Consider the following 72,089-nt stretch of genomic DNA (forward strand, 5'->3'; position numbering starts at 1 on the left):
AGACCAACATCTCAAGCAGTCGGGAGGAGGAATTCCCTCCTTTTTCCATTTAAGTCCTCAATTGATTGGATGAAGCTCACCCACATTACAGAGGGCGATCTGCTGTACTCAGTCTACCAATTCAAATATTAATCTCATCCAAAAAGGTCTTCACAGACATACCCATTATAATGCTTGATCAACTGTCTAGGCTTTCCACCGCCCAGTCAAGTTGACAGACAAAATTAACCATCACAGATAGTCACTACAGTACTATTTGTAATACAAACTTGAAAATAATCTATTTATTCTATAAATATTCACTAAGTACCCATTGTGTGCCATGGATTGTTCAAGATGTTTGGGATCTCACCAGTGAGTCAAAGAGACAAACATTCCTCTTATTGAGGAGCTTACTTATTAGCTAAGGGAAACAAATAATAATACGTGAGTTATATATTACTTAGGTAATAAGGGAATGCTACTTTCTACAACTTCAAGACAACATTCATATTATAGTCTATGAAATGCCACCCTCTGAAAATGTGTAAGGAGGCAGTACTGAGTTGGGAGTAGGTGGCAAATGGCAATCTAAATTAGATAAAGGTGAGCCCCATTACGAAGGTGACATATTAGCATAAACTTAAAAGTGATGAGGGAATTAACAAGCAGATACCTAGGGAAAATGAGCAACCAGGCAGAAGAAACAGACCTTGTAAAGATCCATAACCTGGAGGTCAGTGAGTCAAAGGGAGAATATTCGATTAAAATGAAGGGTGGGGGAGTGGGTGCGGACAGATTGTGTAGAGTCTTGTGGGCCACTGCAAGGACTTGCATGTTTTAGTCTGAATGAATTAGCAGCCACTGCTGGGATTTTAACAGAGAAGCAAAGTGATCTGACTGCATGTTAAAAAAATCACTCAGGCATCTCTGCAGTGAAGCAAGGGCAGAAGACAAAAGCTATTGTATAATCCAAGTATAAGATGGTAATAGCTTAGGCCAAGATGATAAAAAAAAATGTTGGATTCTGGATATATTTTTTAAATATAGAGCCTCCAGAATTCCTGACAGATTGGGTGTGGAATGTGAGTCAAAGAGAGGAGTTAAGGATGAGTATTATTATGCATCGTGAACTAGAATCAACTGAGAATCAGCAGATAATGTGTAGAGCAGGTTTGAGCAGAGACCAGCTAAGTTCTGGACATGTTAACTTGGACATGTGTAGTAGATATTCACGTGGAAATGCTGAAATAGGAATTGGACATATGCATTGGGAGTTCAAAAGAGAGGTCTGGGCTGGAATTGTCAGCATATAAATATATTTAAGTCCAGGAGATTGCATAAGACCACTGAGGGGATGGATGTAGCTAGAGAAGAGGTTCAAAGATTGAGCCTTAGGCAGTCCAACGTTAGAAGGTTAAGGGGATGAGAAGGACCCAGGTCCAGCTAGTGAAACAGGAGGAAGACCAAGAGTGTGACGGCTGGAAGCAAGTGGGAAAAGTGTATCAAGGAGCAGAGAATGATCACCTCTGTCAAATGCTGCTGACAGGTGGAGTAAGATGAGGACAGGTTATATACTGAACTAGACAATATAAAGGACACCTGGAGAAGAGCAGTTCTGGTGAAATGTCAGGGACAAAAGTCTAAGGATGCTCAAGAGAGGATGGGAGGAGAGGATCTGGATTCAGAAAGTACATACATCTCTTTCACAAAGTGGGGAGAAAGAGGGCTTTTTTTTTTTTTTAATATGCACAATAAGAGCACATGTGTATGCTTATGGGAAGCTCCAGTAGGAAGGCAAAAATCAGTCTTTCAGGACAGAGGCAAGAATTGCTGGAGCAGTCCTTGGACAGGTGAGAGGGAACCTAGTACACAAGTGTAGAGTTGACCCTAGAGAAAAGCACAGACAGTAGGAGACAGGAGGGCAGCGCGTGTGAACGTGTGTGCTGGCTGAGAAATGTGATGAGCTTGTGGAGATTCTCCTGTTTACTTCCATTTTCATCGCCATTGGCCAAGTGGGAGGATAAGGAGGTGATATGGGAGTTAAAGGAAGGGACAATGTGAAATAGTCATCTATGAGACAGGAAGAATGAATGAAATAAGAAACACAGTAGGACTGCCAGGCAGTATTAAGATCCACATGAAATTCTTGGTCATAAACTTGAAATGAGCTGTCAGTGTGGTTGTCTATTTTTCCTGTATTATTTTCAGTGTCATAAAGGTAGGTGTGAAGTAGTCAGAGATGGATTTAATCTGGGTTTTAGTTTTGCCAATGAGTATGATGAAGTAAGAGAGGAACAAGAGAGCTGACATTGTATGCAGGGGTGCCGTAACAATGAACAATGAAATGTGAGGTGGAAAATAAAGGAAAGGAGGCTACTGAGGAGTTAGTGAGCAATGGAAACTTAAATGGATTGATGGACTGAAGGTCCCAGGGGGGTCTAAGAAATTGTTGAAGTTAGGATATTAGAAACATAAACTGATAAAAAAGATAGGCGGTAGGCAGAGAATGGGATGCAGACAATTGAGAATACGAGTTAACAAGGACACGGTGGCAGGAAGGTCCTGGTGTAACCATGGGAGTGGACAGCAGATGTACAGTGGAGGAAATACAACTCGAAGAAAGAAGTTCAAATATGTGAGAAGCTAGTATATTAGAAGAGTTATCTTTATGTATCTTAAACTTGCCAATGGATTAAAAAAAAAAAAAAAATGGGCCTAACATTAAAGAGAATGAGAGTATACCAGGAGCTAAACTCATTAAAAAACGAGGAGTGGGCTGGGGTACACCAGATTACAGCAGAAGGGAAATGGATAACTGGTTTATCCTGAAAAGTATAATACCAGGTAGCAGCTAAAATGAATGAACTAGAATTACATGTATTGCTGTACATAAATTTCAAAACCCTAATAGTAAATGAAAAAATCTAGCTGCAAAAAGATACATATACTATGACGCTGTTAACATAAATTTTAAAAGTAAACCAAACTGTTTACAGATCAATACATATATAGTAAAAACATAAAAATATGTATCAGAAGAATATATATTTCAATCTTGTGGTTGGCAGTTATTCCAGGGATGGAGAGGTGGAGGAAAACTCTATTACATTTTAATTTTTTAAAAATAGCCTGGAGCAGGGGCACCTGGGTGGCTCAGTTAGATAAGTAAGCAAACATGGTTTTTGTTTTGGGGTTTTTCTGGGGGGGGAGGGGCAGAGAGAGAGGGAGAGAGAGAATCTTAAGCAGACTATACGCCCAGCGCGGAGCCTGAGGTGGGGCTCAATCCCACACGCCTGAGATCATGACCTGAGTTGAAATCAAGAGTCGATCTTTAACCGACTGAGCCACCCAGGCACCCCAGCAAACATGGTTTTAAAGAGTGTAAATCAGGGATGCCTGGCTGGCTGTGGGTACCTCAATCTCAGGGTCATGAGTTCAAGCCCACCTTGGGCAGGGAGCCTACCTAAAAAAATAAATAAAATAAAAATAAAAAGTATAAATCAACCAGCTGTGGAAAGTCAGGAAACAAGGCTTCATGTGTATTCTACCAAACTCGGGATCAAAAAGTGATTCTAGCAGCTATTCTCACAGTTTACCTAAAACAAAGTTTCTGGCTTCTCTGGTATACCTTCCGCAAACCCATGTCTTTTTACATCTCAAATCTTCCTTAGACAAGACTGAAACAAAATTAATAAAAAATAAGGGCACCTTGGTGGCTCAGTTGGTTAAGCGACTGCCTTCGGCTCAGGTCATGATCCTGGAGTCCCGGGATCGAGTCCCACATCGGGCTCCCTGCTCAGTGGGGGGTCTGCTTCCCCCTCTGCCCTCTTCCCTCTCGTGCTCTCTGTCTCTCATTCTCTCTCTCTCAAATAAATAAATAAAATCTTTAAAAAAAAATTTAAAAAAAATTTAAAAAATAAAATTAATAAAAAATAATAATGCCAACATTATCCTCACTTTTGAGCTCTTTACGTGATGGAAAGCCTATAAATGTGCCCCTATTTTTTTTCAGCCTTGCTCACTGATTCATATCTCAAAGGTGGGCACCCAACAGGCACTGTTGTCATGTTGTATTTTTTTTTAGGGGTATTCTGTGCATTGACGAAAACATACACACATCTTCTTTTAACTCTTTCCCACGATAGTGGCATATTTACATTCTGCTATTATCAGTTCCATAATAGTACCTGCCAAACTGTCTCCTCCTTAATGGCTTTATGGCACTTAACTGTATGGTCGTACCATAATTTATTTTAACTTGTCCTCCATAAAAGAACACTCATATTTCAAACATTTTTCTGTTAAACAATGCTGTAATGAGTATTTTTTTAACATGTAATTTCATAAATGTATGAATAAACTTGATAGACATTGCCTCAATACCCCCACAGAAAACAGTGTCAATTTCATTGATCAATATCAACTTCCATTTTCATAGCAGCAGGAGTGCCTATTCTCCCCACACCCACAGTATTATCCATCTCAAATCTGAGCCCATCTGAGAAGTAAAAAGTGACAAATTGTGGTTTTAATTTGCATTTCTCTTATGAGAGCGCTTAGGCATCTCTTCCTATGATTAAGAACCATCTGCATTTCATATCCGAAAACTGTCTCTATTAGTCAGCACTCTGGCCGGGAGAACAGAAAGCACTCTAGGTATTACACTCAGGAAAGGATTTAATACAGGTGCTTCCAAAACCTTGGAAGGGCTGGGTGAAAGGGAGGTCAGGGAAAGCTGCCAGCAAATTCAGGAAATCCACAAGTCACAGGAATTGCAGGAAACCACGGCTGATGATCTCAGCTGCCTGCAGCACAGAAGCAGATGATTAACAGAATGCAGAAGCTCCTGCAAAACCTCACGTATGCCATCTGAACACGTCTGTAGGCCTGCTCTCTGATGCTGAGGGAACAATACTGGCTTCTGTTTCTCTTTTGTTTTTCAGATGTTACATGGGCCTCTCCTTGGTAGACTGCAAATAAAACCCTCTTAGCAAGAGAATCAAGGAAATGTGGTTTCCAGGCTTCAGCCCCTACAATGCAGAGTTAGAGTTTAGAAGGCAGGTCTGGTACCAACAGGTAATGCCTGGCATAGTCCTCTCCTTTCGTTACCTGGCATTCACGCACACCCTGCTTGCTAGATTTCAACTTCCAGACAATAGCATGCTTCCACCTAAAGTGAGGCAACTACCCCCATGCAGTCAAGGTGTCTTCACCATGTTCCTTCATCTCTCCAATGAAGTGCTATCACTCACCATCCGTCTTTGAGGCTCACTCCTCTTTTAGTTTAATACAACCTGCCTTTACCATCCTGTAACTTGAAAACTAAAGTAAAAGATAAACCACCAACACACCCTATATAAAATAATGAGGTAAAAGGAAAGGAAGAAAAAAAGGACACAACTGATTAATACATAAAATACAAAAAGCAAGGAGAAGCTATGCAGTCACTGAAGTCCTTGTTTCTTCAACTGCTCTTGAAGTGACCATTGATATTTGTAATTTTCTTCTACTACTCATCCTATGTTCCTTGTATCTTTGGCCAAAACATCTACCTGGTGGGTGACCCAAATCTTTATTCCTAAAGAACGTATGGCATTAGGGTTCTGCCTATTTGGTGTTGCTGTAGCCTTCTATCCACTTTACCTCCACACACAAGTACTAAGAGGTGTTCCAGAAACTACTGTGGGAATGTGTTTGCATGTGTGCATTATATTAGGCAGTTTGGGAGGCTTTTATTTGCATTATGAATATGGAAAAAAGTTCTGGACTTTGAGTACTGTGTTCCTGTACTGCCTAGATACTGTTCTGTCATGGTTACTGAGGCAACACTTGCGATTTGGCATATGTAACTGCATATACTAGTCAAAAGATCATCAAGATGGGTTACAAATACGATTTTTCCAGAAACAGTAGACCAGTAAGAAATTAACACTTTGACAGCAGAAGCACAAGTAACAAAAGCAAAAATAAATAAATGGAACTACATCAAACTAAAAAAAAAGAACCGGGCGCCTGGGTGGCTCAGTTGGTTAAGCGACTGCCTTCGGTTCAGGTCATGATCCTGGAGTCCCTGGATCGAGTCCCGCATCGGGCTCCCTGCTCGGCAGGGAGTCTGCTTCTCCCTCTGACCCTCCCCCCTCTCATGTGCTCTCTCTCATTCTCTCTCTCTCAAATAAATAAATAAAATCTTTAAAAATAAATAAATAAAAATAAAAAATAAAAAAAAGAACCAACAAAATGAGAAGGCAACCTACTGAATGGAAGAAAATATTTGTAAATCATATATCTGATAAGGGATTAATATCCAAAATATATAAAGAATTCGTACAACTCAAAAGCAAAAACACTAACAACTCTTTTAAATGGGCAGAAGAACTGAACAGTTTTCTGAAGAAGACATCCAGATGGCCAACAGGCACATGAAAAGATGCTCAACATCACTCATCATCAGAGAAAAGCAAATCAAAATCACAATGAGTTATCACCTCACGTGTTAGAGTGGCTATAACCAAAAAGACAAGATAATAAGTGTTAGTGAGGGGGTGGAGAAAAGGGAATCCTAGTGCATTATTGGTGGGAATGTAAATGGGTGCAGCCACTATGGAAAACAGCATGGAGATTCCTCAAAAATATTAAACAAAGAACTACCATATGATCTAGCAATCCCACTTCAAGGTATATACACAAAGGAAATGAAAACTGGCTATTGAGAATGTCTGCACTCCTATGCTCACTACACATTCACAATAGCCAAAATATGGAAGCAACCTAAGTGTCCATCAATGGGTGTATGGATAAAGATGCAATGCACACACACACACACACACACAATATAGTATTATTCAGCCATGAGAAAAAAGGAAATCCTGCCGTTTGTGATAACTTGGAAAGACCTTGAGGAGCATTATGCTAAGTGAACTAAGTCAGAGAGAGAAATACAAATACTATATGATATCACCTTTATATAGTCTAAAAGGACAGAGAGAATAAAGTGGTGATTGGGGAGTGGGAGAAACAGGGAGTTTGCTCAGAGGTACACAAAGACTAACAACTAACTATACATCATGGATTATACCTAATAATACTGTTTCATATACTTAAATATTGCTAGAAGAGGGCGCCTGGGTGGCTCAGTTGGTTAAGCGACTGCCTTCGGCTCAGGTCATGATCCTGGAGTACCGGGATCGAGTCCCGCATCGGGCTCCCTGCTCGGCAGGGAGTCTGCTTCTCCCTCTGACCCTCCTCCCTCTCATGCTCTCTGTCTCTCATTCTCTCTCTCTCAAATAAATAAATAAAATCTTTAAAAAAAAAAATATTGCTAGAAGAGTCAATCTTAAATGCTGTAACCACAAAAAAGAAATGGTGTGTAACTATGATAATGGATGTAAAAAAAAAAAGTGTAACTGTGATGGGATGGAGATGGCAGCTAATGCTATGGTGGTAATAATTCTGCAATTTATAAATGTATCAAATCAACTTTGTACACCTTAAACTGACAGTGTTGCCTTCAATTATATCTCCAGCTGGAAAAAAAATATCAAATGATAATAAAGGTAAAAAAAAAAGAACATTTTTACCCTAAAATTTGAAGATGGTATGACTGAAAATTAACTATATATATTTACTTTTTCCACAAAAGCAAAAAACCTTTCTCTTGAGACATAAATTATATGAACATAAGGAACAGTCACAACAGGTAATGTCTGACTTAAAATATCAATGTTATTCTACAAATAAGAACTTTTATTAGAGGACAACTTTGGGACATTCATTCAACAAAACTTCATTTATTGTTTAAAAACAAATGACTGGGGCACCTGGGTTAGTTAGTTAAGCGTCTGCCTTCAGTTCAGGTCATGACCCAGGGTCCTGGGATCCAGTCCCTCATCAAATCAGGCTCCTTGCTCAGTGGGGAGCCTGTTTCTCCCTCTCCCTCTGCTCCTTCCCCCACCTTGTGCTCTCTCTCTCTAGCTCTGCTCTCTCATATAAATAAATAATATCTTCGAAAAATTTTTAAAAATAAAAACAAATGACCAAAAGAAAATCTCACTATTTCCTAATTCCTAAGCAGCCCAAGGCTGATGGGGAGAAGGTCTAGGCTGGCCTAGGCATAAGGTGGGGCTGATGCCTGGGTCCTGCCCCCCCCCAAGTGAATGGCTAGGGGCTCTGGGGATGAGGGCCCCGGAGGCAGGGCAGAGGCCAAGGACCAAGGGAGTGCAGGCCTGTGGAGACGAGGTCACAGCCTCCCCACCCCCGTGGTCCTCGCAGTTTCCCTTTATCTCCCTTCACACACACCCCCTCCCCCCCACCATCACTGGATTGGGTATGGGTGATGTGGCTGTGAGGTTGAAGGGCTGAGATGTGGCTGTAGTTTTCTGAATAGGCTTTTGGAAAGACTGTATGAATACTAAGAGAAGCCACAGAATTAACATCAAAATTGGGGAGAAAAACAATAAACATCAGCCAATAATAGCTAATCAGGCAACTACTAATTCCCAAATGGGGGGGGGGGGACATTTAGACCTCTAAAACTAGGAAATCAAGGTGGATCAATCCAGGGCTATAAAGAAAGTAGACTAGTCAGCACCATATCTTACTAATAAGCACTCCAGAAGCATTTATTGATATGAATTTAAAAAACCAATGTTCAAGACTCAGAAAAAAATCTAAAAAAAAAGTAAACAAGAATGTAAAAAATACTTAATCATTAAAGATATTAAAACATAAATCTGAAGAAAGTAAATAATAAGAGTATAAATCAAGGAAATAGAAAACAGACTATCAAAAACAAAGCCAATCTTCAACAAATGGTGCTGGGAAACCTGGACAGCGACACGCAAAAGAATGAAACTGGACCACTTAGAAAGTGAAACTGGACCACTTTCCCACATCATACATAAAAATAAGAAGATTAAGGACCTAAATGTGAAACCTGAAATAAAAATCCTAGAAGAGAGTACAGATAGTAATTTCTCTGAGAGGCAGGGGAAATAAAAGCTAAAATAAACTATTGGGACTACATCAAAATAAAAAGCTTCTGCACAGCAAAAGAAGCAATCAACAAAACTAAAAGACAACCTACTGAATGGGAGAAGATATTTACAAGTGCCATATCTGATAAAGGGTTAGTATCCAAAATATATAAAGAACTCATACAACTCAATACCAAAAAAACAACTCAATTAAAAAATGGGCAGAAGACATAACAGACACTTCTTAAAAGACATTCAGATGGCTAACAGACATATGAAAAGATGCTCAACATCACTCATCATCAGGGAAATGCAAATCAAAACCACGATGAGATACCATCTCACTTCTGTCAGAATAGCTAAAATCAAAACCACAAGGAACAACAAGTGTTGGCGAGGATGCGCAGAAAAAGGAATCCTCATGCTTTGTTGGTGGGAATAAAAACTGGTGCAGCCACTGTGGAAGATGGTATGGAGGTTCCTCAAAAAATTAAAAATAGAATTACCATATGACCCAGCAATTCCACTACTGGGTATCTACCCAAGAAATATGAAAACACTAATTCAAAAAGTTATGTGTACCCCTATGTTTACTGCAGCATTACTTACAATAGCCAAAGCATGGAAGTGGCCCAAGTGTCCATCGATAGATGAATGGAAAAAGAAGTGGTGTGTGTGTATACACACATATATACAATAGAATATCATTCAGTCATTAAAAAGAATGAAATCTTCCCATTTGACACAACATGGATGGATCTAGAGACTATAATACTAAGTGAAGTAAGTCAGAGAAAGACAAATACCACATGATTTCACTCATATGTAGAATTTAAGAAACAAAACAAATGAACAAAGAAAAAGGAGACAAACCAAAAAAAGCTCTTACCTGTAGAGAATAGATAGTTACCAGAGGAGAGGTGGAAGGGGTATGGGGGAAATGGGTGAAGGGGATTAAGAGTATACCTATCACGATGAGCACTGAGTAATGTATAGAAGAGCTGAATCACTATACTGTACACCTGAAACTAATATAACTGTATGTTAACCATATTGACATTAAAATTTAAAAAAAGAAAGAAAAATAAAAATTAAAAAGCAAAAGGTAACTCTTTGAAAAGACTAACATAATGGAGATACACCTGGCAAAACCAACTAAGAAAAATGTATAAACATAGAGACACAAATATATATTATGAATACAGATGTAGCCAGGATATAAATGTAATAATACTAACAACACTTTGTATAAAAAATTTTGAAAAGATAAAATGGACTAATCCTGAGAAAAATATAACTTATCGAAACTTACCATTAAGAAATGATAAAAGCTTGAATAGTCCTATACAATTAAAGAAACTGAACAAATCGTTTTAGAAAAAAATCCTCCCACAAGCAAAATATCATACCCAGTTTCATATGCAATTTGTAGCAAAATTTCAACAAAGCAATCTACTTTTAGCATTAAAAAACTAATACAAAGATACAATTCACAAAACATAAATTTCACCATCTTGAAGTATACAATTCAATAGGTATTAGTATATTCACATGGTTGTGCAACCATTCCCGCTAATTCTAGAACATTTCTATCACCTCAACAATAAATCCCATACTGGCTAGCAGTCACTCCCAATTCCTACCCCCATTGTGCTAATTTGGTTGATTGTTTCAAAGAACCATTTTTTGGTCTGATAGTCTCTTATTTCCTATTTCATTTATTTCTACTCAAATATTTGTTATTTCCTTTAATTGTTTTGTAGTTTAGTTTGCTATTCTTTTTCTAGTTTCTTAAAGGCAGATGTTAGAATATTGATTTGACTTCATTCTTTTTAGAGATTTGAAGCTATCAAGAAATTCCCTCTGAGTAACGCTTTTGTTGCATCCTTTAAGTTTTGTTTTTCATTCCTCTTGAAATATTTTCTAATTTCCCTGTGATTACATCTTTGATCCACTGTTTATTCAGAAATATGTTGCTTAATTTCTACCTATTTGTGAATTTTCCCAATTTAATTCTGTTATTAATTTCTAATTTCATTCCATTTGTGGTCATATACTTTGTATGGTTTCAATCTTTTCAAATGTATTGAGACTTGTTTTGTAACCTGACATTTTATAGATTATGTTCCACATGCACTTGAGAAAAATGTGTCTTCTGTTGTTGGTTGGAGTGCTCTGTGTAGGTCTAGGTCTAACTGGTCTATAGTGTTGTCCAAGTCCTCGATTTTCTTACTCATCAGTCTTATTCTTCTATTACTGAAAGTGAGGTGGGGCGCCTGGGTGGCTCAGTCTTTAGGCGTCAGCCTTCGGCTCAGGTCATGATCCCGGGGTCCTGGGATCAAGCCCCACATCGGGCTCTCTGCTCAGCACGGAGTCTGCTTCTCCCTCTCCCACTCCCCCTGCTTGTGTTCCCTCTCTCGCTGTCTCTCTCTATCAAGTAAATAAAAAATAAAAATAATAAAAATAATAATAAATAAATAAAAAAGAAAGAGAGGTATGGAAGTCTCCAACTATTTGAGTTGTCTATTTCTCCTTTCAGTTCTCTCAGATTTTGCTTCGTGTATCCTGGGGCTCTGTGGTTAATGTGTGTGTGTGCAGGTGTGTGTGTGTTTTTAACTGCCATATATTCTCAATGGAGCGGGCCTTTAACCAGTACATGTTGTTCAGGTCTCCAGCAAAAAACAAAAAAAAATTAGCCTTAAAATCTATGTTGTGTACCTCTCTTTTGGTTACTATTCGCATGAAATATCTTATTCTATTCTTTTACTTTTAAATCTATTTGTGTATTTGAATCTAAGGTGAGTCTTTATAGAGAGCAAAGAGTTTGAATCAAGTTTTTAAATCCATTCTGCCAAATCACTCATTTACATAGCATCTTTCTTTGAGGTATCCTCAAAAAGCCTTAAGGCTCTGCAATGTGCATTCTGAAACCCACTGATTTAAAACATGCAGGAATTATGCATGAATGAAGGAAATAACCCAATTTTATTTCAGAATTCTGTCAGTAACTTGCCATGTAACCTAAACCAGCTTCTTTTTATAGTAAAGATGAAAAACATTACAACAGATGATGCTATCAGAGCAAGTATTTTAAAACTGAGGGACATTCAGATATACTTAGAGATCTTCTACTATGTGTGGTCTAACACCCACCATATTAGTATGATACGCAATGTGGAAATGTATCAACAGCAATGACACCAATCCACCTGTAGTAAATACTGTTGACTGCCTACCCAAAAGGCCATTTTCCCCTCTTCCTATGATGACAATGCCCTAACTCGGTTTCTTGTGTTTGCCCTTATCCTCTCAGAAAAAAGGTATCTTGAGCGATCAAAGTGATCTCCTTCTCCTTTCCACTAACTGCTTTAGAAAGAGGAGAATGTTACCCAGTTTGGGTCAATGATTGATGTGAAGAGATGTCCTTCCTGAAATTCTCCCTACCTCTGGACTTACTTTAAGAAATAATAAATCTCCACATTAAGCTACTCTACATTAGGTTTCCTATTTAGCCCCAAAATTCTAGAACCATTAAGTATTTCTCAATATGATCAAAAAATAAGCTTAACTTTTATCTTTTAATATTTTATTTAAAGACTTCAGTTTTAAACATCTGTAAGACATTCATCAATCCATTTATTATTTTACTTTTAACATTATAAATTTAACTTCAAGTGGCAAAGAAACAAAAATATGTAATGAGACTATATTTTAGCAATGCCTTCAAATAGGGAAACCAAACAACTTACTACCACCAAAACAAACCAGCCAACCTAATTTATTAGACATGTCTACGTTTCATTTTCCTTTACATAATATATATATATATTTTTTTTGAAAATTTCATTTTCAAAGAATCAGCCCTTGCAAACAGAGCAAGTCTTTCCACAAATAAAATCCAGTATCTAGATTCTTAAAACTCAAAACCAAATGGAAACGTCTGGTTGTCAGCCAATAGTGTCATGCTCAAGTCAGTTTCATATCACAGGGAATAATCTATAACTAATTTCAGTAGGCAAATTCCAATTCTAAGTATTACTAGAGACTACCATTGTTATTCCCAACTGTTGACAATTGTTTTATTGCTGAATTGTACATGATAAATTTTCTTTGGCAACTTTTTATACTATCAAGTAACACAACTGGACAACTATTAAGGTTTGAATTAACTAAGTATTTTAAAAATTTCAAACTTCATTATAATTATTTAAATGTAATTTCTTATAGATGCATCTATAAGAAACATGCCTAATGTAATATAATGACAACAAAAGAATTGCTAAATAATCATTACTAAAAGCTTTTCAGATCTATGTACAATTATATAGCTGAACTCATACACCAGTGAAAATATAACGTTAGCTCCAATTCACTATCAGACTTTCTGTGATAAAGGATAAAAATTAAATGTAAAAACTAAAGTCTGGGTGTCTGTCAATTTTTCTGGAAGGCTCTTTTAAATGGATTCAAATTGGCCTAAAAATTGGCCAGAATATAATATGAATTCTCACTAATATACCTCATAAAATTAAGCCTATTGATAACTTAATAATTTTTAATTCTTGTTCTACAGAAAAGCCTATATTGGAGGCTTGGCAAAATATTACCAAGAAATTTAAACAGGAAGCTCAAGTCCACATGTATAACTAAGACATCTTTTCTATATATAACAAAATCACCAACTTAAATTATAAATGGCTTCCACTAAATATTACCACTCCAAACTTCACACAATGTAAATTAAAATAGGTATGGTAGAAAGTGCACTCTTAAGCATGTTCACATTACAAAGATAAATGATGAAACTTAGCAAAAATTGAAATAGGCATATATGCAAACATTTGTATGCAAACTTTCATGAGTAAGATATAAGAAATTATTCATCTCCATAATTTATGTACAGCTTGTTTACAATTTAAAACAAGTACAAACAACTGAAAACATTTCTACGTAAAAGCCACAATAAAGTCAAATGAAATACTAAATAACAGTCTTACAAACTGGTCTCTCAAGAGAATAACCACCAAGTATGGTATTCTAAGAAATGCCCTCTTCTTGATCAATCATTTCTGTTTTAACTGAAAAGACATCTGCCAGCATATGTTTTGGAATTTCTGAACCTCTGACTTTCAAGGCATAACAAGCATTCTCCACTTTGGCCAGACTTTGTTTCAGGGTATACAACTTCTTAGAAACCTCATAAGGTCCAGTATTGCCAATGAATGAGAACCCATCATAAACCTGACGTAAAAACTGGCTCACTTCAAAGGGGGTGTCAATGTCCCCATTCCCCACACTGTTAATACACATCCGCATCAACTCTCCAGTTAAATCAGCCACTCCCAGCAGGTAATCAACAGGTGTGATTTTCAGTCTCCAAGTACCAAACTGCTTATCCTGTGCATCAGAGGAGGGCTGGTAAAGAAAACACACACACACAAAGAAAATACAACGTGAAAAAGAGTGAATATGCATGTATTTATTATAAGGTACAAAATCAAGAGCAGATCAGTCATACTAATCTCTAAATAAAAAGATCTTTTTTGTTTAATGACCATTTGGGATGTTACAAGAAGAATTCATGCCCTGGGTAGAAAGTTGAAGTAAATGACTTCAAGATAATTTTGTAATCTAATATACTGTATCATTTTAAAATTAACTATTCCCAACTTCACTTGACATACAAAGTAAAATTAAAACATTCTTAAAAAAAGCCTAATGACTTTATTGCATGACAGTCACTTACTTATTTAAATGACAAATCAGAAAACCCTCCAGGTTTGTGATCCACTCATGTTTTCCTAAGTCACTTAGTCCCTTTCTGGCCTTTTCTATCCCCACTTAGCACTGACCACCATGATTTACTACTCTTTTGCTACATCCTCCTCAGTTCCTTTAGACTCCTTTGTTGTTGGTTTTTTCTGCACCTGCCCAACAAAGACACAAACCTGAATCGCTGTTAAAACCTACTCAGGCTAGCGCTTTATTCAAGTGGCTGAGTACCACCAAACTAAAAAAAAAAAAAAAGAAAAGTAATCACAACTATACAGAGTTGGTACTGCTACAAATACTCACCAATCCCTTTTACTTATTCCTATAGTTCTCTCTCCTGTCTCTTCAAACACTACTCCAAACATTTACCACTCTCTTCAGCCCCCTACACAATCCCAAATCTCTCCACTCTCAGTAGACAATCTTGTCTACTTTCACTGACCTGGCCATTTGCCAGATCACCTGGCACAAGCTCTCTGAATGACCTTATCCTACAAAACAAAACAAAATAAAAAAAACTTATTTATGTCCACATCCATCTTTACCTTCTATCCTCCAGTCTCAGATGATGAGTTGTCCCTCCTCTTGTTTGAGGTTAACTCTTCCAAATGACCTTGACCCATCTCCTCCCACCTCTTCCAGGACCTTGCTTCATAAGGTGTATGCCCTTGGGCAAGTTATTTCATCTCTCTAAAACCTCAGTTTCCTCATCTGTAAAATGGGATAACAGTACCTACCTCAGAGGTTTATTTTAAGGATGAGATAACATTTACCAAGTTCTTGGCATAATGCCCACACAGAGTAAATACTCAATAAATGTTAGCTGCTATCACCGTCACCATCACGTCCATCTCCTCTCTCCACATCAACTTTTCCCTCTCTCTACTGCAGCCTTTCTGGAAGAGGAGAGGCCTACATTATTATTAAAAGTCTGTATGAGACATAGCTGGATGAGGTTGCAATCATACTGGAAGACATTTTAGGTAGAGAGAACTGCAAAGGTGTGCAGGTGAGAACGATGTTGTGTATTTGAGGAACTCATGAGTTATTTCCTTGGGTAAAGTTTAAAATGAGTAGTAGCATAGGATGACTCTAGAAAGAAAGTACATTAAGGAAGGTGAACTTTACCTATAGGTAACAGACAGTCACTGAGAATTAAGCAAGGAAATGACAGAGTCAAAGTTAGGTTTTATTAACATCACTCAGTATCGTTGGACTCTTCAGAGACCATCTGGTTTAATCCTTTCAGTGTAGATATAAAAAGTGAGGTCCAAGAAATGCAGTAGGTAATAGAGCTAGTTAATGACAGAACCAAGTAAGTACCCAAAGTCAGCTTCCTAATTTTTCTGATGCCTTTGAAACAACATCATGACATAAAACTACCTGTTTTATTTTTATTAACTGTTAGGAGAACTGGCATCTTTTTAGAAAGGGTAGATGTATTTTAGACTGCATTTTATAGGTTGTTTATAAAAATAACTTTGGCTTAAGCAAATATTAATGTGCTTTGTTTCTATCATTAGACAGAAAGAGTTCCCTGGTTATGACTAAGAAGTTGATTTTAGAGAAAAAAGCATGTTAAAAATTTAACAAATTTCAACTAATTGTCAAGGAAATAAATTCTGCTTTACTGATAATGTGTATTAGAAATTAGATAAAAGAAAATTACTTGAAATGCAATTTTTCAAGATGTGTCTGAAGTATTTAGGGGTGAAATATCATGGCATCTATAATTGACTTTAAAGTAGTATAGCGAAAAGTATTTTGATAAAGCAAATATGGCAAAATATTAACAATTATTGAATCCAGGTAGTGGGTACATGGGTGTCTGTATGTTACTATTCTCTCTACTTTTCTGTATGTTTGAAATTTTTCCTAGTAAAACATTTTTAAAAATTTAAATGGTCTTGACAATATTCTCAGTAGACAAGTCAGAACAAAATACCTTCCCCTATCAAATTCCCAGAATTTTTAGCACCAAGAATCTTTAGCACTAAAAGGAAAAATTATTTATGAATGCGGTCTTAATTTGAAAAGTATATATGAATTTTTATGACACCATAATCTTTGAATAATTTACTACCCAAATCCTGAGAACAATGCATTTACTCTCAGTTTTTCTTTACATTTTTGCCCTGATATTTCCATTTTGAATTAGAAAGAACTTGAAAGAGGGTGTGGTAACTTCTCTAATATATTTAAGAAGCAAGATCAAATAGGCTTACTTTCTTTCCATAACTCAATCTTCCCTAAATAAATAAAAAATCTAAAGGAATTTTACTTCTCAAAAATGAATGTCCTCCGTAATGAACTTCATATAATTTTAAAAACTGAGAAAGTTGTATTTGTCATGCCAAATTAAGTCTGACCTTTCAATGTTAACATTTTAGTTAATACTCAAGAAAACATTATTTCTACAGCTTCCTCCATCTTCTGCCTGACCATCCTGGCTGAGTAATGTTTAAAAAAGTAATAAAAAATTATGAAAAATTAAGATAGGAAAAACTGTCCAATTGTATCCTTAAGTGTACTGGTATCTCAGGAAGTATCAAATAGTCAAAATCTCACCTTTTGTTGCCTGAATATTACATACTGAAACCCAGGGAAAAAACAGTATTTATTTAAAAGTCAAACTGCAAAAGTTTCTCTTTTCTTAATTCAGAACAGCTACATAATTTTCAGATACAAGCTTTATGAATTTAGTAAGTGATAAACAGCTCTCCGTATATAGTAACAATTTTATATTAACTTTTATAAAGACAACTAGTGAGCACTTACGTGTCATATTCTATACACTGCCTAATTTAAAACTCTGAAATCAAATCCTATAAAACACTCCTTTGAGGTAGATACTTGGTGCAGGGGTTTCTGTAGCATACTTTGAGAAATACTGGCAGAGTGGACAAGGGCACTGGCTTAGATTTCAAAACACCTGGTTTCAAAGTTTAGCTGTCACCCTTAATTAGTTGTGTGGCTTTTGATAAGTTATTTCAACTCTCTAAAGCCTGTTTCCCACTCTGTAAAATGAGGGTGACAATTCTTACCTCATACGGTTAATAAAAAAACTAAATGAGATAGTGCTTACAAAGGGCACATTGTAAATAACACAATAAAACCAAAAGCTGACTTATCAGTAATCACTTAGCAGTGCTTTTGATAAATAGTATTATTTTCCCCCAACATAGCCACAGTTATTCTTGTTCCATCCACTAGCAAAAATTTTTAGAAGGCCATTTCCTTAGTTGGGTATCTATGAAACCACACTTTAGAAAGGACGCTGCCATCTCAATATTCTCAGCATTGTTAGCCAGCAAATCTCCCACCATCACTATACTGTTATATAAATTATGTAATACATGTGAAATGATTTTAAATTCTTACGGTCTTATTTTCTTTTCCATATTCTTCTGTTGTAAATATCAATTGTTTATTAATTTCATCCATACTGATAAGCGATCGTGTTTTGATGAAGTGTTGAAAAGAGACAGCCTCCACATATTCCTGCAGTCCTGAAATACCAACCAAGAAAATTACTAAGGAACAACCATTGAATTAGTCAGACTGTCATTAATAAAGAACTTCAAATTGTTCATCACCTAGCTCAACAAGAGCTTAATGGAGCTGCACCTGGGTGGCTCAGTCAGTTAAGTGTCCGACTCTTGGTTTCGGCTCAGGTTCTGATCTCACAGTTGTGAGATCCAGCTCTGCATCAGGCTCTGCGCTCAGTGTGGAGTCTGCTTCAGATTCTCTCTTCCTCTCCCTCCCACTCGCTCTCTCTCTCTCTCTCTCAAATAAATAAATAATTTTTTTTTAAAGCTTAATGGATGCTGAGTATAATGGTAACACTGGATTCAATACTTAGACTACAAAGAATTACTTGGGGATAGATGGTAAGGATTAGTACTGAACACAACAAACATTTCTGTGACTGAACTTTATAGACAGCTCAAATACAAATGTATTCAAGCTCTTTCTACTTCATGAGTCATTAGTCTTAAAATTCTACTCTCTTTCTACGGAGAAACGTCAAAGATATTTGGGAAAAAAACTGTTTAAAGAATTTAAGAAAATGCTATTATAAAAAGTCTTTAAGGCTTTAACAGAAACTATACAGTGGGCTATTTTTTGCTCCCTGAAGCAGCAAAACAGATAATGATTTAATCAAACAAGGCATAAAATTAAATATCATTTGGATCTTTCTTGAAATTTTAATAGGCAGAAAGCACTATATAATACAGAATTAAGTGTCAAAACACCGTTTTTCTCCTCCTACTCCAGAATGGATCTAAGAATAGGTAACTGTTTTCTGCTTCAGTAATTTAAGTTTAAAAAAAACAAACAAAAAACCTAATGAGCAATACAATTTTGTACCAGATCTAAGTTCTACAAAATTAACACTGAAATAAAAACAAATTTTGGTAAAGGTCAAAAATAGTGCTATAAATACTTTTTCAAGTATTTTAAAACAACTAAAGTCTCTAGCCACAATTTTCAATGTTATTTTACTATGACATAATCTATAAGATGATATTTATAGGGAAAAATATTTCTTAAAATGACTGTTATTGTTGAGAAACTTTGTGTTCTTTGTAAACGCTGTTTTAAAAACAAGAAGAGGAGAATGAATTCTGAGTACAGAAAGAAAATCAGAACTGAGTAGAATCATCACACTCAAGCTGTCTCTCTAACACTTCTTGTGAAGAGCCCTCCCGGTGCTGACACTCAAAGTCAGGCTTGGCAGCAACATTGCCAGACTCACCCCATTGTGGTATCATCACATCAAATGCCACGTAAGGCTCAAAGAAACAAAGGGAAGTAGATGACCTGGTTTTGATAGCAGTAAGAGGAAACTACTAAATGAAAATATCCTGACTCATTTTGAGACACAGTGATGTTAAAGCAAGGTCAGAAATCGGTGCCGTCAGCTGACAGAACAGGACATGATAGAATAGGACACTGTTTCATAAACCATAGCATGCTGAGAAATGAAACAATAAAGTTAAGTTTAACAGAACAGATAACATCTTTTACATTTACAATAAAAAATATTTGTGTAAAATTTTAGTTTTAAGAATAGGTGACCACCCAGTTCTCTTTCCCAAAGACAATCTGTACTTCTCATTTCCTTCCAGAAATAACTTCGTGCACACAAAAGGGAAGAACAAAACCTAAGGACCACTCATTGCATCTCTGAATATGCTCTACCATGGTCAGCTCTTATGAATGGGCTAAACAGAAGATATGTGCACAAAGATTTACATACAAGGGTATTCATCATTATCATCATTACAGCAAAAAAGTAGAAAAAGTTTTTTTTTTTTTTTTAAGATTTTATTTATTTATTCATGAGAGAGAGAGAGAGGCAGAGGGAGAAGCAGGCTCCCAAGGAGCAGGGAACCCGATGCGGGACTCGATCCCAGGACCCTGAGATCATGACCTGAGCCGAAGGCAGACGCTTAACCGTCTGAGCCACCCAGGCGCCCAGAAAAAGTTTAAAAGATCAATAATTGATGTCACTTGTCAATTTACTGTCTCTCATCTCCACTATTTCATTTTTTTTTTTTAAGATTTTATTTATTTATTTGAGAGAGAGAGAATGAGAGACAGAGAGCATGAGAGGGAGGAGGGTCAGAGGGAGAAGCAGACTCCCTGCAGAGCAGGGAGCCTGATGCGGGACTCGATCCCGGGACTCCAGGATCATGACCTGAGCCGAAGGCAGTCGCTTAACCAACTGAGCCACCCAGGCGCCCCGACTATTTCATTTTTTTAATGTTTTAATTTCTTTAAGATTTTATGTATTTATTTGACAGAGAGAGAGACACCGAGAGAGGGAACACAAACAGGGCGAGTGGGAGAGGGAGAAGCAGGCTCCCCCGCTGAGCAGGGAGCCCGATGCGGGGCTCGATCCCAGGACCCTGGGATCATGACCTGAGCAGAAGCAGACGCTTAAAGACTAAGCCACCCAGGCGCCCCTCAGCTCCACTATTTCAGATAATGGAGGTGGACTTTAAAACGTTTCAGCTGGCACAATATTAAACTTTGTTGGTAGAGAGCACTGTTAGGAAAGCAAAGGAGGAAAAAACTCTCTTCCCTGTTGTGTGTCCCTCCTAGCAGCCTTCTCCATGGGAGCAACCAGCTGCTTGAGGCGGCCAGTAGCACACGGCATTTCCTTGAGTGTGGCTTCCCAGTGAGCAGACTTCTCCGCCATTCAATGGGCCATGCCTTCAAGGGGGTGAGGGGTATACACTTCTGGATTTGCTCCTTTCTTAGATGCCCTGCCTTAACTCTGGGGTAGTGGCTGCCCCCTCTGAGATTCCTATACTTTTTAGAATATACTTTTCCTCTTATCAGGTAATCCCTTACACAGTTCATTCTTTACATTAAACTTACACTATTCAAATTACTGTGCAGCTTGTTTCCTGTTGGACCCTGACGAATACAATAGGGAATTAGGAAAATAAATAATTATATTATTTCTTCTTTACCCCTATCACTATAGAGGAGGTATTCTATCTTTTGAGGCCAGTCACTATACCTATAATCAGGATTAAGATGCAATCCCAGCAGGAAGCTTAAAATGGATTCTCCCTTCAATGTTCCACCTTATGTTCTCTATCTGATGCTAATGGTCAATATTCAAACACGCTCAGATCTCTCCCACCTATTGGTCTTCTTTCCTCCCAACTATTGCCCCATCTCTCTTTTCCCCTTCAGAGCTAAATTTCTTGAAGTAGCTGGCTACAACATTCCTCAATAACCTTACCTCATATTTCTCAACCTACTTCATCCTACCCTGAGCCTATCTCTACACCACAACAGCTCTCACAAAGATTATACTATTTAATAAGGTTAAGGGACATTTTTTTCGGTCTCAATCTTAGCAGCAGTCAGCATTTTGACCACTTTAAAGGAGGAATTCTTTGGGTCTTTTTTAAGATTTATTATTTATTTATTTGAGAGACAGAGAGAACACATGGATGAGCAGGGGGGGGAGGGGAAGAGGTTGGAAAAGCAGACTTCGCACTGAGCAGGGGGCCCCACAGGGGACCTGATCCCAGGACCCCAGGATCATGACCTGAGCCAAAGGCAGACACTTAACCAACTGAGCCACCCAGGGACCCCAGAAGGAATTCTTTAAGCAAGTTTCCCTTTGGTCCCTTTCATAGCATCATCTCCTGATTTCCCTTTTTTTCCACCTCTCTGGACATATCTTCTTACTCTCTGCCTCTATTAGTCCCAAGCTCTCTCAAATTCACCTACACTTGGCTTCAATTACCCCTGCCATCCCTCAATTTTACATCTCTGGCTTAGAGTCACATATATTCAAATACATACTTGACAATCCCATCAGAGGGACCTCAAAATCAACATGTCCAACAATGAATTCACAATCTTCCTTCCAAATGCAGTCCCCCTCTTTGTTTTGCCAATTCTAAGGCCTTCCCTGCATCCACTTTTTGACTTCTTCTCATCCATTCTCACACCACTGAATGTTTGTCTTTTTAATAAAGAACTATCCCATCACTCCTCTGCTTAAAGCCCAAATGCTTTCCATGGCTCTCAGAATACAGAGCAAAATCATTAACATGGCTTAATAAGACATGCTTAATTTCATCCCCCACCTACATCAGCCTCAACTAATGCTATAGGCAAGTTATAACTCACAAAAGGTTAAATTTCAAAGATGGGTACACAAACCCATATTTGTGTAATGTCAGAATTGTTCTTAAAATCCTTAAAAACAAAAGTACAAGACTTGTATGTAGTCTACAATACGAATTTTCCGTTAGTATAAATCACTACTTCAATATTTTAGGTATAACCTGTCCCCAAATTCCTACAGTTGGCTTACCTTTCAGGGCCACGTTAAGCAAAAATAGCAGTACTTTAAATGTTAGAATCAAACACAAGTGGCAAGGTTCTTGTTCTACACGTGTTAATTGATAGGGATGGGAGAGAGCATAAGAACTGTGACTGTATCACGTATCAACTGAAGGTGGCAACATAAATTTTCCTGAACCTTCAAGCTAAGGTTGACATTGCCAAGCAATCATTATCTTGGATTAATGGGTATAAGCCAATGTAAGCTTGAAATTGGAGGATAATCACATCTATACACCTATAATCTCAAGCTGATTTGATAGTCAAGGTATGAATTCCAATGGACAATTCAAGGTAGAAGATATCAGAAATGAGGTTATCTCTTAAACTGAACCAGCCTACTCTCTATTCTCCTATGGCAATACTGTGCGTAATGATTAATCTGTCAATTTGGCTTGCTTATGGTGATCACTTGTTTGGTCAAACATCAGTCCAGATATGGCTGTGAAAATATTTTTTTAGATGTGATTAATATTTAAATCAATAAATCTGAATAAAGCAGGTTACCCTCCATAATGAGGGTGAGGAGAGGTTGAAGGTCTTAAGAATAAAGAATAAGGTTTCCCAAAGAAGCAGCAATTCTGCCCCACAACTGCAACAGGCTGTATTTCCAGCCTGCAGATTTCAGATTCAAGACTGCAACAGCAACTCCTTACTGAAATTCCAGTCTGCCAGTCTATTCTGGAAGTTTCATATTTGCTAGCCCCCAAAATCACAAGAGCCAATTCTTTAAAATACATAAATCAATCCCTCACTCGCTCTCTCTGTCCTGCTTCTCTGGAGAATCTCGACTGTGAAATGGCAGAATGGCATACCTGGTAAGGCAGAATGCTTTCGCCAAATGCACGTAACATAAGTGTGTATATAACACAAAACTTCTGTCATCTCTCCTCCTTCTGTACCCTATCATTTTCAGTTCCTCATCTATACTGTGCCCTCTCTCTTGCTTCAAGGGATCTTATATGCTGTTCCCTCAGCATCATTCCATGCTCTCCTCACTCCTTCACCTAATAAACTCTTACTAATCCTTTCAAGTTCCATGAAATGTCATCTTCTGAAGAAACTGCCCGACACCACCCCATTCTAAGCCAAACCCTTATTATATGTTCTCCTAGTACCATATGCCCTTCCTTTATAGCACTAATCAAAGGCGTGTTTAAATAATGTAAAATTCCTTATCTAATGTCTAGCACTGATCCCTTGCTAGGAAGGCAATACCTTGACTACCTTGCTCATAGTTATACCCCTAGTGGCTAATATGTCTTGAGCAAACAGGCAGAAAAACATGATTAAATGAGGTAGGTCCATTTTTTAGAAACTATTTAGTAATTTTATTTTAAATTATGTTTTATGAGAACATTCAATCAAGAGAAAAATGCCCATTTTGAAAAAAACACAAAATATAAATAATTAAAATATATATAATTATAAATTTTTTAAAAAACCAATGGGAAATAGGGAAAACTTGCTACTTAAAACATCAAAAGGATTCTAACCACCTCAGCTCTCTAAGCAAAGTGGCTTAAATCATTCTAGTGGGAACAAATATTGCTGTATTATAAACACTGGCAAGGGCAAATCCTAAGGACTTGATCCTGTTCAAGACTGAAATTCCAGGGGCACCTGGGTAGCTCAGTCGTTAAGCGTCTGCCTTCAGCTCAGGTCATGATCCCAGGGTCCTGGGATCAAGCCCCGCATCGCATCGGGCTCCCTGCTCAGCAGGAAGCCTGCTTCTCCCTCTCGCACTCCCCCTGCTTATATTCCCTCTCTCACTGTCTCTCTGTCAAATAAATAAATAAAATCTTAAAAAAAAAAAAGACTGAAATTCCAGGACCTACTTCATGATGCAGGAAGCAGCCCAGAGTAGATGTCCCTTTGTTTAAGATTCCTGTAAGGACTGTTGGGACATCCAAGGGTAGAAATGGACCTAAATTCAGAACAGGGACCATACAGTTGAAATGCCTTCCATAATCAAAGAAAAATAATTTTAAGTTCCAGAGTTCAACTATGGAGGGAGAGGGGGACAAACAGTGAATACAGCAAACCAGTATTATAAAAACTATTCCTGAATCTTAATGAACTTTATTTAACCAAGAAGCTATCCACAGGAGAACATATGGTAAAACAGTATTCCTCTGTGAATGGAAAAAAATATTTGGCTGAATTCATTAGTTGTCCAATTATTTTATCCAGTTGAGCCAATCCAAAGCATGGAAAACAGTTCCAGTGAATACATTCTTAAAATGAATTGTAGTTAATAAAATCAACTAAGTACAACCAACTTCCATGTCTGCCCCTCAGTTGTAAAACAGAAGTACTAAACACAATGACCTCTACGGTAATTTTCAAATTCAGAATGGTAGGAACTATTCTTCCTACTGAAACATCAGAAAAAAAAAATCCGTTTAGTGAAACTAAACGATATGGCAACTAAATAGGAACGTCACTTGCTTCTGGAACAAAGCACTGCTGAATGACATAGAAATTAATTAACCATGCTATGCTTTTGCTAAAGTGTTTGCATTCTTACAAATAAATGCATATGAAGTAGTATTTAACTCAACAAACAAGGTAAAAACATAAAACTTACCATTTTAAGTGGATATTTTTAAGTGCGTAATTCCATGGCATTCATTCACACTACTGTACAACCATACAACCATCTATTTCCAGAACTGTTATTTTACAAAACTGAAACTCTATACCCATTAAACAACCTCTCAATCCCCTTTCCCTCAAGACCCTAACAACCAGGATTCTATTTTCAGTCTCTGGATTTGACTACTCCATGTACCTCATAGAAGGGGAATCGTACAGTATTTATCCTTTTGTGATCGGCTTACTTCGGTTAGCACAATGCCCTCAGGGTTCATCCATGTTGTAGATTGTGTCAGAATTTTCTTCCTTTTTGAGGCTGTAGAGTATTCCATGATATGGACATATGACATTTTGTTTATCCATTCATCCATCAATGGACACTTAGGTCGCTTCCACCTTTTGGTAGAATATTGCGAATAATGCTGCTATGAACATGAGTATACAAATATCTGCTCAAATCCCTGCTTTTAATTGTTTTTGTATGTATACCAGAAGCCTCCAACAAGACTTTTTAAAAATATAAATAAAATGTGAGTAGTAGCTTACTAAGTCCCAAGTGTCAGTTATATGTAAGATAATGTATCTGGTACTTTACATCCATCTTTTTCATGTACATTATAACCTTACATGACTGTATTACTATTCTTCCTTTATAGATGAACTGAGGCTCACAGACGTTGAGAAATTAAGAAATTCACCCATGTCACAAAGTAAAAAAACATATCTAATTCAAAAGTTCATGTCCTTCCTACCTTACCTGCTTCTTTACATTCAATTCCACATAAAACATAATCACTTTTAATCACTTTTTCTCCCACTAAATCCCCAGTTCAGCTATTCTCCGTGCTTTGTTCAACTTTATTCTCTAGTCTCTCATACCATACTTACATGACTCCATGCTATTCTGCGCCTAAACTGCCTTCTCTCAAATCTTTTTCTACCTGTAAAAAAAGTTTAAATGTTCTGATATGACCAGTCAAGGCATCACTCATTTCTCCATACCCATTACATAAAACTTACACGTCAGCTAATGTTTCAGCCAGCTCTGAGTTATGAACACCTATTTTTTGCACCACAGAGTTTTGAACGAAAGGACGCCTTTCGCCTTTCTCCTTTCACCACCCCCAAAAGTACCTTGAGAAGAGACTCAAATGTTTAGTAAATTCTTTAAAATAATTTCCCCAGTTCTTCCTCACTGGTTTTATGAAACTGTAAGTGCTTTGACAAAAATATTTTAAAATCTGGTATTCAAATGTTCAGAATAATCTAATTATACTTATAGTACTTTGGATTTAAGTCCATTAAGAGAGAAATATTCTTACAAGATTAAAGTTCAAACTGATGAAGTTCAGAATTAGAGGTCCTAAAGTTATCTTATTTATTTTTTATGGGAGAAAAAAGAGGGTACAGAACAACAGCCCTCAAAATTCATCTGTGGTGTCAATCTATTTTAATATGGATGCCTGTCAAACATTGCATTTTCAAGCATATTTAAAGTCATTATTTAAGTTGTCCTTGGAATGTGTTTGATTAAAGTTACTTCAGAGATGAGGTGGCCATTTCTGCTCCATGGCAATTAGGTTTCATGATATACCACACAGAAAGTTCAAGGACATCTGGCCCAAAACACTGAAAAGCAGTTTGGGTCACATCTAGGTAAAAGGATGTTTAAACAAGTTATGTTTCAACTTGATGAAAAGGACATCCGCTATTTTCAGTGAATAATCCCCAAGGTGAAAAATTTCAACCTACTGCCATATTCCATCAAACAATGTCTTCCCCTTCTGCTTTTACCTTGGACGAAATCCAACTAGAATTATTTACAGAATCAGCTGCCAGTAAGAGAGAGGTCTGTAGGTTGCTTTTATGTAATTTGTTATTTTTCTCCTTGTTCCCCTATTAGAACATATACAAGGAAACCCAATTAAAGACTTCTGATTATTTTTACTTATTCTTATAATATTTAAGCAATATATACGTAGTCCAAATCTCCATCAAAAACCATATATAAAGGTAAACAGACAAAACAGATGTTTCATTCTAAATTCAAATTTTGCATCTCAACTCTTTCCAGGCTTTCAGTGCTTTAAAAAATTGCCTGCCATAAGACCCAGCAATTCCACTCCTAGGTATATACCCAAGAAACTGAAAGCAGAGGTTCACACAAAGACTTGTAGACAAATGCAGTACTGTTCACAATAACCAAAGAGTAGAAACACCCAAATGTCCATCAACTGATGAATGGATAAACAAAATGTGGTATATATGTACAATGGAATATTATTTAGCCTTAAGAAAGAATAAAGTGTTTTTTTTTTTTTAAGATTTATTTATTTGTCAAAGAGAGAGAGCACACATGCACGAACAGGGGGAGTGGCAGGCAGAGGGAGAAGCAAGTTCCCGGCTGAGCAAGGAGCCCGATGTGGGACTCGATCCTAGGACCCTGGGATCATAACCTGAGGCACTTAACTGACTGAGCCACCCAGGCATCCCAAGAATAAAGTTCTGATACATGCTACGACATATATAAGATCCTTGAAAACATTATGCTAAATGACAAAAACCAGACACAAAAGGCCACCTATTGTATGATTCTATTTACACGAAATATCCAGAAGAGGCAAATCCATGGAGACAGGAGGTAAATTAGTGGTTGCCAAGGCTTAGGCATATTGGCATGGGGGGAAGAAAGATGAGGAGTGACTGCGAATGGGTAAGGGGTGTCCTTTTGGGATGATGAAAACATTCTGGAATTAGTGGTAACGGCGTACAACTTGTGGTTATATTAAAAACCAGTGAATTATACAATTTAAGTGGGTTAATTTTATGGTGTATAAATCGCATGTCAATTTTTAGAACTGCATTTATAACTATTTTTAAGACTACCACCTGAATTTCTTCAGAAGTTAGCTTTATTAGATCACTGAAATGTTAAAGTCAGATCCAGGTTTGAGTCACATGCCACTCTGCTAAAAAAATCTACCCACAAATACATAAATTATACACTGAAAATACATCCATAAGCCTTAGTCTTATAAAGTACATGCAATTATACTACCAACAGTAAAACTTAAGCACAATTTCATTAATTTGGATTTTGCCTAATTTGGATGTTGTCTATTTGAGCATGGCTTTTACTTTAACAATGAAGAGTGTATGCTGAGAAAGTACTACTGAGTTTTTAACCCAAAATGAGAATAAATTTTAAAAATTTAGCACACTATTACAGATTAATTCTGCTAAATTCTGGAAGAGAAGAGAATAAACATTTGTTAATGGTTATATGCCTTCCATAAACATACTTCAGTTTTCAAATCAACCCAGGAGGCAGCTATTCCTATTCCCACATAACAGGTGAGAAAGCTGAAATTCAAACAGGTTGTATACTGTATGCTCCAAGGTCACAGATCTAAGGAATATCAGAGCAACACATAAACCCAGGATTGTATGATGCAAAGGCTCTCTTTCTACTTCACCCCAGTGAGTAAATTTTATCTGTTTAAAAAGCAAACCTGAATGAGTAGAAAAGTTAATAGTAATCTGGGGATCTTCTAAATCCCTCCAAGAGGACTCTGCTAATACCAAAGGATCCCATTCTCTTCCTATCTCACTTAATCACCACAGTAATCCCTTAAACATCTCCTGCCAGCATTTTCAACTCCCTTGTCCCTTGCAGTGATATTCAAGATATTTAACAGGAACATAACATAAATTATTATATAAATCAGTATAAACCCCAAATTCTAAATACATTCTTTTATTGTCTTACTATATTAAACTATATTTATTATAAAACTGCTTACCAAGTGCCGTAAGATATAAACATAAGTTACTTATCGAATTGTTTCTTGATTTTTAGATGCTGGTGGAAAAGTCTTTTGTTTAATCTGTCTTTCTCTAGCTAAATGAAGCCACTGAGGCATGATTTGATAACATCATCAAACTCTTCCCCTGACTTCCTCCATTAAAATGACAGTCATTCAGTGACTGGGGATCCTGCCTATGTGGGGATTCACAGGCCTGTCTCTACTTCTACTCTCTCCACTACTCATCAAATCTCTGTTCCTCTCTCATCATCCTCACTCTAGTCACTCTAGCCAAGAGATATAAATAAAGGAAGTAGAAGAAAAAGAGAAAGGTTTGGATGTCACTTATCGGGTGGGAGAGGTGTGCTGTCCTTCGGTCATTCTTTAAGACCTAGGGCAGATTCCTCCCCCCAGACCTCTCCCCTCACCATCAGGTGGTATGTCTCAACTGAAGTAAAGCTCTCCTGAACCTACCTCAAAGACTATTACTGCAACCTGAGGAAATATGCTTTGCATGAAATACCTGTTTATATCCCTGGTTCCTGGCAGACTTCCCAAATGTTATCTGCTTGTCCCCTTAGAAAGGGCATTTCTTCAGAGGTTTACAGAAGGGGGGGATCAGCTGCACAATACAAATCCCCCCAACTGCACCTCTGAACTTAAAGCAACTCCCCAGTCTCCCCACCCCAAAATAACATTATTAATTTTGCAGCTTGCCCCCTAGCTGCACTGCACAAAACCAGAAAGTAGGTCATGGGCTTAACTATGTACCTCCCCCAAATTTTTATGTTGAAGCCCTAACTCTGGTGACTCAGAGGATTAATTCAACCTGAATGGTGTCCTTATAAGAAGAGGAGATTAGCATACAGAGACAAACACCAGGGATGCCTGTGCACAGAGGAAAGACCATGGGAGGACACAGAAAGAAAGGGGCCATCTTTATACCGGGGAGAGGCCTCAGGAAAAAATCACCCCTGCCAACACCTTGATATTGGACTTTAAGGCTCCAGAATGGGGAAAAATAAATTCCTATTGTTTAAGCCACCCAGTCTGTGGTATTTTACTATGGCAAACTACAAACTACTACAGTATCTTGGAATCACAGTGCCTGTTTGGCTTAGGAGATAAACCGGATATGTTGAAATTCGTATTTATTGACTTTGCTACTCATCACAGTTAATAATATACTACTTACCAACAGACACAGAGGTATTCTTTTAACAACCAAAATGGCCATAATAGTTTATTGAGCAGAGTATCTTGTCCTATTCTCCCATTGTCATCCTGCTGCAACTAATTAGCAAAACCCTAACCACAAATTAATCTTTCTATCTCATTCACTCCTACTGTTATACAGAAAAGATCAAATTTACTGATCAGGTAAACTTTCAAAAATGATTAACAATCACAATAAATGTCCCTGGTTAAGTTCTGACCCCCACTCCCCTCACAGTCCTTCTTTTATCTCCAGTCTCCCATCAATTCCAAACCACTGCCTCACCTCCCATCCTTTTTCCTTTAGCACACAACAGAAAAAGAGAGATATTAAGCAAAAATTTCCTCCACTGCCTACCTCTATACCCATCCTTAACTGCCCATCTCCGAAGAGGTGGCTTTCCTCTCCTATAAGGCTTGTCAATCCACCTAAGCTCTGGATCCCACCCTCTCCTGGTTCTTCTGGGATCTTATTCTATCAAATATTCTATTCCCTGTAAAGTTCCACAGGACCAAGTCTTTGACTTTCTTCTCAGCCTATGCCCTCCTTGGATAATTTTATTCATATGTATAAACCCAACAGCAGCTGATAAGCTGATGACTCTAAGGCTGTAACTGAAGATCAGTCCTGTATTGTATTATCAGTTCTCCAGACCCATATATCCAATTGCCTATTAGGCAGCTACTTGGATGCCCCATGATTTCCAATTAATCATCCCAAAACTCATTCCACCCTCCAGTTTTCTTCTCTTAAATAACATGCCCATACAACCAGCTGGCCAAACCAGAAACCTAAAGGTTGTCCTGAGACTTTTCCTTTCTCTTGCGCATTTTAAAAAACCATATCCTCTAAGTATGTTCTTCCCTTTCCATCCACATTGCTAACACCAACCTGGAGGCTCTATTCATTTCACACCTAGAATGACGACCATGCCTCCTTACCTCCCTGCCTCTAGCCTTCCTCCAAATAAAATATGAGAATGGCATAAAAGAAAGGCAGACCTGAAATGAGGTCCAAAAGCTAACTCAGTCTCATTAGCTGTGTGAACTAAGGTCATTTATTAACTTTACTACACTTCAATTTCCTATTTGTGAAGAACAGACAACTACCTACACTGCAGGATTTATATGGAATAATTTAAGTGTCTGGACAAGGGCCCTCTGAAACTGTTGAATTAAACTGAAATGAGAATAATTAAAATAAGAATGAGGGCATTATCTTTGGAAAAATAAAGCTCACAATGCATTTGCCATCATTTGTCTTAAAAAAAAAAAGAATGAAGGTGATTAATTTTTGTTAGACAACATTTTCTAACTTCTTTAAAGAAATCAGTGATTTTTCTGTTACTGTTTTCTTTGCAGTGTATTAACTCACATTAAAAGAGGCCATTCTTTTGAAATGTTACCCTAGCCCAACATGCACTATAATTCTAAGTAATGGCAGGGGCGCCTGGGTGGCTCAGTCGTTAAGCATCTGCCTTCGGCTCTGGTCATGATCCCAGGGTCCTGGGATTGAGCCCCCCATCGGGCTCCCTGCTCCTCGGGAAGCCTGCTTCTCCGTCTCCCACTCCCCCTGCTTGTGTTCCCTCTCTCGCTGTGTCTCTCTCTGTCAAATAAATAAATAAAATCTTTTAAAAATAAACAAATAAATAAATAATAAAATTTTAAAAACTAAATAATGGCAAATTATATTAATGGAACACTACTGTTTATCCTATTAAGGCATATTAAATTAAAATAGTTTGTCGTGGAATAAGATGCTCTTTGACTTGGTGCATTTGTACAAAACTAAGCAAGAAGCTGTCTCTTCCATGTTCCCTACTTAGCTCCATCCTTATCAACTGACAGACCTTAGCTCAAAAAAGTAGCTTTCTCAAGCAGGATTTCAGAAAATAGGAATGTTCAAAGGTGAAAAGAGAAACTAGGCTAAAAGACCTCATACTTGGACAGTCTAAGTTGTACGAACCAGACATTTATCTAAAAGAATGTTTACAAACGGAGTTTTTGTAACCCAGAAAATGCCTATAGAGACTTTCTCATAGTCATACTATTCACCACAGGGGTTTGCACTATGACATATACACTTATTAAATTGTGATTTTGTTTTAAAAGATTTTATTCACCCATTTGACAGAGACAGAACAAGCAGGCAGAGTGGCAGGCAGAGGGAGAGGGAGAAGCGGGCTCCCCACCAAGCAGAGAGCCCAACATGGGGCTCGATCCCAGGACCCCAGGATCATGACCTGAGCCTAAGGCAGATGCTTAACTGACTGAACCACCCAGGCACCCCTAAATTGTGATTAAAATAGTCAGGAAAAATGTCTACTGAACCATCTCACATTTAAATGCAAATTTAAACTATTTTACTTACATGTATAGGTAAAATTAACGGAAGTACGAGTCTCTTTAACCAAATATAGGATCTGAGATAGTCAAGTAAAAGCCTTTGGCTTTGGAAAAAACAATTATAGGAAAAAGCACTAAATACTAGCTATCAGAGAAGAGGTGGTCTAGCAGAAAATGTATCAGAGCAGATGAAACAAATCAGATTTCAATTCCGATACCATCACTAAGCTCGTTTAGAAAATGAGGTAGCGGGACTAGGTATCCTCTAACCATTCTTTCAGTTATAAAATTATTCTCAAATTAGGTAAAATGAATGTTTTCAAACAAAATTAAAATATATTCAGGAAAAAAATTTAAATCCATCATCACGCATATACCTGGAATTTCCACTAAAGCAAATGGACATCAAATTGCCATACTGGGCAGAGAAAAACTATTCACCAAACATATTTCATTATCCTTGGCACAGGAAGAGACCATATTTCCCATTCTCCCTTGAAGTTAGATGTGGCCACGTGACTGGCCAATAAACTGTGGACAGACGTGATCTATCTTTTGCAGGGCTGGCCCACAAAAACCTCAGGCATCACCCTGCACTCTTCTTTCCCACAACCCACCGGCTTTATTTTGATGCCCTAGCTCATCTTGGAAACCATGTATTGATAATACCAGAGCCCCATGACCCTGGATCCCTGAATGACTAAGCTGGCAGAGCACGTGCAAACTACCATCACAAACCCTGGACTTTAAAGTGAGAAAGAAACAACTCCTGTTTTGTTAAGCCACCAAAATGTCATGGTTTATTCATCTGTTTCAGTTCTTAGCTTTATCATAACATCTCTGGCATACTGAATCTCATACATATTCAGATAAATTCAATTTTCAGCCATATCTTTCCCTTCACTAAATTCTACTATCATTACAAAGGCTTATGACTCTTCGTATCCTAGTTCATTTTCTCAGTGAGCCTTCTGAATTTTGCTGATAGGCTGAACCTGTATCAAATTTCTCTGTACTGATATAATAAAGTTTAGAATTTCCTAAATATTAATACTGATCCTGTTTCTACTATCATGTATAAGTAATAGCCACTGGAAACACGTTTTCTTTTGGAATGAACAAAAAGTCAAATAAAAATTTGCAAAAGCAAATCATCAAATAAAGGATTTGGATGAACAAAAAAATAAAAGCCCTTTTAAAATAGTTTTGTTCTTCATTCTTTCAACATTTATCAAACACCTGTTATGTGTCTGGGATACATCAGTGAACAACAACAAAATCTGTAGAGACTTGTAGAATCCACGTTCTAAAACAGGAAAGAGAGACAATATAATATATAAAGAAACTACATAGTATGTCAGAAGGTTTTAAGTGCTATGGACAAAAAAAGCAACATAAGAACTATATAATGTGTGCTGGGTTTGTAAGGAAAACCGTAATATTGGGGGGAAGGGGACTTAAAGCAAGATTAAGCCTTTACTAAGAGTTAGGTAGGTTCTAAAGTCAATACATAAATTAAATCCATATGGTAAGAAACCAATGGTACCACTTACTAGCTTATCTTGGGCAAGTTGCTTAACTCCTGTGTAACTCAATTTTCCCACTTACTTAGCAGTAAGAATATCTATAACTTAGAGATACTGCAAAGGTCATAAACAACAACAGCTTAAAAAAAAATCTCTAACTGGCCCAAAACATCCACTTAACCCATCATTCACACTCCTAAATAGGAGAATTAAAATATTAGTTTGGGTCTGAACTTAGTTATGTACACCAAAATGTCTCAAAATTAAATGATAATTTTTATCATTATCAGAGTGATATAAACTAAACAAAAAAAATTTTTTTTTCTTTGAGATGGAGAATATATTCCCCCAACTGTTAATTTTTCAACAAGAGAAAAACACAAAACAAAAACATGACAGAACCCAATATTTTTTTAAGTGACTTATTTCAAGCAACTAATTATTCGTTCATTTGTTTAACCATCCCTTGGGACGATCTGTAATCTACTCTGATAAGAAATGTGTAGAAAACAGACCTAACTTTTTGTTGTTGTTCAATTATTAGGAGGATACTCGATGTTTAAGCTCACACAAGCATCCCTTAGGGAAATGCTCTGCGTGCCATTAGCACTATTCTTAATGAGGAAAAGCACAGAACTCCTTTAGTTCAATGCCAGAATTGTTTTATCTTCAAGTCAAAAGAACAACTATTTGGAGTAACACCAAAACAAGCATTTAACAATTACAAGCAGCAAGCTATTCATAAACATCATATTGTTAATGCTACTCTAATTATAAGTAACCTTATTTTATCAAACAAAATACCTGTCAGCAAAATTTTAAGTCCCAGTTACCTCTGTATTTAACTGCATTATTCCTTAACTTTAAGAAAAAAACAATTTTATTGCTTCAGCTTAAAGAATCTCATTTTTTTTTTTTTAAGATTTTTTATTTGATAGAGAGAGACACAGCGAGAGAGGGAACCCAAGCAGGGGGAGTGGGAGAGGGAGAAGCAGGCTTCCCGCCGAGCAGGGAGCCCGATGTGGGGCTCGATCCCAGGACCCTGGGATCACGGACCCGAGCCGAAGGCAGACGCTCAACGACTGAGCCACCCAGGCGCCCCAAAGAATCTCATTTTATTTTAAGGACTTAACTACAGAAAAGTGAGATAATACAAGGAATCCTTAAATTTTTAACCCATGAGTAGGCAATCTTCAAAAAAACTTACAAAAAATAGATAAAGGCCTAAAATGGAATTGGTGCTTCAAATAATCCTCAATGATACACTGAAGAGGGAAAATCTGAAGACTGCTTCCATTTTATTAATGCCCTATCTAAACTCTTTCCAAGACTCCATTGTCTCCTTCCTGACTTAAGAAACATTCTATTGATTCAATGAAATGTCCCTTTTATCTTTTTTCTTCATTTCTCTGTTTTGTTCTAAAAGCCAAGTGCAACTTTCTAGGTTTCTTTTCATGTCACTATCCATATGGTCCTCGTTCTTGTTTAAAGTCTTTCCTTACACTTTACTCATTGACAAGGAACATACAAAATAGATTACTGGGCGAAATAAATCAAATCTACGCTGTCCCACCAGAATTTTAAGTTATCAGGACTAGCAGAGCTTAACCTTGAACTAATATGGAATTGAGAAGTTTAATCTAAACACATCATCATGACAAAGCACCAACATTGTGAGGAAAATATACCAGTTCTTACAGAAGTACAAAAGTTTTAAGCATGGACTGAAGTCAAAAGTGAAGACTACTGTAGCCAGCTTTTATTATATGTATTACATTGCCATGAATTTTTACAAGATAAGCTTATTGCATGATATAACAGAAAAATGATCAAGCTTATGAAAGTTATTCAAACTCTTGCCTTTAGTTACCCAAGTTAATAGGATACTTAGAAGCTGTAGATGCAGTAAGACATTTAGACCATACTGCTTCTTCAGATCAAGGACTTTCTAGAAACTGAGAGATCCAACTTGCTCCCCACCACCAATTCCGCCACCCAGTAGCCCTTTGGATTATACATGCATACCTATTTATACATGGCAGGACCACTCTGACTGAAATATAAGTCTGCCATGGATCTGTCGCTAGTATGGTTCAAGCTACTACTCCAGCTCTCAGGGAGGAACAATAGCAATACGTCACTGGGGCTCCTCATGGCAGTATAATACTCACATATCAACAAATGATAAACACCGCTGCTCCTGTTTATTGCTTTTTTTTTTTTTTTTTTTTAAAGTAACCTCTACTCCCAACATGGGGCTCGAACTCAGGAGCCTGAGATCAAGAGTCACACGCTTTTCCGACCAAGTCTAGCCAGGCACCCCAATACCACAGCTCCTGATATATATCCCTGAAAAGATCTATAACATACCTGCAGCCTAAAAATGCCACTTTTGGATTCCAGTCAACCCTGAGAACTGACAAAGGGAAATGTGCTAGATGTTCAAGCTTACCTCCTTCCCAATCCACTTCCACTAGAAGAGGCAGATAAAAATTTCAGGAATCAAACAGAACAAGGCAAACATTGCCACAAACATTATCTGCCCCATGGGGTGCCTGGGTAGCTCAGTGGGTAAAGCATCTGCCTTTGCTCAAGAGCATAGGCCTCCCTGCTCAGCGGAGAACCTGCCTCTCCCTCTCCCTCTGCCTGCCACTCCCCTTGCTTGTGCACATGCTCTCACTCTCTCTGTCAAATAAATAAATAAAATCTAAACAAAACAAACAAAAAACATTATCTGCCCTGCCTAACAACTAGAAATGTCAGGGTACCCAAGAGAAACCTCCCCAAAAGGATTCTGACAAAGAATATCATCAATACAAATGGCATAGCTGTTTTCCCTAAACATGGCATTTATTTTCACCACAAGACTGCCATGAAGAGACTTTTTTTTAAGTTTTATTTATTTAATTAATCTCTATACCCAATGTGGGGCTCAAACTCACAACCCCAAGTTCAAGAGTCACAGGCTCTTCTAAGCCAGCCAGGCACCCCTATACCATAAAGAGATTATTGATATGATCTCCTGATAAAAAGAACTGCTCTGGAAAAAGGAACTAAGAATTTGTCAATAGTGACTTTGTAAAAAAAAAAAAAAATGAGTTATAATTTATATAAATTATATAAATCTTAAATATGTAACTCAGTGAATTTTTACATATGTGTACACTATGTAACACCACCCAGCTAAAAGTACAAAACATTTCTATCACTCCAGAAGGTTCCTTCATGCCTCTAATCAATAACCCCTGCCCCCAACCTCCACTCCCAGGTAACCACTATCCTGCCTTTTAACTCCTTATATTAATTTTGCCTCTTTTTGAATGTCACTTAAATGGAATTATACAGCAGATACTCCTTTGTGTCTGCTTATTTCGCCCAACAGAATGTATGTGAGATTCATATTTGCTGGCATGTATGCTTATCATTTATTATTGCTATGTAGTTATTACACTGTACAGATATACCACAATTTATTTATCCAACCTCCTGTTGATGGACATCTTGGGTCATTTTTCAGTTTTAGGATATTATCACTACAGCTGTTATCAGCTTTCTTGCATGTCTTTTGGTGACATAAGCCTCACTATTGGGTACATCCCCAGAAGGGATCATGCAGTAGACACATATTTTTAGCTAAATACTGCCAAAGCTTTTTAAAGTGGTATTGTCACCCTTTATAATTTAATCTTGCAGGTGAGTAAATGGTATCTCATTTGGCTTTACTTTGCATGACTCTAGTGAATATGCTCAGCACCTTTTCATATGCTTATTAGCTATATGAAAATTCATTATGAGGCCCTGTTGAAGTTTTTTGTCCATTTTTTCTAAAGTAATCTCAACACCCAACATGGGGCTCGAACTCATGACCCAGAGATCAAGAATAACAATCTCTAGGGCGCCTGGGTGGCTCAGTTGGTTAAGCGACTGCCTTCGGCTCAGGTCATGATCCTGGAGTCCCTGGTGATCGAGTCCCGCATCAGGCTCCCTGCTCGGCAGGGAGTCTGCTTCTCCCTCTGACCCTCCCCCCTCTCATGTGCTCTCTCTCATTCTCTCTCTCACAAATAAATAAATAAAATCTTTAAAAAAAAAAAAAAAAGAATAACAAGCTCTGCCCACTGAGCCAGCCAGGCACCACTGTCCAATTTTTAAAATTGCATGTCTTCTTGTTGATTTGTAGGAATTCTTCATATATTCTCTATGTGAGTCCTTTATCCAAGATATGTATGTGTCTTCTCTTCAGACTTCACCTTGCCTTTTCACTTTAATGATGTCTTCTGATAAATGATGTCTTACTTTTAATGAAATCCAATTGATCCATTTATCCTTTATCAGTTAATGTTAGTGTCATTTCAAAAAAAATCTTTTATACTACAAGATCACGAAGATATTCTCATGTTTTATTCAAGAGGCTTGTTTTAGGGGCGCCTGGGTGGCTCAGTCGTTAAGCGTCTGCCTTCGGCTCACGTCATGATCTCAGGGTCCTGGGATAGAGCCCCGCATCAGGCTCCCTGCTCCGCGGGAAGCCTGCTTCTCCCTCTCCCACTCCCCCTGCTTGTGTTCCCTCTCTCGCTGTGTCTCTCTGTCAAATAAATAAATAAAATCTTAAAAAAAAAAAATAACGTGTTAACAGACTGTTCATATTATCAGTACCACCTCCAGTCAATAGGAGGCTATTGGTAGTTAAGTTTTGGGGGAGTCAAAAGTTTTATGTAGATTTATGGCTGTGTGAGGAGTCAGCACCCCTAGTCCTGATCCATTGTTCAAGGGTCAACTGTATATATAATTACTGAGCAACAACAAAAGACATTTAAACATACTACAGGTTGACATTTCTGAAAAACAAGTTGAAATTATAAATGTTCACACTGAGCATTTACCACATAAATTCATATTGTACCACATAAATTCATAGCAAAACCGGACACACTGAGCAGGTACCACATAAATTCGTTTCTCATGATGAAATGCTCTGAGTTCAGTGGAATCAGCTATATGATAGAAACAGAGAACTTTCACATTCTTCTATAAATATTAATCAACCTTTGACTTTAGCTTTTTGAATTATATAGTATCTCTCCTGTCAGTGAATTCACATCAAGAAAAGGATGAAAAGAACCACATACTTTAAATATTTATGTGACCGATCTGTGTATATATATAAAGTGATTTGTGTTTATATAAAACCCAGTACTATCCTAAAATTCCAGTATGGAGTCACACTATGAGATGCTGGGTCCACCTGGCTAGGCAGTATATTCTCTTTTATAAGCCTACTTAAATTGAAACTCAGAACCACCAGTGAGATATACCCACAGTGGGAAATGAGATGTGCCCTGTCTGAATACACCCTACACAATCAAGAATACAGTTCATTCTGTTAGGTCTGTTTTTTCAATGACTTTATTAAAATCTATCAATGACTATTCTACATAATTGGAATAATAAAGCCAATTAAATGTTTTTGTGTTATCTTTATATTATTATTCCAAAGTCCCAATTTTTAAAGCCAATAACATTTCACCAAGTGTCAATTAAAATTCATGCAACTCACACATTAATCATGTAACACACTGTTGTTTTTTTTTTTAATATTACCACTGAAGTGAACCTACACTTACCTGTAGTAATGGCTCTATGAAATTGATGCATGTCTTCTCCTGAGAGCTCTTGGGCTACTTGCAATATCTTTTGTCTAACACCATCCAATTTAATTTCTGAATCAGTCAATATCTCTTCCGCATCAGGAGCACTATAATCAAGATATTGGGAACTTTTAGAATATCAGCCAGATGCTTTGTTAGTGAAAAACTGAAATAATCTAAATACCAATGAACACAGGGCTAAATAAATATTGTATCTGGATGCTTCTAACTCAAAACCACAATTATATTTTATTAGAAATACGTAAAATCAGGGATGCCTGGCTGGCTCAGTTGGTAGAGCATGCGACTCTTAATCTCAGGGTCAGGAGTTCAAGCCTCACATTGGGCAAAGAGCTTTAAAAAATAATAATAATAATAATAATACATATATATGTATATATATATATAAAATATGTGTATAAAATATGAAATCTGCCCACTTACAGTAGCTGTCTTTGGGTATTGTGACTGACTTCTTTCATTCAGTATCTTTACTTTTATACAATTTATTATTTTCCTAAAGATTATAACTTTCTAAGTTTATTGTAACAATGTACTGTTTTTGATGGGAGAAATACTTAAAAGATGACTTTACACAATAACATGGCTTTTTCTAAAATATTAAGATCCCCTGTCACAGTTCTATTATCTTAAACTGCTGAATACTGATGCCAATTCTTTTAAGATTGCAATTTGCATTGAAAAAGTGTTCATAATTAGTCGAAACAGTGTTGCTTCTTTCCGTAATACAAGCTCAAGTTCAAGAATAACTTAAAATCTTTCTGTAATATAAGCTGAGAACTCATTAAAAAAACAAGCAAAAACTAAGTTTAGAGTCAGGTAAGATAAAACAAAGTTAACAGTGCCACATTCCAGTAAATCTATGTATGGCAAATTCACTTCCACTTAATAGAATAAAATAAATAAAATAGTATAAAAATTAAACTATTAGCACATTATCTTAAAAGTTGTAAATGAAAAAAAAGTTGTAAATGAGTGACTAGAATACTTCAGTAATATTTTTTTTAAAGATTTTATTTATTCATTTGACAGAGAGAGTGCGAGAGAGAGCACAAGCAGGGGGAGGGGGAGAGGGAGAAGCAGGCTCCCCGCTCAGCAGGGAGCCCGATGCGGGGCTCAATCCCAGAACCCGGAGATCATGACCTGAGCCAAAGGCAGAGGCTTCACTGACTGAGCCACCCCCATGCCTCCAGTAATATTTTTAATAATAAAAAGATGATAAATTATATCTGGACTTCCTTAAACACTTTATAAGACATACACTGTAAATCCTTCTAAAGGCATTTGTAATTTTTAACAAGAGTCTTTCTTTGGGAGTTAGTTACCGGGTGGGCACCTTCTAACCTCAGGTACAACAGAGAAGCAAAGAAAGCCAATTAAATGAAATAGGAAGTAAACACAAAGCAAAGATGGAAGACAGAGATACCTAGCTGCATTCATAAGATATTCCTGAATCTCTGTAATTCATTTCCCTCTTCTGCTTGGGGTAGTTTAAGCTGGTTTCTTTCCTTTTTTTTTTTTTTTTTATTTTTATTTATTTGAGAGAGAACATATACGCACATGAGCGGGGGGGGGAGGGGGTGGACAGTCTCAAGCAGACTCCACCCTGAGTGCAGAGCCCAACACGGGGCTCGATCTCCTGACCATGAGAGCACGACCTGAGCCAAAACCAAGAGTTGGACACTTAACCAACTGAGCCACCAGGTGCCTCATAAGCTGGTTTCTTTTTTTTTTTTTTTTTAAAGATTTTTTATTTATTTATCTGAGAGAGAGAATGGGAGACAGAGAGCATGAGAGGGGAAGGATCAGAGGGAGAAGCAGACTCCCCGCCGAGCAGGGAGCCCGATGCGGGACTCGATCCCGGGGCTCCAGGATCTTGACCTGAGCCGAAGGCAGTTGCTTAACCAACTGAGCCACCCAGGCGCCCTAAGCTGGTTTCTTTTATTTGCAACCAAGGAATCCAGGATATATACAGAGCCTACCTAGAAAAATAAAATAAAATAATCTTACAGAAAGAAATTTCAAAGAAAAGATGCCTCAGAGCTGAAGGAAAAGGAAGTTCTAAAGAAGAATTAAGCAGTCAATAGTAGCATATGCTACAAAAATGTAAAATAAGAAGAGTATGCGCTAGATTTAGCAATATGAGAGTAACTGGGCAATTTCAATAGTTGTGAGGCAGAAAAGCAGATTGCAATGAGTTAAACAATGAATAGGAAGATAAATAAAGCAGATTGCAACACTGATCTAATATAAAATTTTGCATGTATCAACTAGTGAAGCTTTAACAGTCTCTAATAAACCATTAGAAATTTAATATTTTCACAAACAACAACTGTAACACTGAGTGATCTTAACACAAAATCCCTAGCTGCTCTGAAAATAAGAACTTTCCCTTCCTATACTGATTAAAATATTTATTCTTAAAACCTACTTGCTACTGGGATGCCTAAGTGGCTCAGTCCACTGGGTGTCTGACTCTTGGTTTTTGGCTCAGGTCATGATCTCAGGGTTGTGGGACTGAGCCCCACATTAGCTCCACAGTGTGCATGGAGCCTGCTTAAGATTCTCTCTCTCCCTCTCCCTTTTCCCCTCCCCCTCAGCTCATGCTGGCTGACTCTCTTAAAAAAAAAAAAATCTACTTGCTGCTAACTTCTTCTGATCCCAGGGTTCATAGAATAAATCATGGAATATTCTAACAGCAAGTTACTGTCCACTGAGGTATAAAGCATTACAAAATACATAGTACATATCAAACTGTATGCAACTGTAACAAATTTTTAAGATATTTACTCACCTTGTAATCCTGTGGAGGAGAAAAATTGTCCTTTTACTTTCAACAGTTATATCCCGACTAAGTTTCACAAGTCTCTCATATTTGTCATGTCTTGCATCAAGTTCCTGCTGAAATGCTAACAACACATTATTACAACCATAAGCATGCACATTCTATGCTTCAAGCCTATCAAACAGCACTGTTACGCACAATAAAGCAACTCTTACTTTATAAAAATGAAGAGCATATCATCTATTTTTAAAGTATCTGGAAATCAAAGACTGCTAGTAACCAAAATATTCCTTATTTAAACACAGGTATGCTTTAACTGGGTTTTACCACTCAGTCTCACAGTAAGATGTATATATTGTTAAAAACACAAACAAAAACACCTCATCTAGTAAATATGAGATTGTTATCATAGAATTATCAGACTTACAAAAATTACTTCCAACTACCTAAGTTACCTAACTTTTTTTTAATCACCCTACCACATGCAATATTATCTCTCCCCACAAAAACCTGGATTTTTTTTAATTAAAAGTTTGTAACTTTTAAGGACATTAACTTTCTGAATTTCCAAGCCCCAGTCACTGAAATACCCATAAACCACTGAACTCTTATTTAGTCACCACTTTCCTTCAGGAGCATTGTCATGCCAAAGACCTAGCAAATTGCCTGTCCTACAGGGAGTACAGAGGTGTATTTTGCATGAATTAAAAAAACCCAGAACTTGAGTAAACTATTAACCAAATTAACAGGTTGACAAGGACCAAATACATCTGCTCTTTTATTACTGAGATAATAATTAAGCTGGGATTTTGTCTGATACTTAAAGGCAATCAAAAGCTTTCATTATTTATCATAAATATTAATGACCATTGTGAATTAGATACTATGATTACAAAGTTAAGACAATTCCTATCCTCAAGGAGCATAGTCCAGTTAAAGACAAATATGTAAACAAATAAATAAAATACATAATAAATACATGTAAAGGTTCACGAAAGCAGGAACCACATTTTTCTTGTTTACTACTAACACATTCTAGAGTAGACGCTCAATAAATATTTCATAACTAAATGGATGGATAATGAATAAATGCAATGTCTGTCAATAAATCTGCTTGAAAGAAAAATCAAAACAGCTTCCAAGGCAGAAGATACTTGAGTTAGGTCATGAAGAAAACCATAGTTCACCAGACGGACAATGGGGGCAGCAATTTAGAAGCAATCTCGAGCTTAAAGAACTATGTGTGAAAAGGCAAACAGAAACATACAAAAGCAACATATGCTTGGAAACAAGCAGCTCTGTATAGGGTGTGTCAAGAGTATAAGGATAGGGAATACCTGGCCCACTTCATTTTCTCCACTGTGTATACAATTTTAACAATACACTCTCAATTACAAGTTGTCTTATACCTCTTAAAATCACTGTAGGTGCAGCGGTTTTAAAATATGCCCAGAAATTATTTGAGACTCCCTTCAAAAGGTGGAACCTAATTCCCTTCCCTTTAAACATGAAGCAGTTTTTAAATTGCCTCATTTCTAACAAACAGAATGTAGCAAAAGTGACCATGTATTATGATCAGGACATAAGGAGATTGTGGTTTCCTCCTTGCTAACTGGGGAAGCTAGATGCCATGACGTTAGGACACTCAAGTAGCACGATGGGGGGCTCCATGTGAGGACTGAGAGCTGGTTGTTGGCAGACGGCCTAACTTGTCAATTGCTGTGGATCCTCCGGCCCCAACCCAGCCTTCAGATAAGTGGGAATTAGAATCAACAGCTCAGGCATTCTCAGGTTCCTGAACCACAGAAACCATAAGCTATAGGAGGGTGGATCCAGAAGGACAGGAAGGAGAATTTTGTTTTGTTTTGTTTTGAAATGAGGAGCAACTTGACCAAGTTAAAAAGAGGACTGTAACATATATACACACACATACACATTATATATGTATAGTGTGTATTTAACATGTATATGATTTACTAATAGATGAGTTCCCACTCTGTGCAAAGTGTTAACAGTCAAAACAAAAATTGTAATCCCTGTCTTCAAAAGTCTAGTTGAGGAAATAAAACCAATACATGCTTAAGAGTCAACTAATCAAATATATGTGTGTGTATATATACCTGACATATACAGCTGATACATATTTGTATACCGGGTACACAGTAATTTTTAGTTATATGGCATTTCTGATGTTAGTTAACTAATGTTTACCTGTAGAACTGTAATAAAAAAAAGTCAACACGTGAGTGATCTCGACTTTAATGGCAGACCCAGCACCCCAGCAAACCTCCAGGAAAAGTAAAAAAGAGTCACATAGGCATATCTCACATTCTGACGGACTGCTCTTTTGTGTGCACAACATGCCTAAATTATCCTTGCTACAACCTCTTTCGTCCTCTTCCCTTCGCCAACTTCCGTTACAGAGAACTTACATTTGAAGGCCAACATCACAGGTGAAGATGAATTAACATCCTTCCCTTCTCTTCTCTGGTTATGTGGGAAATTGTCATGCTTCCTTTTCCTGAACCCTCCTGATCCTTACGTAGAGAAGGAGAAAAAAGTTGGATAGGACTCTTCCACCATCAAGAGCTGACAAAACGTAAGGTCTGCTAACCCCTTCCTTTCTCTCAAACCAGCGCCCACGGGGCCCTCGCCTTAGAGGCTCTCTCAGCGGACTAACAGAACAACAGCCCTGCCTTTTTTTCCCCCAAACCTTAAGCTCACCTCACCCGGGCCTCCACCAATGGCTTCCCTGATCTGGCACAAGGTGGAGCAATTACCGAACTAAGATTAAAAAATACAGCTCGAGGATTTAAAAAAAAAAAAAAAAAAAAAAGGCGAGGTGTAAAGAAAACCAATGTGGCCAGGAAATCACCGGGGCCGCCGCCCCGGAGCCTGTATGGGGAGAGGGCATCCCTCGGGGAGAGGGTATCCCTCAAGGGTGAAGAGAAGTGGAAAATCCGACAAAAAGGATGGAGATCCGCCCCCTCTGAATAAATAACGCCCAGGGCCGCTGAGGACGCCACCTTCTTTGCTGCTCATGTCGTCACGGCCTACTGCGAGACGAACGGAGACTGAGGGCCTTGCAGGCAGCGGAATGCGCAAGGTGCTGGCCGGAGAGCCTTCCGAGGACCCCTTTGCAGCCCGCCGACGTCGACGCACTGCCCGGAAGCGCGCGCCCGCAGCCACTCACGCCTCTTCCTCCGCCCTCGCACACTTCCGGCCTGCACCCCGGCCCCACCGCCACTGGCTCCGCCCCGCGCGCGGCCCGGGGACCTCGCGCCCGCGCGCCGTCATCGTGCCTGCCCTCTGCTGCGCCGGAAGACAGAGCGACTCTACACGCTTCATTGCACGCTCTGTTGATAAAACAGATGATGGAGGCGAGGCCTGTGTGAAGGTAGAAGGGCGGCGGAAGATGTACGTGATTTTTTTTTTTCCCCCTCAAGGCACCTTTGGAACACCCCCACGTTCCCTCCGCGTGGACCCAGCCTTCCGCGCGGGGAGTAATGGGGGTTGTAGTTCGCCTGCGGGAGTCGGCCCTCCGGCTCTCCCGACCAGGCTGTGAGGAAGAAGCGAACCCTCCATCGCCTATGGGAAGGTCTTCTCAGGATCGAGGCCGAACCCTACGGAGGGTTTCCAGCCCTACGGGTGACGCTAGCAGGTAAAGAGATGGGGAAATGCAAATCAGTGAGCGGATGGCGTTAGCGGCGTCCTGACGAAGGTAAAGCCCGCCCTCTATGCTCCTCCCCCTGCCCCGCCCCTCACTTCTGCGCCTCCCGCTCCGCGGGGTCTCGCTTTACTCCGTTTCACGGATGTGTGACCTTGCGGGTAATTAACCTCTGTCCTGTTTATCTATACAATAGGGATAGAATAGTACCTGTGTCGTAGGCTTATTTGAGAACCAAATGGAGTTAATACGAAGGCCCCCTGAAGAATGTCCTTTCGCACAGTAAATGCTCAATTAAACATTAGCCATCACACCCTTTTCCAGCGTCGTGCTCCAAAAAAAAAAGAGGTTGGTAATAACAGGTGTGCACCATCAAGTTGTGAGCTTTTTATTTGGGGCAGGTACTGCCATATCTTATTAGACTTTATGCATTTTATAAGCCCCCACCCTCACCCCCGGAACCCACAGCGCTTGTAAGCCAGTGTGTTTGTTGAAGAATGCTCTTCCCATCATCATTATGGGTAACTAAGTAGCAATCCAGCATCTTCTAGATATAAACCCAGGGTAGGGCTTGATAAATTGGGTGGTCTAGGTCTAGTGGGGAAAACACAAGTATATTTTATTACGCTGTCTCTTAATAGTCACCATATTGTGGGCACATATTGTACACACAGTCCTTGTTAATACCTCCTCGTTAATTTAGGAATAAAGGAATAGTAAATGAAACAATTTGGCTAGAATACGGTGGTATTTTCAAACCCGAGACGAGAGTGTGTAGTAGGAAGGTTTTCTGCTCTGGCTTATCTCTAGAGTCTCTCCCAACTCTGAAGCAAGAAAGTAGCCACCACCCATCCATTTCTTTGCAGCTCTTCAAATATATGAATTGATTAAACAATTTCCTTGCGGATAAAATAGGCTACTCAGGACTCTTGCTTTGTAGATTTGGGGGAAATAATTCCGAGTTTGTGGGAGGTCTGAGCCTGCTGACATCCACCAGTATCCCCCTTTTTTGATTAGAGGGAAATTGCCCCCGGGAGGGGGGGGGGGGGGTCCTCTGATATAAATAGAATCATTTTCATGTGACTCCCTCTAGGTCCAAGGAAGCCAGTAACTTATGAACATTTTTAGGGTCAATATTTATTATACCACAGTCTGAGAAAAGGGTATTTTTTCCTAATTCTACTGGAATAGCAGCTCTGAAGACGCCAACTGTCCAAAACCTGGATCAGCCATATTTCTTTCTCCAGCCACCACTACTGTTCAGGTGTTTAACTACAGCTGTGTTACTTGAACTGCTTTTCACTGCTTCCCGTACCTGTTTGCATTAGAACACAAAGTTTCATAACCTGTAATGACTTCTCAAAGTAACCAAAGGAGGTGAATCCCAGGGACACTTTCCCAGCACTTATTTGCATATGCAGTTTCGCCAGGTGTCCCATCTGAAGCTGCTCCTTTGTCAGGAAATACCTTTCAAGCTCTGGTAACCTGCAGAAGGCATCTCCACCTTGTCTTCTTGTTTTGTTGCTTCAGATGCATACACATAATTTTGGTATTTGGAAAAACATATTTTTGTTTGTTTTTAAAGGAAAACTACCACTCCAAGTTGGGAAGCGGAAGGTAAACATTTTTGGTAAGACCTTACTTTTTGGAAAGGTTTTCCTTCCTCCTCCTCCTCTTGTTGCATTTTAATTGCCCACATTTGACTCTGAATAAAACTGTAAGCTTTCCAGCGCACCTGTTTTTATAAATTCTCACATTTGGCACCTTTATAGGAAAAAAAATCTGATATCAAAATTGGATTGAGGTTTTTAAAAAGCATATAATCACCTAAGAGAAGAAATACAGGTTCCCAAGATATTTTCTATTTTAGCCTTTACCTTATTACGTAGCTGTTAAATAAATTCTGCGGGGGGTAGGGGGGGCGGGGGTATGGGAAATTGCCAGAATCTCGAGTGACCATTTTTAAAATAACCATAATATTCAAAAGCTATCTATAGGGTCTGAAGTGGTATTGTGAAGTGTATACATACCAATTCACAGATTTATTTTTCAAGCAATTCTAGGATGTAGTAGGAGAAAATTATTTTCCTTCCAGTTCTTTACTGGAGGGAAAGCTGGTATTTGAGGGAATAAAAAGGGATGGGCAAAATCACAATGAGAGACCACAATCAGGAGGATGGCTATAATAAAAAAAATTTTTTTTAATAAATAACAAGTGTTAGTGGAGATATGAAGAAATTGGAACTCTCACTGCTGGTAGGAATGTAAAACGGTGTAGCCACCGTAAGAAAACAGTTTGGCAGTCTCAAAAAGTTAAACAGGGATTTATCATATGACCCAATAATTCCACTGCTAAGTATATACCCTGTACATGAAAGTTCATAGCAGCACTATTCACAATAATGAAGAGGTGGAAACCAGCCAAATGTCCAGCAACAAATGAATAGGTAAACAAACTGTGAAACATCTCTACAACAGAATACTGTTTAGCAATAGAAAGGAATGAGATACTATCCATGCTAACAATATGAATGAACCTTGAAAACATACTAAGTGAAATAAACCCATCACAAAAGATCACGAATTATAGGATTCCATTTATTTGAAATGTTTAGAATACACAGATCTATACAAAGTAGATTTACAGTTCCTTGGGTTGAGAGGCATGAGATGGAGCGAAGGAATAGAAGGATAGCTAAAGTATATGGGGTTTCTTTTTTAGGTGATAAAGATGTTCTAAAATTGTGATGATGGTTGCACATATCTGTGAATATATTTAAAACTATTGAATTTGTCACTTTAGATGAATGAATTGTAAATAAGTGAATTGTATCTCAGTAAAGCTGTTGAAAATTTTTTTTGGAAAGAGTGATGGAAACATTCATTTTACATCCTACAGGTATATACATGTAGATATATAGACATACTTAAGTGTCATTAAGGAAGAGCATTAAACAATGCGGCTTAAATTTATTTTTTAATGATCTATAAAAAGATGTGAAGTACTTTAACCTTACAGATCTGATAATCTTCACAAATATTTCCATGCCTAATTTATGCCTGGCAATATGGTTTGTGCCATAGAGGACACAGCCATTTTCTTAACGATTCAACAAATATTTTTTGAGCACCTACCATGTCACAGGTACTGTTCTAAGGATTAAAGATCCCTGTTCACATAAAGCTTATTTTCTAGTGAGATGAGACAGACAAGGACAAAATAAGTATGTAGCATTAGAAATTGATCACTGGTACAGAGAAAAATAAAGTGAAGGAAAGAAAAAGATGAAGGATAGGGTTGCCAGGGGTGAGGGTGAGTTGCAATTGAAATAGGGTAATTGGAAAATACCTCATTGCGAAGGGGACATGTGGGCATAGATCTAATGGAAGTGAATAAGTGGGCCATGCATGGGGTATTTTCTCTTCCCTGTGTGCTAGTAATTCTCCCCTTTCTCTCCTATATTATTCTTTTTTTCTTCTGCTCTCTACTGCATCATTCCCATCACCATACAAACTTGCTGTCATATCATCTTAAAGGAGTCTCCTAACCACTTCTACCTCAACTGACCCACCATTTCTCTCTCCTTTTTGCAGTAAAACCTTTATACTGCAGTATAAAGTAAAAACTTTATACTTTATATAATGGGAATATTCCCATTCCTCCTGGTTCATCGCTAATCAGGCTATCACTGCTCAGAAATTCCTGCTGCCATATCAGTAATGACTTCCACAATGCCAAATCTGGTGATCAATACTTATTCCTCATCTCACTTGACCTATAAGCAGCATTTAACACAGTTCTTATCAGTGCCACTTCCAGACACCACATTCTCTTGGCCCTCCTTCTCCCTCACTAGCCAATTCTCAATCCTTTGTTGTTCATCCTCGTCTCCCCAAACTCAACAATCAATTTCTCAAAAGACTTCCTCTCTATTACACTTAGTCTCATGTTGACCTCATTCTGATTTTTTTTTAAGATTTTATTTATTTGAGAGAGAGAGAATGAGCTGGGAGAGTGGCAGAGGAAGAGGGAGAAGCAGACTCCCCACTGAGCAGAGAGCCCTGATGCAGGGCTCTATCCCAAGACTGGGATCATGACCCCAGCCGAAGGCAGATGCTTAACTGACTGAGCCACCCTGTTTCCCCTCATTCTGATGGTTTTAAATGCCATCAATAATCTAATAAAACCCCACTTTATGTCTCCGGTCTAGAAAATTCATATCCAGTCAAAACCCATATCCCATTACCTTATTCGCCTATCTCTTGAGTGTCTAATATTTATCTCAAAATTAACATGTCCAAAATTGAATATCCCAGTCCCCCCAAACAGCATTATTATCTTCATTATCTTCGGCATTATTCCCTATTTAAGTTAATGTAAATCTCTTTTTCCAACTGATCAGACTGAAAAACTAGACTCATCCTTGACTCCTCTTTCTTTCACATTCTACCTCCTGTTTGCTATGGACTGAATTGCATCCCCCAAAATGGCTTTGTGGGAACCCTAACCCTCAATGTGACTATCTTTGGAGATAGGGCTTTTAAGAGGTAATTAAGGTTAAGTAACTTCATGGGATGGAGTCCTAATCTGATAGGACTGGTGACCTTACAAAAAATGGGAGAGAGTGCTCTCTTTCTCCATGTGCATACACCAAGGCCATATGAGGACACAGCAAGAAGGTGGCCATCTGCAAGCCAGGAAGAGAAGTTTCACCACCACCTGACCATCTTGGAACCCTGATCTTGGACCTCGAGCCTCGAGAGTGTGAGAAAATAAATTTCTGTTATTTAAGCAAGCCAGTTTATGGTATTTTTTAATGGCAGCGCAAGCAGACTAAGCCACTATTCATTACTATATCCTATTGGCTCTACCTTCCACATATATTCATATTACAACCAATCTCCCCAAATTCTGTTTTCCCATTACCCAAACTACCATCATCTCTCACCTGAAATACTGCAGTACTCTCCTAACTGAATATAGATGTCAGTCCTGCTCATCAACAGGTGGAGTCAATTTTCTCTCCCCTTAAAACTGAGTTGACCTTTTGACTTGTTTTGACTAATAGAATATGGAGGAAGTGGTACTGCGTCAATTCCAAGCCTAGACCTTAAAAGACCCAACAGCTTCTGTTTTAGCTCTCTTGGATCTGTAAGCCACTATGTAAGATGTCTGACTATTCTGTTGGGGAGAGAGGCCTGATCAGCCCCATTCCTTACAACCAACCCAGATGAGGTGCCAGCCATGTGAGTGAAGCTATCTTGGATATTCCAGTCCCAGCTGAACTCCCTTCTGAACGCAACAGGAAGATGACACGAGCAATCACCACCATGGAGCAAAAGAACCATCCATCCAACTCACAAAATCATGAAAACCAATCAGTCATTTTAAAGCCTTTAAGTTTTAGGGTAGTTTGTTATGCAGCAATAGATAACCGATACACACTGGTGTCCTGTTTTCAGTTTTGCCCAACTTTCAGTAAATTTTCCACACAGCAGTCAATGATTCCATTAAAATATAGATGATGTTACTCCTCTACTTAAAACTGCAAGGATAAGGGGTGGAGCAAGATGGCAGAGGAGTAGGGAGACCTGGATTTTGTCTCCTCTCAGGAATTCAGCTGGATAGGGATCAAACCATTCTGAACACCTACAAACTCAACAGGAGATTGAAGAAAAGAATAGTAACAACTCTCTCATCAGAAAAGCAACCACTTTCTGGAAGGTAGGACGTGCGGAGAAGTGAATCCGAGGCGATATTCGGGAGGATAGATGGCGGGGGAGGGGCCTCCGTCGGCCGCTTCTGGCAAGTGATAGAGACGCGGAGCACAAAATCGGAACTTTTAAAAGTCTGCTCCGCTGAGGGACGTCACTCTGGTGGCTAAGCGGGGGGTGGAGCCCTCCAGGACAGTGTGGTCTCAGGACCCTCGGGGTCACAGAAAGACCGGGGGTGCCTGAGTGTGGCAGAGCTCCCAGGTATCGGAGCAGGGAAGCCGGCTGCAGAGGCGGAGCCCAGGCGCGGGCTCTCAGCTCGGGGTTGCCATAAACCGTGATCCGCGGCACAGTCGGGCCCCTGCTCCTCCAGCAGGGACCCAACAAGCGGCAGATCCGGGGAGACTCACCTTCCTCCACCGGGAGGAGCCGCGCGGGAGCGCACCGCAGGGATCTGCTGGGTTTGGAGACTCCACCCGGGGTCGGGTGCCAGAGAGAAACACGCGGTCACAGGCCGGGTGAGCACGGAGTGCGGCCGGAGACCGGGGAGACGGGAGTGACTGGCGGCTTTTCTCTGGGGGCGCACTGAGGAGCGGGGCCCCGAGTTCTCGGCTCCTCCGGGGCAGAGATTGGGAGGCCGCCATTTTCACTCTCCGCCTCCAAAGCTGTACGGAAAGCTCGCAGGGAACAAAAGCCCCAGAGAGCAAACCCAAGCAGATTACTTAGCCGGGAGGGGGCAGGGGCGGGGCAATTCCGCCTCTGGCAGAGACATTTGGAAACCACGGCAACAGGCCCCTCCCCAGAAGATCAGCGAGAACAGGCAGCCAAGACCAAGTCTACCGATCAATGAGAATGGCAGAACTCCAGTGCTAGGGGAATACTGCACATAGAATTCATGGCTTTTTTACCATGATTCTTTAGTCTTTCAAAGTTAATTTTTTTTAACTGTCTTTTATTCTTTTTTTTTTCTTTTTGAATTTTTCTTTTTCCCTTTTTCAACCAACATCTTATCAATCCCTTTTTTTAAAGAACATTTTTATTTTTCATTTTTAGAGTCATATTCTATCCCTTCATAGTAGTTACCCGTATTTTTGGCATATATATATAAGTTGTTCTCTCTTTAAAATTTCGAGATAGTTTCTTCTAACAGATTAAAATATACCCTAAATCTCTAGTATATGGTTTTTTCTACTCCCCTGCCTGATCACATTCTGTCCCTATTTTTTTTTCTCTTTTTTTAAATCCTCTTCTTTCTTTTTTCAAAAAACTTCTTATCAATTCCTTTTATAAAATTTTTTATAATTTCCATCTTCACAGTTATATTCCATCCCTTCATCATATCAACCCTTATTTTTGTACATATATAAGTTTTTCTTTCTTTAAAATTTTGGGAGTCACTTTCTTCTAAAAGACCAAAAAACACCCCAAATCTAGTGTGTGGCACGGATCTATATACCAGCCTGATCATATCTGATCACATTCTGGTTTTTTTTGTTGTTGTTGTTTTGTCTTGTTTTTTGTTTGTTTGTTTTTATCTTTATCTTTTTCCTTTTCTTTTTTTTCTTTTTCTTTTTTCTATCTTTCCCTTTCCTTTCCCACTGCTTCAGGTCTTTTCTGATTTGTTTAGAGTATATTTTCTGGGGACGTTGTTACTCTGCTAGCATTTTGTTCTCTCATTAATCTATTCTCTGCACAAAATGACAAGACGGAAAAAATCACCTCAACAAAAAGATCAAGAGGTAGTACCGACTGCCAGGGACCTACTCATTATGGACATTAGTATGATGTCAGATCTAGAGTTCAGAATCATCACTTTAAAGATACTGGCTGGGCTTGAAAAAAATATGGAAGTTATTAGAGAAACCCTTTCTGGAGAAGTAAAACAACTAAAATCCAACCAAGTAGAAATCAAAAAGGCTATTAATGAGTTGCAATCAAAAATGGGGGCACTAACTGCTAGGATAAATGAGGCAGAAGAGAGAATCAGTAATATAGAAGATGAAATGATGGAAAATAAAGAAGCTGAGAAAAAGAGAGATAAACAACTACTGGATCACGAGGGCAGAATTCGAGAGATAAGCGATACCATAAGACGAAACAACATTAGAACAACTGGGATCCCAGAAGAAGAAGAAAGAGAGAGAGGGGCAGGAGGTATAATGGAGCAAATTATAGCAGAGAACTTCCCTAATTTGGGGAAGGAAACAGGCATGAAAATCCAGGAAGCAAAGAGAACCCCTCTCAAAATCAATAAAAATAGGTCAACACCCCGACATCTAATAGTAAAACTTACGAGTCTCATAGACAAAGAGAAAATCCTGAAGGCAGCTCGGGAGAAGAGATATGTAACCTACAATGGTAGAAACATTAGATTGGCAGCAGACCTATCCACAGAGACCTGGCAGGCCAGAAAGGACTGGCAGGATATATTCAGAGCACTAAATGAGAAAAATATGCAGCCAAGAATACTATATCCAGCTAGGCTGTCATTGAAAATTGAAGGAGAGATAAAAAGCTTCCAGGACAAACAAAAACTAAAGGAATTTGCAAACACAAAATCAGCCCTACAAGAAATCTTGAAGGGGGTCCTCTAAGCAAAGAGAGACCCTAAAAGCAACATAGACCAGAAAGGAACACAGACAATATACGGTAACAGTCACCTTACAGGCAATACAATGGCACTAAATTCCTATCTTTCAATAGTTACCCTGAATGTAAATGGGCTAAATGCCCCAATCAAAAGACACAGGCTATCAGACTGGATTAAAAAACAAGACCCATCGATATGCTGTCTGCAAGAGACTCATTTTAGAACCAAAGAAACCCCCAGATTGAAAGTGAGAGGGTGGAAAACCATTTACCATGCTAATGGACACCAAAAGAAAGCTGGGGTGGCAATCCTTATATCAGACAAATTAGATTTTAAACCAAAGACTGTAATAAGAGATGAGGAAGGACATTATATCCTACTTAAAGGGTCTATCCAACAAGAAGATCTAACAATTGTAAATATCTATGCCCCTAACATGGGAGCAGCCAATTATATAAGGCAATTAATAACAAAAGCAAAGAAACACATCAACAACAATACAATAATAGGGGGGGACTTTAACACCCCCCTCACTGAAATGGACAGATCGTCTAAGCAAAGATCAACAAGGAAATAAAGACTTTAAATGACACACTGGACCAAATGGACTTCACAGACATATTCAGAACATTCCATCCCAAAGCAACGGAATACACATTCTTCTCTAGTCCCCATGGAACATTCTCCAGAATAGATCACATCCTAGGTCATAAATCAGGTCTCAACCGGTACCAAAAGATTGGGATCATTCCCTGCCTATTTTCAGACCACAGTGCTTTGAAACTAGAACCCAATCACAAGAGGAAAGTCAGAAAGAACTCAAATACATGGAGGCTAAAGAGCATCCTACTGAAGAATGAATGGGTCAACCAGGAAATAAAGAAGAATTAAAAAAATACATGGAAACCAATGAAAATGAAAACACAACTATTCAAAATCTTTGGGATGCAGCAAAGGCAGTCCTAAGAGGAAAGTATATAGCAATATAAGCCTTTCTCAAGAAACAAGAAAGGTCTCAAGTACACAACCTAACCCTACACCTAAAGGAGCTGGAGAAAGAACAGCAAATAAAGCCTAAGCCCAGCAGGAGAAGAGAAATCATAAAGATCAGAGCAGAAATCAATGAAATAGAAACTAAAAGAACAGTAGAACAGATCAACGAAACTAAGAGCTGGTTCTTTGAAAGAATTAACAAGATTGATAAACCCCTGGCCAGACTTATCAAAAAGAGAAGAGAAATGACCCAAATCAACAAAATCATGAATGAAAGAGGAGAGATCACAACCAACACCAAAGAAATACAAACAATTATAAGAACATATTATGAGCCACTCTATGCCAGCAAATTAGATAACCTGGAAGAAATGGATGCATTCCTAGAGATGTATCAACTACCAAAACTGAACCAGGAAGAAATAGAAAACGTGAACAGACCTATAACCACTAAGGAAATTGAAGCAGTCATCAAAAATCTCCCAAAAAACGAAAGCCCAGGGCCAGATGGCTTCCAAGGGGAATTCTACCAAACATTTCAAGAAGAATTAATACCTATTCTTCTGAAACTGTTCCAAAAAATAGAAATGGAAGGAAAACTTCCAAACTCATTTTATGAGGCCAGCATTACCTTGATCCCAAAACCAGACAAAGACCCCATCAAAAAGGAGAATTACAGACCAATATCCCTGATAAACATGGATGCAAAAATTCTCACCAAAATACTAGCCAATAGGATCCAACAGTACATTAAAAGGATTATTCACCATGACCAAGTGGGATTTATCCCTGGGCTGCAAGGTTGGTTCAACATCCGCAAATCAATCAATGTGATACAATACATTAACAAAAGAAAGAACAAGAATCATATGATCCTCTCAATAGATGCAGAAAAAGCTTTTGACAAAGTACAGCATCCTTTCTTCATCAACACTCTTCAGAGTATAGGCATAGAGGGTACATACCTCAATATCATAAAAGCCATCTATGAAAAACCTACAGTGAATATCATTCTCAATGGGGAAAAACTGAGAGCTTTCCCCCTAAGGTCAGGAATGCGGCAGGGATGTCCACTATCACCACTGCTATTCAACATAGTATTGGAAGTCCTAGCCACAGCAATCAGGCAACAAAAAGAAATAAAAGGCATCCAAATCGGCAAAGAAGTCAAACTCTCACTCTTTGCAGATGATATGATACTTTATGTGGAAAACCCCAAAGACTCCACCCCAAAACTGCTAGAACTCATACAGGAATTCAGTCAAATGGCAGGATATAAAATCAATGCACAGAAATCAGTGGCATTCCTATACACCAACAACAAGACAGAAGAAAGAGAAATTAAGGAGTCGATCCCATTTACAACTGCACCCAAAACCGTAAGATACCTAGGAATAAATCTAACCAAAGAGACAAAGATCTGTACTCAGAAAACTATAAAATACTCATGAAAGAAATTGAGGAAGACACAAAGAAATGGAAAAACATTCTATGCTTATGGATTGGAAAAACAAATATTGTGAAGATGTCAATGCTACCTAGAGCAATCTACACATTCAATGCAATCCCCATCAAAATACCATCCACTTTTTTCAAAGAAATGGAACAAATAATCCTAAAATTTGTATGGAACCAGAAAAGACCCCGCATAGCCAGAGGAATGTTGAAAAAGAAAAGCAAAGCTGGAGGCATCACAATTCCGGACTTCCAGCTCTATTACAAAGCTGTCATCATCAAGATAGCATGGTACTGGCACAAAAACAGACACATAGATCAATGGAACAGAATAGAGAGCCCAGAAATGGACCCTCAACTCTATGGTCAACTCATCTTTGACAAAGCAGGAAAGAATGTCCAATGGAAAAAAGACAGTCTCTTCAACAAATGGTGTTGGGAAAGTTGGACAGCCACATGCAGAAGAATGAAACTGGACCATTTCCTTACACCACACACAAAAAGAGACTCCAAATGGTTGAAAGACCTCAATGTGAGACAGGAGTCCATCAAAATCCTAAAGGAGAACACAGGCAGCAACCTCTTTGACCTCAGCCGAAGCAACTTCTTCCTAGAAACATCGCCAAAGGCAAGGGAAGCAAGGGCAAAAATGAACTATTGGGACTTCATCAAGATAAAAAGCTTTTGCAAAGCAAAGGAAACAGTCAACAAAACCAAAAGACAACTGACAGAATGGGAGAAGATATTTGCAAATGACATATCAGATAAAGGGCTAGTATCCAAAATCTATAAAGAACTCATCAAACTCAACACCCAAAGAACAAAGAATCCAATCAAGAAATGGGCAGAAGACATGAACAGATATTTTTCCAAAGAAGACATCCAAATGGCCAACAGACACATGAAAAAGTGCTCAATATCGCTTGGCATCAGGGAAATCCAAATCAAAACCTCAATGAGATACCACCTCACACCAGTCAGAATGGCTAAAATTAACAAGTCAGGAAACGACAGATGTTGGCAGGGATGCAGAGAAAGGGGAACCCTCCTCCACTGTTGGTGGGAATGCAAGCTGGTGCAGCCACTCTGGAAAACAGTATGGAGGTTCCTCAAAAAGTTGAAAATAGAGCTACCATATGATCCAGCAATTGCACTACTGGGTATTTACCCCAAAGATACAAAAGCAGGGATCCGAAAGGGTACGTGCACTCCGATGTTTGTAGCAGCAATGTCCACAATAGCCAAACTGTGGAAAGAGCCAAGATGTCCATCAACAGATGAATGGATAAAGAAGAGTGGTATATATATACAATGGAATATTATGCAGCCATCAAAAGGAATGAGATCTTGCCATTTGCAATGACGTGGATGGAACTGGAGGGTATTATGTTGAGCGAAATAAGTCAAACAGAGAAAGACATATATCAAATGATCTCACTGATATGAGGAATTCTTAATCACAGGAAACAAACTGAGGGTTGCTGGAGTGGGGGGTGGGGTGGGAGGGATGGGGTGAATGGGTGATAGACACTGGGGAGGGTATGTGCTCTGGTAAGCGCTGTGAATTGTGCAAGACTGTTGAATCTCAGATCTGTATCTCTGAAACAAATAATGCAATATATGTTAAGAAAAAAAAAAAGAAGGTAGCAGGAGGGGAAGAATGAAGCGGGGGAAATCGGAGGGGTAGACGAACCATGAGAGACGATGGACCCTGAAAAACAAACTGAGGGTTCTAGAGGGGAGGGGGGGGGGAGGATGGGTTAGCCTGGTGGTGGGTATTGAGGAGGGCACATCCTGCATGGAGCACTGGGTGTTATGCACAAACAATGAATCATGGAACACTACATCTAAAATTAATGATGTAATGTATGGGGATTAACATAAGGATAAAAAAAAAATCAACAAAGAAAAAAAAAAAAACTGCAAGGATACTCTTCTCCCTCAGAGAAAAAGCCAAAGTTTTTACAAGACCCTACATAGTTGGCCCTAACCACCACCTCATTACGTTGTTCTCATCTACTATTTGCTACCTCTGCTCCTTCCTCTTTAACCTTTTGTTCTCAAACAGGCTAGACATGGTCCTGCCTCAAAGCCTTAGCACCTACTGTTCTCTTAGCATGGATGGCTCTTTCCACAGATTTCTTCAAGACTTGTTCTTCCTTCATATCCTCACTGAAAATGGCACCTTCTCATTGAGGCCTTCTGTGGTAACCCAAATAATGGCCCTCCAAAGATGTCCACATCCTAAAAAGCGGAAACCTCTTGCACTGTTGGTAGGAATGCAAACTGGTGCAGCCACTCTGGAGAACAATATAGAGGTTCCTCAAAAAGTTAAAAGTAAAATTACCCTACGACCCACCAATTGCACTACTAGGTATTTACCCAAAGGATAGAAAAACACAGATCCAAAGGGGTACATGCACCCCAATGTTATAGCAGGATTATCAACAATAGCCAAACTATGGAAGGAGCCTAAATGTCCATCAACTGATGAATGGAAAAAAAATGATGTTATATATATATATATACACACACACACAACAGAATATTACTTCACCAAAATGAATGAAATCTTGCCATTTGCAAAGACATGGATGGAGCTAGAATGTATTATGCTAAGTGGAATAAGTCAGTCAGGGAAAGACAATACCATATGATCTCACTCATATGTGGAAGTTAAGAAAGAAAACAGAAGAACATATGGGAAGGGAGAGAAAAAGGAGAAGGGGAAACAAAGCCTAAGAAACTCTTAGAAGGGAAGATTGGTGAAGGGAGGGAGGTGGGGGATTGGGTAGATGGAGGATGGATATTAAGAAGGGCTGAGCACTGGGTGTTGTATGTAAGTGATGAATCACTACTCCAGAAATCAGTATTGAACTGTATGTTAACTAAAATTTAAATTAAAAAAAAATCAAAGATGTTCACATCCTGATCACCGGGACTTATAAATATGTTACCTTAATGGCAAAAGTGACTTTGTAAATGTAATTAAATGAAGTATCTTGAGATAGGGAAATTATCCTGGATTATCCAAGTGGGTCCAGTGTAATCACAAACATACTTATAAGTGAATGGTGGGAGCAGGAGAGTCAGAAAAGGAGGTAATGACGATAGAAGAAGTAACAATGATGACATTGTTCGCTGGAGGCCATGATGCAACAAATGCAGAAATCTCAAGAAGCTGGAAAACAGCAAGGAAGCCGATTCTTCCCTGGAGCTTCAAGAAGGAATGCATCACTGCAAATACTAGATTTTAACCCAATAAAATTTTTCTGACTTTTGACCTCTAGAAATGTAATAAATTTGTGATGCTTTAAGCCACGAGTTTATGATCATTTGTTATAGCAGCAATAGAATCTATCTAGAAACATAAATTCTTAGCAATTCTATCTAAAATGGCAACCATGTCCTTCCTGGCACTTCCTATATCCCTTCTATATTCCTATATCCTTCCTCTATCCCTTTTATATACATTTACATGTATATATATATATATATACCTGTACTCTTTCATATCATTTTTAACAATTTTTTTAATTGAGATATAATTCACACACTATAAAATTCATCATTTAAAAGTGTGTAACTCAGGGCACCTGGGTGACTCAGTCGGTTGAGCGTCTGTCTTCAGCTCAGGTCATGATCCCAGGGTTCTGGGATCGAGTCCCACATCGGGCTCCCTGCTCCGCACGGAGCCTGCTTCTCCCTCTGCCTCCACCTCTCTCTGTCTCTCATGCATAAATAAATAAAATCTTTAAAAAAAAGACTTCTTTAAAAAAATAATAAAAGTGTGTAACTCAGTGATTTTTCGTGTATTCACAAGATGGTACAACCATCATCACTACCTAATTCCACAGTATTTTCATCACCCCAAAAAGAAACCCATGCCCATTAGCAGTCACTTCCCATCCTCCCTCCTCAGATCCTGGCAACCACTAATCTATTTTATGCCTCTATGGATTTGCCTATTCTAGATATTTCATACAAATGGAATCATGCAGTGTGTGGTCTTTTATGTCTAGTTTCTTTCACATAGCATAATGTTTTCACGGTTCATCTACCTCAAAGTACCTAGCAGTACTTCATTCCTTTACATGGCTGAATAATATTCCATTGTAAAGGTACACTAGGTTTTGTAGATCTACTCATCAGTTATGGACATTTGGGTTTCTGCTTTGGGCTATTATGAATAATTAACCTTTGCCTACAAGTCTCTGTGTGAATATATGCTTTCAGCTTTCTTGGGTATATATACCTAGGAGCAGAATGGCTAGGTCATATGGTTCCTCTCCATTTTTAATTGGCTTATTAAGTTCTATGAAAAACTTTGTTCATCTGTTCAAGAGCACTGAATATATATATTAATTGGGGAAGAATTTATGGCAGTGAGTTTTCTATTCATTCTATAAACTATGGCTCTACTGTATCTCTTGATTTATTACTTTTTTTATGTTTTCCATGAATAGAATTTTACTTAACTTTGGTTAGATTCATTCCTAGGTTCCTTATAGTTTTTGTTAGCTTTACGCTATGAACTTTACACTTTTTGTAAATAGTGTCAGTGAAATCTTTATTTTTTATGTATCAAATTGGGTATCTAACTAGTAGATAATATTATTTTGAGCCAGAAAAGCCTGAATACTAAGTCTGTGTCAAGGATAATGTTATGTACAAAGATTCACTTTTAAGATATTTAAGACGTTTAGGGCTGCATTAAAAGAAGGAAAAATGTGAATAATATTTGAACAATAAATGAATGACTAAGGTATTTGGAAATGATATTAAGATATTGTCACACAGAAGTATATGACTAAGTGAAAAAAGGTGAATATAGTTTGATCACAACTAAGCATAGAAAAATACACAGAAAAACATTTTTAACATAGTGTTCACATATGTGCAGTGAATTGGGGACAATAAATTTAATGGAGCAACTCTTCTAGAAAGCAGTTTGGCAGCTTGTATTAAGACTTTTTAAAGTGTTTATACTAGTTGACCTAGTAGCAATTGTACTTTTTGAAATTTATCCTAGGCAGCTTTTAGAAATGTAGGCAAAGACTTAAATACAAATTCAACATAAGACTAGCAAAATTTGGGGAACAATTTATTTATTTTTTTTTTTTTTTAAAGATTTTATTTATTTATTTGAGAGAGAGAGAATGAGAGAGAGAGAGCACATGAGAGGGGGGAGGGTCAGAGGGAGAAGCAGGCTCCCCGCCGAGCAGGGAGCCCGATGCGGGACTCGATCCAGGGACTCCAGGATCATGACCTGAGCCGAAAGCAGCCGCTTAACCAACTGAGCCACCCAGGCGCCCCGGGGAACAATTTAATGTACATTAATAGGTAAAGTTAGGTTGTATAAATTACGATGCACCCATCTGAAGGATAATTATGTAACCATTATAAACATGTTTTACAAAAGTATTTTAGTGTTCATCTCACAGAGTTACAATATGTTACTTTTGTCAGGGTCTGAAAGTTTACCCTACTTAGAAGCTAATAAGTTAGCCTATTAGTATTTCATGGATGCTGGCAGAGGATGTGAGACTCCTGGGTCAGAGATAAAGAACTTTATTGTTTACGACAAGCAATATATCATGTTCTATTTATTGCCTTTGCTCCCCAAGTTCCACAAGAGCAATGCAGAGAAGCCCAGATGGATTCTGTGCACATAGTATATTTGTATCATAGCCGAAGAACACTGAATTGGAGAATCCACTACTTTTATAGATAATCAGTAAGCAAGCTTGCTTCTTCCTAGAGAGAGATGTTACCTCTCTCTCAAGATTGCTCACTGCAAACACAACCTTGAGAAATGGACCCTGATGTAATATATGTTTGTATATTTATAAAGAATCGTTTAAAAACACCGTGGTTTGTGCAAATGTATGTACATACACACACACAATACTCCTGCCATCTCTGTTTATCATATTTAAAAATTAGAAATTATTTCAATTATTTTAATGTCTGCCATATGGTGTTAACTAAATTTGAATGTACTCATATGCTGGAATACTATATTGACTTTTAAAAGAATAAGCTAGATTAATGCATTTATGTTAAAAGATATCCAAGATATATCAACAGAAGAAAAACACAATTTGCAAAACAGCATTTAGAGTGAGATCTTATTTCATAAATTTTTAAAAATGTAATTTAGGATTATAAATATAGAAAGAAGTGTGGGCAAGAATTGTATCTGGAGTCAGAAATAGCAAGAATTTTTATTTTCTAAAGTATAAATTCCTATAAGGCTCAAATATTATAATAACCGAGTATTACTTTTATAATTGAAAATACAGGCTTTAAATTTTGTTGTAAAGATGGAAGTAAATATGTCTCAGGGTTAAATGTGTTTTTTTCCTAAATGATACGATTATGGGAAGTTTTATTTTCATTTCCCAAATTGTTTATAAGTATGCATTATATTTATGATAAGGGAGAAAATGTTATTTAGAAAAATATTGTTTGTCTTTGAATGTCTGGATATGGGGATTTTTTTCCCCCTCCTCTCCATATAACTCAGATTTTCTATTACTGTAAAATGGATGCAGTGAACTTTTATTCCTTTGTTCTGCCCAGCATCCCTTCCTTGCATGAATTAGCCCTTCACACTCTAGTAGTAAATTGCCCTTCAACATTTGGAGGATCTTCAGCATTCTAAGCATAGGTTTCACTGGTCAAGAAGTGATAGTAATGAGAGAAGAAGCATTCACTGGGAAAACTGGACAGAGACTCTCACCTGTCCCTTTGGGGCTCTTCAAATGACTAAACCCAAGAAAAGGTGATTTTCCTCTCAGGGGACATTTGGCAATGGCTGGAGACCTTTCTGGGTGTCACAATTAGGGATGCCAGGGTTCTTACTAGCATCTAGTGGATAGATGCTAAGGATACTGCTAAACACTTTATAATGCACAGAACAACGCCACAGCACAGAACTATCCAAAATGTCAATAGCACAGAGGTTGAGCAATTCAGCAGTAAACAGGTAGGGAATAGGGGGTAAGGGCAAATCTACTAACCAAACTTGACTATCAAAAGGAAATATGACTGGGGCACCTGGGAGGCTCAGTCGGTTAAGCATCTGATTCTTGATTTTTGGCACAGGTCATGATCTCAGGGTCGTGAGATCGAGCCCCACCTCGATCAAAAATAAAAAATTCCCTCTCCCTCTGCTCCTCCCCTCCCCCACTCTCTCTTTCTAAAATAATTTTTTAAAAAATCTTAAAAAAAAAAAAAGGAAATAGGATTGTTGTTTCACAATAAGTGCGGGGAGAAGTACAGCTAGAATAGTATTCCCAGGGCTCCTTTGTTGTATACTGTGTGCAGTGATCAAAATTATCAGCAGACTATTGCAGCCCTTTGCAGACAGGACCACTAAGGATTTAAGGATTTAAGCCCCATGGAAATAAAGATATAAGTTGTCCTGTTAAGCAAAACACTCCAACTAGCCACAGTGTTAGCCAAAGATAGGCAAAACATGAAATATGGGTAAGGGAGGGAAATGCCAGTTATAGCCTCAAGACCAGCTGCAGAAACAAGAACTATATGCTCTACCTCTATTCCTTGCTGTTGTATCTTACATAAAAATTTTTTCTTTCTTTTTCTTTACCCATGTCATTGTATCAACCTATGGTATAATAACGTTTGTTACATTCCTTTGTCTGTATGTATGGAGATGGTATTGGCCATAAATTAGGGTTAGAAGTGAACTAAGAGGATCTTGAATTCAGGGAACAGTGGCCCACTGTATCACTTGGAATATTTTTTTCTTCCAAGTCTATCAAGTGGCACAAAGATTAAATTCAAAATAAGAATTTCTTGAGAAATCAAACCTTTCTGAATGCCTAAGAATAGAAATCACAAACTTTGGATAGCACAGAGGACCCCCAAAAAGGTATCTGCTTGTACATAACTAATTTACCCAGAGAATTAAGAATCTCACTGATGGGGGTGCCTGGGTGGCTCAGTCAGTTAAGCATCACTCTTGTTTGGCTCAGGTCATGATCTCAGGTAATGAGATGGAGCCCCACATTGGGGCTCAAGATTCTCTCTCTGCCTCTCCCTCTGCCCCTCGCCCCACTTCCTCTCCCTTTCTAAAAAGAAAAGGAAGGAAGGAAGGAAGGGAGGAAGGAAGGAAGGAAGGAAGAATCTCACTGATGGCTATCACAGAAAACATTTTTTAAATGTTAATGAAACCAAAATGGGTGAATGGGAGTGGGTGATACAGGCTTCCAGTTACGGAATGAATAAGTCATGGGAATAAAAGGCACAGCATAAGGAGTATAGTCAATGATATTGTAATAGCCTTGTATGGTGACAGACGGTAGCTAAACTTAGGGTGAGCATAGCATAATGTATAAACTTGTTGAATCACTATGTTGTACACCTGAAACTAATGTACTATTGTATGTCAACTATACTCAAATATATATATGTTACATATATATATATAAATGTGAATGTAATCAGAGGCAGTTGGGAGTATGCTACCCTTCTAGGAAATTATCAGTGAAGACCAGGGTTTATTTCTTAAATGTGTTTTCCAATGTTTGAGGGAGTGGGGAGACATAACAGCTGCATTTTCAGGATAATCTCTAAGTATGAAATCATGACTAGATTTCAAGGGTTGTGCTCGGGTTAAAATCATCTTCCTCTTATTAAAATTACTCCTTCAATTTAGGAGACCAATCCAAAACCCCTTAACAATTCCTTTTCTGATAAACTAGTTAGAATGGATTGTGTAGGTACAAAGAAAAACTCTGATTGGTACAGAAATTGCTCTGAGGGCACCGATCCTCAAGGAAGTGGTTATCGAGCTTAGTGGGATCTGAAGGCATGAGGATTAGTGAAAGTGTTTCTTGGGCAGACTATGGCATGCAGAGTCAAGAGTTGCTCAATTTGTTACCTAGGCCGACTGTAATGAAGTGCCAGCTGAAGGAAGACTGAGTGACAGGTGTCTCATTCCTTCTTTTGGTGCTGAAGAACTTTAAAGAAAGCTAGTAACAGACTTAAGATAACAATTCTTGGCTCAGCATAAAGAATCAGGAGCTGTCTCTAACTGTGCTAAAAGAACTTTTAGGTTACTCACCCCAGAACTGAGGTCGCAGAAAATCAAACTCAAATTTTGATCCTGTGGATTGCAAAACTACAAGGTTAAATTGCTTTTTACAGGGGCACCTGGGTGGCTCAATCGGTTAAGCGTCCAACTCTTGGTTTTGGCTCAAGTCATGATCTCATGGTCATGAGATTGAGCCCCACATCAGGCTCCATGCTCAGTGGGGAGTCTGCCTGAGATTCTCTCTCTCCCTCTCTGTCTGCCCCTCCCCACTGCACACACATGTGCTCTCTCTCCCCCCACCAAAAATGAATAAATAAATCTTTAAAACAAAAAAAGCATCACCAGACCTCATGCAAAATTAGGACGCTAATTGGAATAGAATGGAAGACCCCAAGAATTGACATAGAGGAGAATTTGGATGATTTAGACTGCTCCACATTCCACTGAGCATTCCTTGCAAGCAGAAGTGTAACCTCTCACTCCACACATCTGATGAAGTTGTTCCTGCTTTGCTTGGAGATCTTATAACGACCTTGCCTTGAATGGTTACCTCATAAGAGGTGGCCAAATTGCCTCATGCCTCTTTCCCATCACTTCCCTTTGCCTCTATGTCTACAATTACGGTAACATCCCAGCAGGCACCTGGAGTCAATTACAAAGTCAAACCCTAATGGGAGAAGGCTCCCTAAAGGAGAAAGCTCACAAAACAAGACTTCTGTTCATTTCTGTGCCAAACCCCTAAAGAATAGCCAAGTAATGCATTGTGACAGTGTTAGACTAGGGAAGGGGGAAGAATTTTAGATAGAACCAAATTTGCTAATAGGTGCTCAAGAAGTCGGGAGTGGTTTTAATATTTTGCTAACTCAGTTATCTGAAACCTGACTCGGTGGTGACCAACACTAAATGGAATGAAGTTGCAATAATTCCTTTTTATAAAATAAAGAAACGGAGATAGGAATGCTAGATTGGATTTATCAAATCCATCTACTCACTCATCCTTTAATAATGTTCAATAAGAGAACTCTAAATACATTTTCCCCATTACAGCATTGGAAAGTACAATGGGGGCGCCTGGGTGGCTCAGCCGGTTAAACATCCGACTTGGTTTCGGCTCAGGTCACGATCTCAGGGACAGAGCCTGCTTAAGATTCTCTCCCTCCCGATGAACCATGAGAGACTATGGACCTGAGAAACAAACAGGGTTTTAGAGGGGAGGGGGGATTGGTTAGCCCAGTGATGGGTATTAAGGAGGGCACGTACTGCATGGAGCACTGGGTGTTATACGAAAACAATGGATCATGGATCACTACATCAAAAACTAATGATGTATTGTATGGTGACTAACGTAACATAGTAAAATTTAAAACTACAAAAAAAAAAAAAAGATTTCTCTCCCTCCCTCTGCCCCTCCCCCAACTTGCTCTCTAAATAAATAAATAAATAAAATCTTAAAAAAAAAAAGTACAACGGTGAGAGATGGATCAGAATTTTCCAAGTGCTATAGTGACTGTTTTCAGTAGTCAGGGGATGCAGGTAGGTGATTCTGCCATTGAAATGGACTCCTTAGTTTTAATGAGAGTAATAGGATCCTAGGCAGTAGCCAGAGGAAACACCTAAAAACCAAACTGGGCATGATTCTTATGACAGTAGGATAGGAGTAATAATCAGAATGGTTCTAGATCACATAGACCCTAGGACCAAACTGCCCACTAAGTTCCTAGCAAATAGAAGCTTCAGCTGAGTATCTGTGATCAGATGCTAGTCAGAATTATAGGAAACATTTGCTTTATGTTGCATGTATTTCTGCACTGTAACCCACATGTATATGTTTGTAGTGAGAAAAAAACTTTTAACTTTAAAAGTTTTAATGGAAGTATGAATACCACCAAAACATAAGGTTGTTTATGTCTATTTGCATGTTTATTTGGCAATTTTAATCTATTATATGCATTTGGGTGGTTTCAAAGTATCTACAATATTTTTCCTACTCTATTGAGGAAAATATTACTTAGAAAAAGAATAACAGTGAATATCTTGGGTAGTGGAACATGGCATGTACCCATCCCTCCATTTTCTAAATTTTTCGTATGTCCAGGGGCGACTGGGGGGCTCAGTGGGTTAAGCATCTGACTCTCGATTTCAGCTCAGGTCATGATCTCAGGGTCGTGAGATCGAGCCCCACATGGGGCTCCATGCTGGGCGTGGAGTCTGCTTAAGATTCTCTCTCTCTCTCTCTCCCTCTGCCTCTCCCCCAGGCACATGCACACACACATTCTCTCTCTCAAAATAACTTTTTTTAATTTTGCATATGTCCAAAACTGGACTTGTATCTGAATGTATTATTATGTTATCGTATTATTATGTTATTATTGTGTTACATAATATATTGTTTTGCCCTGCCTAATATTACTTCCTTTAGGCACTTGTTCTTTTTTTTTTAAGATTTTATTTATTTATTTGACAGAGAGAGTAGCGAGAGCAGGAACACAAGCAGGGAGAGTGGGAGAAGGAGAAGCAGGCTTCCCGCTGAGCAGGGAGCCCAATGTGGGGCTCGATCCCAGGACCCTGGGATCATGACCTGAGCCGAAGGCAGATGCTTAACAACTGAGCCACCCAGGCGCCCCTAGGCACTTGTTCTTATGTGTATAATCCTAAATCAATCTATTTGCTGTCCTAGAATTTGTCTCTAAAACAGACACGCCCTGGGAGGAAAGGTAGTTTTAGCTGAGTCACTTGCAGGTCCGTGACTTCCCTGAAACTGCACTGGTTCCTATCCTCCACAAGGATTCATTGTTCATCCTTTATTTATTTATTTATTTTTTTTAAGATTTTATTTATTTGCAAGAGAGAGAATGAGAGACAGAGAGCATGAGAGGGAGGAGGGTCAGAGGGAGAAGCAGACTCCCCGCTAAGCAGGGAGCCTGATGTGGGACTCGATCCCGGAACTCCAGGACCATGACCTGAGCCGAAGGCAGTCGCTTAACCAACTGAGCCACCCAGGCGCCCCTATTTTTTTTTTTAAGTAACCCTATGCCCAATGTGGGGCTCGAACTCTCAACCCCCAGATCGAGACAATAAAATTGCCAGCAAACATGCTCTGCCGACTGAGCCAGCCAGGCACCCCATTGTTCATCTTTATTTTGATGCTGGCTGCTCTCCAGAATCTTACATAAATTCTTTAATATTGCTTAAATTAGTTTCTATTGCTTGCCACATAACAACTTGGATTTAGAAATCATAACCAGAGTGGATTGCAGGATTTGTGGAGGACACAGTATTGGTAATAAGAATAAGAAGCAAAAGAGATCATTTTATATTCCAGGATGGGAAGGTAGCAGCCCATAGGACATCATGGCAAAATGTTATTACTTGTGGCCATCTGGGCCCATGAGCACTCTGAGAGTTGTTCTAGGGGAAACAGTAGATAGTGCAACAAGCAATTTTGTTTTTTCATTTTTAAGTAATCTGTACACCCAGCATGGGGCTCAAACTCATGACTCTGAGATCAAGAGTCACATGCACTACCAACTGAGCCAGAGAGGCCCCATGCAACAAGCCATTTTATTTGATTTTATTTTTTAAAGACATTGCTGTTTATTTTTTATTTTATTTTTTTTAAGATTTTATTTTCTTTTAAAGATTTTTATTTATTTGACACAGAGAGAGAAGGAGAGAGAGCACAAGCAGGGGGAGCAGCAGGCTCCTGGCTGAGCAGGGAGCCGGACATGGGACTCGATCCCAGGACCCTGGGATCATGACCTGAGCCAAAGGCAGACGCTCAACGGACTGAGCTAACCAGGCATCCCAACAACAAGCCATTTTAAAGGAAATGTAGAAAATTTGAGCTATGAAGGGTAATATTGTTGTTTTTAATAGATAAAAATAATTGAAGAAAATAGTAGAATTGCACTGTCAGTGCATTTGCTTGCATTCGATAGGGACAGCAGTACACATTTACTCTCCTGACTCAGGATATTTAGCTCTTGTTCTTTGCCACATGTAATTGACTGGCTCGTTATTCTTCAGGGCACCACACTAATTTACTACATTCATAATGGCAGGCCAGTGGGATCCAGAGCTAGCAGGCCCCCAAGATGCCATGTATGACACAAATTTCCAGCATCCAAAAATAAAAATCTGTGAAAATACAAGACCCTGCCACATTCCAGAAGTTATGCCTTTAGTGGAAGAGACTGTGTCATGATATTTTCACCCATGTCACAGAAAAGATATTTCATCTTTTGCCCACAACCTCAGAGAAGGTGGGACAATAGTTGCTGGGTCTTTGAATTCTGGAGGCAGCATTCTTAATTTCCTATTTTCCTGCTCCAGTACATTTGCCAAGTGACTGAGAAAGCTGCCAGATTTGTTTTGTCTCTAGCTGGTTCAGACTACAGTACAAACAGTTCTGGTACTTGGTCCTTGTGCCTCAGCAGATCTAATATTTCTTAAAGAATCCGAGCTAACTTGGATGCTCTAAGAAGTCTGTTGCAAGTCCCAACAGGACAATCACAGTGTAGGGCCTCAAGATTTTGAAACAAGATCAAACCTCTTCACAAATGTCTGTTTTTCTTTAAAGAAACCACCTGCTTAACACAAAAATTCAACGTTACTTCTCTTATAATGTTTGAGTTCAGTGACACAAATATCCTTCTAAGCATCATTTTAGCTGTGTTCCCCCAAGTTTTCATGCATTTTTTTTTCATTTCTTTCTGTTTAAGTATTTTTAAATTTCCAATACAATTTCTTCTTTGACCTGTTATTTTAAATGTGGTTTTAAATTTCCAGAAGTATGCTATTTTTTGTTTATCTATCTTTTGTTATTATTTTATAAGTTTAATTGAATCCTGATCAGGAAAGGTGGTCTTTCTGAAACCAGTTCTAAAATTTGTTGAGATTTATTTTATAATCAATACATCTTCCATTTCATTGTGACTTTAATCTGCATTTTTCTGATTGTTGATGAAGTATGTTTTCATATGTTCAGTAGTCATTTGGATATTTTCTCGTGTGAAGGGCTTGTTGAAGTCTCCTGCCCATTTTTAAATCCTCTTCAATATTTTTAAAAATTGCTCTGTAGATTTTTTTTTTTCATATTCTGTACACAAGTTCTTTGCCAGTTATATGTATTGAAAGTATCTGCTTCAACTTTTTGGACTACATTTTTACTCTTTTCAGTGGTATCTTTTGAAGAATAGAAGTCCTTATTTTTATTACAGTTAAATTTAAAAATCTATTCCTTTATGGCTAGGGTTTTTTATTTCTCTTTTAGGAAGTGTTTCCTGGGGCACCTGGGTGGCTCAGTGGGTTAAGCGTATGATTCTTGATTTCAGCATAGGTCATAATCTCAGGGTCCTGGGTTAGAGCTCCACATCAGGCTCCATGCTCAGCGGGGTGTCTGCTTGAGATTCTGTCTCTCTTCCTCTCCCTCTGCTTCTCCCCCCCCCCGTTCTCACTCTGTATCTCTCCAAAATAAATAAATAAATTTTTTTTTAAAAAAAAAAAGTGTTTCCCTATGCCAAAGTAAAGAAGATATTTTCCTGTTTCAATTTCTAGAAGCTTTGTTATTTTGCCTTTCACATCTGAAGCTACAATCCACTTGGAAGTGATTATCGTATGTAGTTTAAGAGCCAAATTTGATTTTCTTCCAATTTAGATGTCCAATTATGCATAATTTATTAAAAGTCCGTTCTTTACCTACTGCTCTAGAGCGTCACCTTTGTCATAAATTATGTGTCCATATACCACTCTGTCAAACTTGTCATAATTTTGTATGAAGTCTTCATATTCAGTATAGCAAATGTTAAACGAATCTTCACTACAGGAACAAACACAATAAATAAACACAAATTTGTTGAGATCCATTATCCTTTTAAACAAAGCTGAATTTGCATTGCTGTTGTTTTGCTTAGGATTTTTGCATCTATCTTTATGAGAGATTGTCCTTTAATTTTCCTTACTGGGTTTTGGTATCAAAATGATGCTGCCCTCTTTTTTTTCTTATTCTATTTTTCTGGAAGAATTTCTGTAATATTGGCATTATTTATTCCTTAAATGTTGGT

General features: G+C 38.4%; 1 protein-coding gene across 2 annotated transcripts; it reads right to left on the reverse strand.

Annotated features, from left to right (window-relative positions):
* Window positions 1-12,523: 12,523 nt before the first annotated feature.
* On the reverse strand, window positions 12,524-45,777 carry TSNAX (translin associated factor X). 2 transcript variants are annotated; one of them, XM_021696087.1, is made up of 6 exons: window positions 45,573-45,777; window positions 44,979-45,083; window positions 42,556-42,670; window positions 39,717-39,847; window positions 18,108-18,235; window positions 12,524-14,369 (listed from the first exon to the last, which is right to left on the reverse strand). In XM_021696087.1, exons 1-6 carry the CDS (start codon window positions 45,586-45,588, stop codon window positions 13,992-13,994), a joined length of 873 nt encoding a protein of 290 aa, XP_021551762.1. In that variant the 5' UTR covers window positions 45,589-45,777; the 3' UTR covers window positions 12,524-13,991. The 2 variants fall into 2 exon arrangements, with proteins under 2 accessions (XP_021551762.1, XP_021551763.1); XM_021696088.1 differs by having other exon boundaries at window positions 44,979-45,077; window positions 45,573-45,753.
* Window positions 45,778-72,089: the final 26,312 nt, after the last annotated feature.

Source organism: Neomonachus schauinslandi, chromosome 6, assembly GCF_002201575.2.
Source record: "Neomonachus schauinslandi chromosome 6, ASM220157v2, whole genome shotgun sequence".
In the NCBI taxonomy this organism is placed as follows: Eukaryota; Metazoa; Chordata; class Mammalia; order Carnivora; family Phocidae; genus Neomonachus; species Neomonachus schauinslandi.

What these genes read in the sequence shown, in the direction of transcription:
- TSNAX (XM_021696087.1), bottom strand. An exon ending in TCATAGAGCCATTACTACAG is followed by an intron (nt 18,236 to 39,716) that starts GTAAGTGTAGGT and finishes TTGGTATTTCAG; the next exon opens with GACTGCAGGAATATGTGGAG. An exon ending in ATGGAAAAGAAAATAAGACC is followed by an intron (nt 14,370 to 18,107) that starts GTAAGAATTTAA and finishes TTTCTTTACCAG; the next exon opens with CCCTCCTCTGATGCACAGGA.